Source organism: Lycium ferocissimum, chromosome 4, assembly GCF_029784015.1.
Source record: "Lycium ferocissimum isolate CSIRO_LF1 chromosome 4, AGI_CSIRO_Lferr_CH_V1, whole genome shotgun sequence".
NCBI lineage: Eukaryota > Viridiplantae > Streptophyta > Magnoliopsida > Solanales > Solanaceae > Lycium > Lycium ferocissimum.
The window spans coordinates 9,293,585-9,365,673 of record NC_081345.1 but is presented as its reverse complement, the minus strand read 5'-3'; the positions used below and the strand labels follow the sequence as shown (position 1 = coordinate 9,365,673).

The 72,089-nt window shown below is 36.1% G+C and overlaps 3 protein-coding genes across 7 annotated transcripts; 2 read left to right on the top strand and 1 right to left on the bottom strand.

Annotated features, from left to right (window-relative positions):
* The first annotated feature begins 29,888 nt into the window (after positions 1-29,888).
* On the top strand, positions 29,889-40,763 carry LOC132051515 (probable pectate lyase 5). Its single transcript, XM_059442645.1, has 5 exons — positions 29,889-30,398; positions 31,073-31,787; positions 31,865-32,056; positions 33,574-33,782; positions 40,424-40,763. Exons 1-5 carry the CDS (start codon positions 30,262-30,264, stop codon positions 40,686-40,688), a joined length of 1,518 nt encoding a protein of 505 aa, XP_059298628.1. The 5' UTR covers positions 29,889-30,261; the 3' UTR covers positions 40,689-40,763.
* Positions 40,764-41,370: 607 nt separating this feature from the next.
* LOC132051516 (glycine-rich RNA-binding protein RZ1C-like) lies at positions 41,371-47,634 on the bottom strand. Of its 3 annotated transcripts, none has more exons than XM_059442647.1 (4): positions 47,353-47,624; positions 44,434-46,378; positions 42,202-42,683; positions 41,371-41,960 (listed from the first exon to the last, which is right to left on the bottom strand). In XM_059442647.1, exons 2-4 carry the CDS (start codon positions 44,470-44,472, stop codon positions 41,726-41,728), a joined length of 756 nt encoding a protein of 251 aa, XP_059298630.1. In that variant the 5' UTR covers positions 44,473-46,378; positions 47,353-47,624; the 3' UTR covers positions 41,371-41,725. The 3 variants fall into 3 exon arrangements, with proteins under 3 accessions (XP_059298630.1, XP_059298631.1, XP_059298629.1); XM_059442648.1 differs by having other exon boundaries at positions 44,434-46,368; XM_059442646.1 differs by lacking the exon at positions 44,434-46,378 and having other exon boundaries at positions 47,353-47,634.
* A 1,997-nt stretch (positions 47,635-49,631) lies between these two features.
* LOC132051513 (uncharacterized) lies at positions 49,632-54,518 on the top strand. 3 transcript variants are annotated; one of them, XM_059442642.1, is made up of 4 exons: positions 49,632-49,807; positions 50,222-50,279; positions 53,071-53,547; positions 53,952-54,518. In XM_059442642.1, the coding sequence occupies exons 2-4, from the start codon at positions 50,272-50,274 to the stop codon at positions 54,214-54,216; spliced, it is 750 nt and encodes a 249-aa protein (XP_059298625.1). In that variant the 5' UTR covers positions 49,632-49,807; positions 50,222-50,271; the 3' UTR covers positions 54,217-54,518. The 3 variants fall into 3 exon arrangements, with proteins under 3 accessions (XP_059298625.1, XP_059298626.1, XP_059298627.1); XM_059442643.1 differs by having other exon boundaries at positions 49,637-49,750; XM_059442644.1 differs by lacking the exon at positions 49,632-49,807 and adding an exon at positions 49,963-49,987.
* The last annotated feature ends 17,571 nt before the right edge of the window (positions 54,519-72,089 follow it).

Genomic DNA, 72,089 nt, shown 5'->3' with positions numbered 1-72,089 from the left:
TAATCCTGTCCTTTGAGCTTATGTGACTAACCTATGATGCAACTCAACGCACGAGAATACGGGATGTAACATCCTTCCCCCCTTTTTGAACATTCGTCCTCGAATGTTAAAATAAGACGAAACTCATGTCATAATCACTATCAACTCTTCCATTCTTATTCAAAACCTTCTTTGTCTCGTGATATCATCACTTTGTTCTATATATCTCGTATGTTTACTATGTCCTTCTTATTATCTCTCTTGACTTATCTTGTCGTACTCTTACTCTCTTCCTTATCTGCTTCTTGGTTATCATATCTTACCATAGACAATTCTATAACCTTTATTACTTGTCGCTTTTCTTCCTCTTCTCTCGTAAAAACCGTAATGCCATGAGGACACAATTCTACCGCTAATACCTTTTTTTTTTTTTTTACCCATTCTTTTGAACTCGTAGCATCGTCATCCCTTGCGTTCCCTTCTATAGCAACTGGGTCGATCATTGCGGTATTTTATTTTCTAGTTGGTATAACACCAAAATTTCCTTTCACCCTACGCTTTACTCGATTTTCTCTTTTCTTTTCTTTTAATAAGGTCCTTATGCTAAGTACGGCTATCGGTAATTCGTATACTTACACCTAGGAATATCTTGAATCTCTCCTTCAATGATCTTCTTCCTTTAATGCTATCATAATCGATGCACCATTGCATCTATTTTCTACGACCTAATCATTCAATTGTCCAGCTCGCGTTGTTTTGTAGTCCTTTTACTGAGTGATCATACCATAGTAAGCATCGTAGTTATTCCAATATCTTGTCAATCTTTGTCCCCTTTACTGGAATGTTGTTCAATTTCTTTTCTTCCTCACGAATTATTTTCGGTCAATCTCAAAAGATACCCTTCAATCACTCTATTCCTTTATTTGACTAACCCTTAGATCTTATTAAACTCGCTTCTACAAAAATTTCTCACTTCAAACTACATCTGTTTTTCATATCTGAGTGCATTTAGAATCTTTGCACTCTATTCACTCGCTCCCTCCTTATGAGTCTTACCTTACGGTGCCTTCAAGACAAATCCACACTTCGATCCTCAATTCTTACTTTCAATCTCAAGCCTAATATGTTCCTTTCATCGATTCACTTAATGTCCATGCTGAAATGTATAACGATACCACTATACCATTTCCGTATAACTCTCACTTTTTGTTTTAGGGTATATACTTGTCACATCTTAGGATTCATCATTTTAATCTCTACATTTATATTTTCCTTACTCACTTCCCCCTTGGGGTTTCACTTGTACTATTCTCAAATCCATTACCTCACTTCCTTAAATTCACGTATCCCTTTCCTCAATTCCTTATTGTACCGCATCATATTCAAAGCCGTTTCCGTAATTTATAGCAGTAATTCATGTGTGAAGTCTTAACATACTCATCTTGTAATTACTTAAACCAGGATGGTCGGTCGACATAGCACCCCCGCAAGGATGTACTTTGCTTAGCTCAACCGTTAATTATGAGTCGATGCCTACGTCCACTCCAATTAATAGCTCTTTCCTATGGGGATACTCAAAATAATAGTATGTCTAACCGTCATACCATCCATGTAGTGTCACTTATCCTATTCTTCAATAGTCAGCATTCACTGGTAGCGTCATCTTCCCCTTTTCTTTCTATCTCAAGTTATTTCTCTCTTTCCTGTAATCGACTTATAGCAACCGTAAACGCATTTCCCTTAAACCGCCATCTGTCTTATCAAGGATCTAAGTCTCATGCGCAACTAATGCCCCTTGTACCTCATACTCTTTTATTCTTGTGTTGTACTCAGCATTGATTTCGAAACCAATCATAATCATATCTTTACTTGTCATTGGTGATAGCCTTACTTTATCGCTTTATCGTCATGTGGTGAACTCATAACTCATAGCCACATTTTTTTTTCTTTCCAGCTTATTCCTTTATGTACTTTACTTGTTCTGTCTTAGTATAGGGTATCCGTAGGAGACGCATCTTCCTTTTCTTTCTTAAGCTTGTGTACTTCGCATGTTTCCTTTTCTTTCTATACCCATACTTACTCCGTTTTATAATTAATCCTTTATTCCTCGCACAAGGAACCCTATTCTTAAATCAGTACCGCTTTGTCCTTCAAAATATATATTACTGCTATACAATCCATTCTTCGCTTCCAGCACTTATTCTACTCATTCCCTCTTATCCTTGTTATGCTGATCCCTTTCCTAACAATCGTTCTATTTAGTCATTCATTTTTCCGTAGTCTTGGTCTTTTACATCCAGCCAAAATATCATTTGTGATCTTAAATCTCGGCCACTACTTTGCTAGGTCACCTTTCTCTGATTTCTTTTTCAAGTTGACTTCCTCTTCCCTCATGCTTGCTATCATTCCTGTCATTACGAAACCTCTATGCTGAACTTTCCCTCAATTTATCTGTAGTATCATAGGCATATGTCCTTCGCTTATCATACTACTTTTGGCCTCACTCTTCGCGTAGTCCTTTCATATTGTATCGCCTTATTAACGCAACCCTACTACTCCCCTCAATCCAACTTGTATACAACTATCTCCATAGCTTCGACATCTATAATATGTCAAGATTGGGCCGTATCTATATGCGGTAATACTCTTTAACTTGGCTTAAATGTATAACTAATCTCATAATCCTTTCGATACTTTAATACCTTTGAATTTGTCATAATAACCTTCTTTTCGTATAACTCACCTTCCTCACAGATCATTCTTTAGACCATGTCAAATCCATAACTCTTCTAAAGCAACACATCCCACTTATTGTCTATTTACGATTTTCTTTTTCATTTCTTCCCGTTAGATGTACCTAACCAAATGACCCGATTTTGAAAAATTCGTAGTCTCCTTTATAATTCTTACTATCCAAAACATTAATGCCTCTAATATATATATACATATATATACGACATATCCCAGCCACCCAGGGCTCCCAATTTCGGGTAAAGAACAAAGATATCAAAACTTACCTCATATATCACACCTCGAGATGTACCTGATCCTTTAGCGATGCTCACTCGTTATACCTTCTTGTTTACCTTCCTTTTCATTCTTGACTTTACATCTCAATCATATAGGCAATATTCTTACCTTACCCGATATACATCCTTCGTGCCATTGCTTACCTTTCGCACCGATTCATTCAATTGTCCGATTGACAAACTTATGACTGAACTTATCATCAAGAGATACATTTAATCAATTCCTCTACTTGTACTTACACTGACTTACCTCTATGTAAACTGATCCATTATCAAATATATACATATATATACTGATAACGTAACCTCAACAAAGTGACTTACCTCTGTGACTTCCCATATCATCACTCAATTTCTTTCCGTCGAAACTGTGCTTCTTCTGAAATCAAAGGTTAATATAAGGAATCTCATTTCCTATGACTTGGCTCTATCGCACGATCTTAGATGTGAAAGAAGAGTAACCACCCTAGATGCCCCGTAGCCTCATGTTTATAAATGTGGCGCGCTTCACACCATAAACGGGACTCTCCGGACACGACTTTCGCGTACAACCCCTAGGACGAACTACTCTGATACCAATTTGTCACACCCCAACTTTTGATAGGGCATGATCGGCACCCGACCCTTACTGAGGGCCGAGCGAACCCGCTGATTCTCGTGATACTCATAATCTTACTAGACTCTTAAACCATGAAATGAGTGCATAATGTAAGCTTTTAAAAAAACATGCTTTTCGTCTTTCTCAAATCAAGTAAAATCTGTAATCATATGAAATTTGTAACATAATGCATAATGATACATCGGCTTACAGAGCCGCTTACAAAGACCGACATGTTATATACGTGACTTTGTCCGCAAAGTCTCTAACATAAATCAAGATACCATAACATAGATACTCGACTCGTAAGAACACTTTCAGGAAGGAAATGGAGCTCGCCAATCCAGTTGGAACATCTTCTACTAATATCCTCTACTCATCTGTATACACCTGCATGGCATGAAACGCAGCGCCCACAAGAAGGGACGTCAGTACGAATAATGTACTGAGTATGTAAGGCACGGACAACAACATAATATAGATATGGAAGGTAATATGGAATAAGAGAGATAACACAGCCGTACATCCGGATGCCTCATAAGGCGGATGTCATGCATGCTTAGCCTTTAAAAAAAAATATGTCTATACATATACATAGTACCATGCCGCCATTAAGGCTCGGTGTCATATATATAGTATCATGCCCGGCCATTAAGGCTCGGTGTTATCATCATTAGCGTCCGCGTCCGGCCTTTCGCGTCGGGGGCAATATCATAACATGCCCACCGCAGGTGGTGTGCACATCTACGTGCCATGCCCGCCGACTATAGCGCGGCGCGGTGTGATATAAATATACATACATATATATAAAGCATGCATGAGAGCCCAATCAAAAGCCACAACTATATTGGAGTGACGTAAGGTCGGTAACCTCCGATTATATTATGGAATAATCATCATCGCTCTATCTCACCTTGAAGGGACAATTATTATAAGGCGAGATCAACAACAATGAATAAAAATCAAGAAATTCATGAAATTAACTCAACATTCTCATATTCACATTAAATCATAAGCTTTGAGACTTGTAAACATGTAATCATCATCATCATCATCATCCTAGAAAACATTCTCATCTTTAGCATCGTTCTTAACATTGTAAAAATATGTCCGTTGTTGTTGTCATAAAAGCTTGTAGAATCATAAATCTTTAACTCGAAAAATAGGGACATTTTGGAAAACATTATGGATTATCAAGAAAGAAGTCATGCCTTTGAATCATGAACTAACTATGAGGTTATGACACACCCGAATTTATAACATAGGAGTTTCTGAGAGGATAATCATAAAACATGTTTGTCTTGGAACTCTAAATCATAAATATCTAGCTTTTTGAGAATAAGAATATTCTTGGAAAACAATTATGGATTCACATAAAGGGATCATGGGACATTTGGAAAACACCTATTGGATTCATAAGAAAGGAGTCATGCCTTTAGAAAAGGACTAGCCTTAACATACAGTTCAACCTCCGATTATCCACACTTATTCATCCGAATTCGTGAGTCTACATTTAAGAGGATTCACACTATCATTAGACTCATCATACATACTTATACTAAACTTTCAAGTCAAACTATTCTATACTCGCCGAAAATCGGAAAGATCTCCCTATTTATATGCCTAGCGAATTCTCAATACCAACAATCAATAACCAATAACAACAATAGAAACAACAACAACCTCATTACTACCAAAATATTCCATCAAATACACCATATGATATTTTCTCCAACTCCTCACAAACGAATTCGCTACATAATTATTCCATAAATTTAACTCCGTAAATAAGCCTTAAATGATACCAAAGAGAAAGATTCATACCTTACTTCCGCTAATACCGCGATATCTCCAATACTTGCTTACTCCCAAGCCACAAATTCACCCAACACAATATTATAATCGTAACTATACGCGGCGGAACCGAATCACGGATTTTTACTTAACTCGCGTTGAAATTTAATGGAGGAATCCTTGAGAATTCTCTCTCTTTTTGCTGAAATATTTTTGGGATGATTCTTGGCAGAAAAATGAGGGGTTAAACCCTTTATATAGTTGCTCCGGTCAACGTAAGAAGATCTTGTTCACGGACTTACGTAGGCATTCTTATCGTTCATCCGTGAAATTATTTTGAGACCTAAAACTTTTATACGTCGATCTCTTTATTTGCATACTTGGATATGTCCAAAACTCCATATAGTCTGTACAACTTATTCAACATCTCAAACTTAGCAAAACTTATTTTATTTTTTTTCTGATTCGTTTAACCTCCAACCTTCGCGGCACTTACTTATCGCTTGTTGAACATAACATAAACACTTATAACTTCAAACATAATCCTGTCCTTTGAGCTTATGTGACTAACCTATGATGCAACTCAACGCATGAGAATACGGGATGTAACAATGATGGCAGCTACACCCTCCCATCGGCAGGCGTACTACACTAGAGTAGAAATTCATTTAGAAATAAAAGTAAGAAAACCATTTACATCAATACAAGTAAGTACGGTATAATATTTAGTCAAATACAACCCCAAAATCTGGTCGAACTTGTAAAAGAGCTTTTAAATAGAATACAAGTCTTAGTCAATATAGAAATAGAAACTGTCTCAAACTGAAAGTACAGGATAACATAAAGATGAGAGTCCGGGACTGCAGGTCCAGCGGTCGCTCACCCTAAAATCTGGGAATAATGACATCGGAATCAGCCGCGTGGAATAGATCTGGAGCATGGGTCTATATTTGCACTAGAAAACAGTGCAACAAGTATAAAAGAGTACAAAATCACAAGTCCTCGGTAGGTATCGTAGGCGGACAACGAAGGAATAACGCATACAACAGATAAAGATTGAAACATAACATACAAGTAGAATCACACAGCCAACATCTATATACCTCTTATAACCTCAGTCATGTTCTACCCAAAAGACGGTAGCCAATAATTATGTGAGAATGCAATGAGTCAAATAAATGAATGCAAATGCACTGGCCAAATCTCATACCCAGTACACACACGCTTGTGTTCATTTCATCTAATCGTGATCTATGGGGGACTCGCGAGGTCCACATACCACTCAATGACATCCGACATGCACCCTCAGATTGGGTGAGAACCATATCATCTCGTGTTATATCATCTCTGCGCAACTCATACCATCATCTGGAATCATTTTCCTTCGGGCTTAAACATATCAATCTTACTTTTTTACCGGTCTCGACGGACCATCTCATATTTCATAAATGCCTCATCACAATGAATGTATAAATGTATGTATGCATGGATAAGTACAGAATGCACGGTAATAATTGTCAACAGAGGCATGAAGCAAGGAATGAATATGTACGTATCATGAATCACATAATATCACCTCAAGGTCAAGATTGATGCCATTTTCATACTATAAATGAGGTATGGTGTGATGAATGCAAAATAAGTTGATAATCTTTCATGAATCAGTCAAACATGTCTATCATAGCCCAAATAAGCAAGAACCATACTAACCTAAGTGGAATTATCACCACAACCAAGCTCGCACGCTAAGATGCATTCCACGACATAATATCTTAATCATGCAACAATTTTCCAAAATAGATATGCTGGTACCCACCTAAGTGTTCATCACAACCATTAAGGTGGAGCCCACTTCACATGCCCAATACCCCATCAACATTTATAGGCTATGTACGCCCTCCAATCGGAGTCTAAAAGAGAAACCGTAACATACCTCAAGGTCAAGCGGGTGCCACAAACACTATACCTGAGCATTCCCTTTTCGAAGTGCCTTCGAACGAGCAAAGTCTATCAAGATACGAATTTTACATTAAAACACGATTCTAAAGACACCCATATTACCATAGAAGAAATTTGGGTCGAAAAGTCAACTCAAAATCCCATCCCCAAACCCCGAGGGTCAAAACGATAATTTATCAAGAATCCGAGTTCAACAATATCAAGATAGTGTTCTACGAGGTCACATGAATCCAACAATACCCATATTGCTATAATTGGTTTCGAAAACCAAAAACGAATCCCAAATAGTCAAATCCGAGGGCAAAATTGTAATTTTAGTTTAGAAATAGTTTACCCATAGTCTAATTAGTCGAAGATAAAAAAAATCATGAAAATCTAACCATGGAGTTGTCTTCAATTTGACAAAAACCCCAATTTCAACCTAAGGCTAAAATCCCCAATTGTTCCACGCTAAATCATGATTCTAGCATAGAATTCCCTAATACCTGATGATATAAAAGTAAAAAGAGGATTAGAAACTTACTCACTTGTTGAATATTACAAAATCTCACAAAACTACCCAAAACCGAGGTCTCAAGCTCAAAATGTGTGAATGAATGACTTAAAATTGAATTGGGGAAATAAATACTAACTCCCCCCCCTTCTTTCGCGAACGGTCGAACCCCCCAGCACTCACGAGCATGCTCGATGGTTGCGAAATCCTCGCATCTTATCTCGGTTAGTCACGTCGGATGGATCAACCCCCCCCCCCCTTCCGCCTCCCCGTAGGATTACACGAACGGAGGGAGGGCTTAGCTCGTGTTCGCAATTCCACACCAAGGTCCACCTCTCGTGAAAGCGAGCCAAATCTCGCGAACGCGAGAGAAACCGTAATCGAAAATGCATCTTAAGTCCAAACTTTTGATCAATTGTTTTTGACTCATTTGAAATCTTACGAACACAAACCAAATATGCATTTCAGTCATAAAACACGCTACGAACTCGCTCGCACACTCGAAATTCTCAAAAGAGGTCATCTTGACCCGGGGTTGGCTATGGTAAACTCCAAAATATCAAAATCCTAACTTTCTAATCAAAGACCCAAAATCCCTAACCCTCGGGACCCGAACCAACTATCCTACCAAGTTAAAAATCACGTGTTGGACCTAACCGAATTATCAGAATTTGATTCCGGACGCAGTTACCTAAAAGTCAACTATTTTGCTAAAGTTTTACCCAACATTAAACTTAAGAATTCAAAACCTAGGGTTTCCACTTCGATATTAATCTGATTGCCTCAATGACCACGCTACCCATCTCCGCAAGTCAAATACATCAAAATAAGGCTAAGGGAAGGGTATTTTAGGGAAAATAGATAAAATTACCAAAACGATCAGACGGGTCGTTACATATTGTTAGAAGCACTCTGATACCACTTAGAGCCTTTTGGCCAAGCTACTAAAAATTGCTTATTTTGAGAAGTGTTTTTCTAGAAGTGCTTTTAAAAAAGTACTTTTGGTGAGAAACAATTCGCATTCGGGTAATTTATTTGAAAAGTATTTTTGACTGCTTTTAATAAGCAGATTGTGGAGGATAATAATTAAGAAGTCTCTTTTTCCTCTCTCAAGGCGCACGTTAGGGTGAACACGACTAAAATGCGCCAACGCCGGAGATGGGGCGAGGGAAGACCCCGGAAAGACTAGACCAAGAAAATATAGGAGAGCTTAACCACTGTCACTGTAGGAGTTCAATGGAGAACAAACCTAGTTTCTAAGAGTAATAATCGACCATTGACGAGACAGAGCACAGTCTTATCAGATCTTAACAGTAGCGAACTATTGGAAGGATACTATGGGTAGCAAAGCTGCCAGCACGCCTGTAGAGACAAAGGAAGGGACGCCGACAACACAAGTGGATAAAGGTAAAGCAACGACTGATCTATTTACCCTGCGAGTTTGCCGTGATTGCCAGGAATAGTACCGGCAGATACATCACTCGTAGCGGGGAAAGGGTATGTTCGAGGTCAATTATTCGACCCATCTACAAGTAAGACTAATAAAGTCCAAGCACAAACAAAGAAACAACCAGATGTAAAACAAGAGTGGGCCAAACTGTTCAGTGGTGCAAAATTATGAGCTAAAGGTATGAATCTCACGTTTATTGAACCTGTTATCATCGATGGTGAGAGAATTGCACAAATACAAGAACATGAGATTGAACAAGAGACAGCAAAGTGGAAACAAGCACTAATTCTCTCCGTGGTTGGGGATTTACCATCCATTGGGGCCATTACTAGATTTATAGGGTCAAATTGGAAATTCTCGTACAAACCAAAAATATACTACCACAATGAGGGATACTATGTTGTCTTGTTTAACAATATTGAGGACAAGGAAGAGGTATTGTACTCAGGACCACACATAATCAATAGTAAACCAATTATCTTAAGGGCTTCGAATCCTGATTTTAACTTTGGAGAGGAGGTGTTGAGGGCTATTCCCCTTTGGATCAGACTTCCAAATTTACTAATGAACTGCTGGGGTAATCAGACACTAAGTAGAATTAGAAGTTTCCTTGGGTGTCCCATTTATGTAGATGCATGTACTACTACTATAGAAAGGGTATCCTATGCTAAGATATTGGTGAGATAGATGTGACAAGGGCTTTTCCATATACAATTAAGTTGCAAGATCCAGAGGGCCAGTTCTTTGTGGAGTACCTAGAGCAAGTGTTAATCCTACTCTAATTCCTAGATGTATTTGTTAAATGGAATATGACATGCCTAACTTCAGTCACTTATTCTATTAATCTAAATGGTGCACCTACCTCAACTTTTGATGCAAAAAGAGGATTAAGACAAGGAGATCCCATGTCTCCTATCTCTTTGTTCTTGCCATGGAGTATTTGAACAGGTTCCTCAAGCAACTCCACATTGACAGAAACTTTAAATTTTATCCCAGGTTTGCAAAACTGAAAGTGATACAACTGAGCTTTGCTGATGACCTGCTTTTGTTTAGCAGGGGAGATTTCCATCTGTACAAGACTTATTCTCCTGCTTTAACCAGTTTCCCCAAGCACCTGGGCTAAAAGAAAACCTGCAGAAGTGTTCTATCTACTTTGGAGGAGTGAAACAAAGTGTCCAAGACCATATCGTAGACATACTTAATAGGTGAGTTGCCTATCAGATACTTAGGGGTACCTTCAAGTACTAAAAGACTGTCCATTTCTCAAATTCAACCACTACTTGATAATATGTTGGGCAAAGTAACCTCTTGGACATCAAAGTTTTTGTCCTATGCTTGTAGGCTTCAACTTCTTAAAGCTGTCTTGTTCTCTGTGCAAACATAATGGTCACCATTATTCTTAGTGCCTAAGAAGATAATGAAAATTATTGAGAGAATTTGTAGGACATACTTATGGACTAGGGACATTAATATTTCAAAAAAAGCCTTGATTGCCTGGGACAAATTCTATATGCCAAAAAGTGTTGGTGGTATGAATGTGATTAATATTCAGATATGGAACAAGGCTGCACTGTGTAAAATGTTATGGAATCCGTTTAGAAAAAAAGATGTGTTATGGATCCAATGGGTGCATATTTATTATGGGAAAACTAGTTCAGTATGGGGCCTATGCCCTAAACAAGCCTATTGGATAATCCAAAAAATCCTCAAAGCCAAAACTTACATTGAGGAAGCTAGGATAACTGAAGTTGAGTTGTTAGCCTTGCCTAAATTCTCAATCAAGAGGATGTATAACAAGATGATGCGAGATTATGAAAAATTCAGGGGGAGAAGACTTATATGCAACACCCCAGGAGCTCCCAAATGGCTGTTTATTCTTCAACGGGTAGCTCATGGAAGAATCTATACTAGAGGCAGAATAAATAGGGAATGCAGGTGGATCCAGTATGCCCATTGTGCGAAAAAGATCAGGAGAACATTGATCATCTATTTTTCCAGTGTGACATTTCCTGTTACATATGGGCACAGGTACCGAAATGGCAAGGGATTAACAGATTAACTCTGAAGAGGACAGAAGAACTCCGATGGTGCGTGCCAAGATATAATAGCAAGAACAGTAGTGCAACAATTTTCAGAATCTCACTAGCTGCAGCAGTGTATCATCTATGGCTAGAAAGGAAGCAGGTGGCTTTCCATGGAAGAAGAAAAATCAAATGATAGCCTTGTGAAATTGCTCATCCAAGAGTGTTATGTCAGAGCTAGCATGAAGGCAAAACTATCTAGTAGACTTACCGCTCTAGATTGGGTCACCACCCAAGTAGCCGTGAGTGACACCCACACTAATTCTCCTAGTGGGCGAATGAATCCCTTTAACCAATCAACATCTAATTAATCAATTTTAACACATTCAAGGATATAATGATAGTAAAAATCTCTGAACTATCTAGTCATATCATAAATAAATAAGGTGCGGAATTCCTAACTATTACAACCCCAAAATTTGAAAGTCATCGTACAAGAACTCTAAAATATAACTATCTAAAGAATGAACAACTGCCTGAAATAAACATAAATTTCTGACAGGAAATAAACATCCAAAATGAGAAAGATCTTCAGGTGGCCTAACATGGATAGGAGCTCACCCTCAAATCTATTGGAAACTGGCCTCACGCTGAATATGAGGTATGACAGACTTCTCTGGATCATAATCTGCACTCAAAAGAATGCAACAAGGTAGTATCAGTACAAACACTATGTCTTAAGTGATACCATAGGTCGACTAAGATTAGTGTCATACATAAAATCACAAAATCAATAGCAACAAAATCAATAACTCATTCATTTATTCAAGGATTCGCAACTTATTAGGGTAATCCTTTCATTCACCATTAGAGAATCCTTAACTAATCGTGGAACCTAACGATATGATGGAATGAACGAAGTGAAGGGTTGAGACTTGCATTTCAAAAGTATTTAGCCCTAGCCTTAGAATTTCGCCACAGGAGTTTTTGGAAATTGTTTTGGAGTTATGTGGGGAATGAGTTCGGAATAAAGAATATAAAACGCTGATTCTGCCTCCCATCGATCACTGCAGCGGTCAATGTCTCGCTGCAGCGGTCTCGCTATAGTGGAAAACCTCCAGTCTCGCTGCAGCGGTCTCGCTATAGTGGAAAACCTCCCGCTAAGGCGGACCTCATTTAATCCCTGGCTCCCCACAGTGGCGAGCCTAGCCCCGCTATGATGGACCCGCTACAACAGTCCCACACCCGCTGCAGTGGTCCATTTTGACCAATAGCTCGGGTTTTTCCACCAGGTTTTCACCCAAAATTCCTAACACCAATCCGAGGCCCTATAGACGCAAACAAAACATGCACATATACATAAAAACACACTGTGGACCCACCCGCAGCCTCAAAATTCCCAACAGAGGTCTAGTTTCCTAAGTCACCCCCCCCCCTCACATAACGACCTATCAGGTCGTTACAGATTAGTATCCTGGTTGAAATGAATAGGGTCCTATGTGTGTCCTTTGTCTGATAGATACGAGGTAGAACTAACTGAGGGTTGTTTGGCTAGGAACTAGCAAGTTTTTTCACCTTTTTAATGTGTAATTCCTTACTTGGTAATAAATAAAATGTTTATTTACCCAAAAAAAAAAAAGCAGATTGTGTTTTGCTAATCTTCTTTAAAAATATTTTTGAGTGTCAAATTAAGAAGAAAAGACAAGTATCAATGAACGTTTACTATTAAAAATTATTTTATAGAGAGAATTTTTATATATATATATCACGGAAGACTTTAATTAAGTTATTACTTTTATTTAATTAAACTTTAAAAGTACATATCAAATTTTCAATTAATATAATACATAGATAAACCAAAGAAAATATTTAATATTGATATAATATCAACATGATGATTTAAATATGCTAAAAAAAATCAACCAACAATTAAATTAGAATTCATTCCACAAATTAAAATTCAACACAAAAATAAGTAGAATCCTTCATAATCATTATATGTTACATACGAAAGGTAAAACGTGAAAGATAACTTTATACAACGTAAAATAAAATAAGAATTTTTAATTAGAGATTAATGAGGGATATACTTGGTAAATATGTATTTATGGTAGGGATATTTTTGTCTTAAAAATAATTTTCTGCTTCTGTTTTTTCAAGAAGTGAAAATTTTCAGCTTTTCCCCAATCACAGTAAAACTGCTTATGTTTCTACTTAAAAGCAGTTTTACTAATTGATCAAACACCTCAAATATCCAAAAATAATAATATTTTTCTCCATAAAAAAAAGAAGCGCATTTTGGCCTCAAAACCGCTTGGCCAAACATGCTCTTAGTAAGACAAACGTTTAGCATTGTGATACCACATGATAAAAATCAGCTTGTTTCAAGAAAACTAAAAATATGTGAAAGTTCTTAATTTTTGTATTTACAAATTCTTGTATTTCTAGTTTTCTTGAAACTAACCCGATTACTATCAAGTGCTATTAGAGTGTAAGCCGTTGTCTTATTGAGTGGTATCAGAGTGCTAACCTTTATCTTGTCCAAGTACTTACCTGTAACTACTTTGTGGTTGTAAACAATTAGCCCCAAGTGTTAAGTCAAAGACTCTAGTCTTAAGTCTTAGTTGCTATAAATTGGATTACTAAAAATTAGATTGCATATCACTATTTATAGTATCATGATTGAGTAATAGAAAAGGCTAAATAATATGTTACTACTATTGCTGATTATCATGGTCTTTAAATAATAGTTTTTTCTCATAAAGGACTAGACTTTCATTACGTGAATAAGAAACGAAACTATTGCTTGACTAAGTCAAGTTAGAAAAGAAAAATCAACAATAAATTCAGGATGTGTCAAGTTGAATAAATGTAATAAATTTTTAATGCGAGTTTTTCATGGAATCTATACAATCATAAGATGTCAAGATGTGTAAAGTTGCTTAAGTGAATGACATTGTCTTGAATTCTGAAGTTCCTGAATCAATTATGAGAACAGTTAGTCAGAAATGTTGCCACGTTAACAAAAAGACTGACTTAAAGATTGCACAATACGTAACACACACTTTAGAAATTTTTCACAAGTGGTGATTCCCTTAGTCTGCCTCTTCTGTTGTCATCCTGCTCTTCTATTGTCATCCAACTTATTAGACATATTATTTTATTGTTCCACAATTCTATACATGTAGGTAAAAAAATCAATTCAATTATAGTCAGTACACTATACTGATGAGAGCATGAAGTTCAAAGTATAGAATTTGCCACATTAGGAAGACTGAAGAGCATCTAACAAGATTTTCAAATAAAAGATAATTTAATGATTATTTAGAGATAAAATGCAGATTCCATACCGATAATACATGATCTCTTGATAGGACACAACAACATACTAATGTAACAATACTAGGTCTTTCAATTTTATTTTTTTTTTTTTTTTTTTTTTTTTTTTTACTATGGTCAGTTGTCAAGTAATTAGTAGTACAAATATATAGCATCAACAAAATATGTTGAATGTCGGTCAACAAACTGAAAAACATCTAATGGCCTCCAAATCAAGTTAAAAAAAACAACGAAAAGTCAAATAAAGAACACAAAGTAAATTATTTGAGATTGTAATGTACCGGATAATCTTATTCATTGATATCATCACTAGTAAGACAATAAAATCAAAGGCTTTTTTCTAAACAAATAAGAAGTCTTGACTCAGGCAAGTATCAACCAGATGTTGAAGATTTCCATGCCTCCTTTACATTAAGCTTGCGCTGAATATGAAATACGAATTTGTACGTACTTGCTTACAAAATTAGTCAACCACTATACCTCATAAGATTAATTGAAACATTTAGTGATGCACGCTCATGGAAAAGAAATATATCCAAAACTGCAATTAGCTAGCAACTTATATAAATTTATCTTGCGCCAATTACATGTTATTACAAACTTTTAAATACACATAATATTATGAAGATCCACTAATCCAATAAATCAACAATAGTAGTAACTAACTATTCTTTAATATAATCCTCCCACAAGGTATGAACAATCTCATCATGTTAAGCATGATTTTTTTATTTTTTTTGCAAAACGTAAAATTATGGGTCTCTTTTTTCAAAATATAAACTTATGGATCAAGTTTTGCATTTTAAAAAAAAATGAAATCACAACTTTTACTCAAATTTAAAAAACAAACGATAAATTCAAATCAAAACTTTAAATTTGAGCCCCTAATCTTGTGGCCAAACGCCTACTTAGAATATCTCATTACTACTATGTACAAGAAGCTGAAAGGTAAACACCTATAGCATTTTATGCGTATTCGGAAAAAATGGTAAATTGAGGTTTCCAAAGGGATTCTACTTAGTGTGCATGTGATGTTTTGGAAAAATGTAGACGTGGAAATATTGGAAAAGTCTAAGGGCAAAATTGGAATGTCGGAAAATGGTTTCATGAATCACCAAAAATGTGGGCTAAGTAATTGTCGGCTCGTTTAATCAAAAAAAGAAAAAAGAACAAGTATTCGGAAAAAGTTGGCCCAAGGAGAGAGGTTCCAACCGGCCATATAGTGAAAGAAAAGAAAAAAAAAATGGGCCAAGCCCATGTAATTAAAGTTGGTAATAAAAAAAGAAAGGAAGGGGCCAAATGATCATTCAAGAAACTTCAAGAATAAGAAAGGGAGAAAGAAGAAAGGAAGGAGAAATAACCACCATGGCCATTCGGCCATGGTTCCCAATTTTTGACCCCTCAAATTTTGTTTCCAAAAATTATTTTCTTGTTGTATTCCTACCAATTCAAGGTCCCTTACAACGTGGCGCAATTATTTCGGAAGATAATCCGTTGGTTTTGTCGTTTGGAGGAATTGAGGAAGTGAAGAAGTTTGAAGAAAAAGGTAAGGATTCATCCTTTTTATTTATGTTTCGAAGGTTTGTTTGTGTTGTGGAGTATGTAGATGAGTAGAAATCATGAAAATATGGAAGCTTGCATGGTAGAAGTAAAAGCATGCATATGGCCGAATGGTTGTAATGTAATGATGTTGAATTTTGTGTTGTATTTTAGTTGTGGTTAGTGTGGAATTTGTATCGGAAATGAAAGTAGAACGAAAAGGGATGAAGTTGAAATATGCCATGTTGGCCGTGGCTTATATGTATGTGAAGTGGTAACGAATTTATTTTGTTTAATGTGGTAGTTGTGTCGTCATGATCGTTACAATGTAAATGAAGTATATATGGTGTAAGTTCGCATGAAAAGGGAATGTAGGAATTTATGTCGTATTTGTATGATCCTATGACATTATGGAAAGTGAGATATTAAAGTATGAATCATGATGATTATTGATGAACTTGGAAGATGGAAATATGTTATAAATATGTATGTTGAAGATTTGAGGATTTGGATAAATTATGGCCTTGGTGGAGAGTTGTGCATTTTGTATAATTTGTGTATATATTGTAAAAATGGTATTAAACGCTTTCGGATGGCATTGTAATGACTTTAGTTAGTAATGAATGTGAATATGATGGCATTGATTTGGACGTGTGAAGTCGAAATGGAAACTATTGTATTATGTCGAAAGATTGGCTAGTTATGTTATATTGTGTTGTGTTGTGGTTATTGATGTCGTTGGTGTTGTTGTTGGGTTGTTGTTGACTATTTTGAGCCGAGTTGAATCTCGGGGATGTCATGTTTATAGGGGAAGTGCTGCCGAAATTTCGATAGCCAAATAGAAGCCAAAGATTGAAATGTTAGTTTGCATGAATAGTAACTGGTCAATGTGACCATTTGCAGATTTTTGGCGAAATGGGATCGGAGTTTCGACGAGCGTAACAAGCGCAAAAGGTATGTAAAGCTACACCTATTCTTTGTTTGGCACGTCCTAGACCTACTAGGCGGAAACGGACCTTCGGGGTTAATTTCGCTCCTAGGAATTTGAGTTTGATTTTTAGTACTATTCATTCGGACAATTGAAGCATAATGCTTTCTTTTGGATTTAAGAATGCTTCAACCTTTGTATCTTTTGCAAATGAATCCGAACCGCTTTGGGACTTTCTTAAATAACTTTATGGAGCCCAATGATTGAAATTTATGTCCGCCACCTCAACGAACCGAGGTGGGCCCCTATTTCGATTTTACTCTTTTGTATTTACGATTTGTTTTCAAGCGGCCTTTAAGGAATGCTTTAGCTACTAAACAAAAATCATTTTAAATATTTCATTAAGTCCTATGAAACGTTTTGATATGTACTTTGACTCCGAACGTTCGTTCCGTCATAATCCTCCGTGATGTCCGAAAGGTACGCACTATGACTCCGTCCGATTTCATTAATCGAATTGTCGTTTGATCCGCCTCATTGAGTCTACGGAAATATATATGATATTTTTATTGCATTAGTTTCTCACTACTCCACTCGTGGATGCCCCAATGTTTCCCACACCGAGCCGGGCCGGGATATGTTTTCAAGCGTATGTCTCTCGCATTGTTCGCCGCGCCCGGTGTGAGGGGCGGTATATACGTGCATGGGTTGTGGTGTATCTTTGTGCCATGTACGCTTATTCGATATCCGATTATGTGATCGATGTGGCCACTTGGTATGTTATGATTTGTTTCGGAGATATTCCCTACTCGAAGTATGATGTGTTTTGGCGCGGGACCGAGGGGGCGCCTGCGTTCGTTCACCGAGTCCCATAGCGGGGCCGGCTTTGCATATGTTTTTCGCATGCACTACTTATGATTTTTACGGTATGCATTTTGATTCCGTATGTATCTTATGCTTCCTCCGCACATTCTATTCGATTTTAATGTTATTTATTACATTTTCCGCTTTACATATTCGGTACATTTTTCGTGCGACCCCTTTCTTCGGGGGTCGCGTTTTCGTGCCGCGCGGTACGGTACATTTGATTTGATGATTCGCCCGCTTAGGTTGTTTGCTCACCGTTGAAGTGCTCCTTTGTCCGGGACCGTATTTTGGTATAAAAATTTTTCTCTACATTTGTACATATTTATTCGGGGCACGACGGGGCCCCGTCCCGTCATATGATTATGTTATGTTTTGTTCGTAGGTCCGTAGACATGTGGTGTGGGTTCGTATATGTTTCGTGAGATTTGCGTACGGTTAGAGTTTATCTATGTTTTGTGACGGCCTTATCGGCCTTCGCGCGGCATGCCCACTTGTCCTTGTTAAATTATTGTTTACGCTATTTGTAATATTTTGCTTGATTTAGGTTAAGGTACGTACGAGTGCCCAACTAGGGCACGTGTCGCGGCCTACGGAGTTGGGTCGTGACAAAAGTGGTATCGAGCGGTTAGGTCCTCGGAATGTCTACGGACCGTGTCTAGTAGAGTCCCGTTTATGGTGTGAAGCGCGCCACATTTATAAACGGGAGGCTACCGGCATCTAGGAATTGTTGACCTTCTTTCTGTCTTAGATCGTGCGATAGAGCCAAGTCATAAGAAATAAAAATTCCTTGCGCAAGCTTTACAAATGGCGGAAGATGGCAAGCGGTGACGGGAAAGGTCACGCAGGTAAGTCCGAATATATTCAATCCGTTACTTGAAACAGAAGATCCTGAATGGTTAGCGTGGAATACGAAGCTGTATATTCTGCACGGTATTATGGATATTTGCGGCATACAGACTTTGAGTAATAAGAATTTGCAAGGGGGACTACCGAAGTTTAAGGAGGGTAAAACGGTAATTGTACAAGAAAGGGCGTGTTGTGAATATACCTCGGGATTTGTAAGGCCTCGATTAGCCTCGCATTATGTAATAAAGGTCGTGTGTGGAAATGGACGTGATTACACCGACATTAAGGGACTAGAATCTGCCGAAGTTACGAGGTTAAGCGTGCTCAGGGGAGGAGCAATTTTGGGATGGGTGACCCCCCTGGGAAGTAATTGAAAATTTTACAAACTTGGAATTTAAGGGGATAAATGGAAATTTGGGGTAGCCTAAAGGAAGCGGAGGTACGTAGCGGACAACACTTACGAAGTCGCGCGGTCGGAGCATTTAATGAGGGAAAAAGAAGAAAGCGCAATATCGCTTGGGAATTAGGGTAAGTTTGAAGAGCGATTGGAAATGTTTATAAGTAGAATGATAATGAGTGTGTATATATGTATGTGTATGACTTTTCCCCTATGTTGGTATGTAGTCCTGATCTGGAAATGTTTATAAGATTGAGTGAAAAAAGGACTATGAAAGGCGAGTCCTAACGACAAAAGGTTGCCCTATTACGAAACGAAACATAAAGGGTGAAGAGAAAGAAAGTACAGTATAGCCTCGGGATTTGTATAGGCTTGAACAACGCTGGAATTATTTTGTGGGATAGTCGATAATTATCATATAGGTGTGTGAATGCGTATGATATTCTGCATGCAATTGTATCGGTAGGTAAGTAATTCCCGACCACCGGTGCTACGGTGTGGGAAGCGACGATCGGACAAAGACATCGAAGTTCGAGTAACAAGGAAAGATATGGTACGGTGTTGTAAGATAAGTTGCTACTCTTTTCACTATGGATTAAGGTTGGAAATTGAAGTATTGAAAGGAATTAAGGATAAGAAGTATGATTAAGTGAGACCTTTGGAGGAACCGATAAGCGAAGAAGGAGACTATTATGTAGGAATGGGAAAAGCAAGTTGGTAATTAAGCGAGAAGTAAACGCGACAAGGAAAATTTCCATAGGCTTCTAAAGTAGTAGAAAAAATAGCCTAACTCGATCGCGATTCCGTATGCCATAATTCCCGCGCTTCGACCTCGAAGAAACTCGTCGATTATACCCGGTACTTCGAATCTAATTATGTTTCTATCCGCTATACCTCTATACTTCGGCTACCGCAAATCCGTCCGATATATCTCTCGTACGATTGGCTCCGATCATGAATACTGTCCGACATACGTCTGCACGTCTGACCCCGACTACGAATCTGTCTGGTAAAGATGCCTGTACGCCTGACTCTGGTTATGGGTCTGTTCGATACGCTTCTGTACGTTTGGCTCCGAATTTGAGTCTGCCTGATTCTGTCTGTTGTACTGTCGTGCTTCTGATTCCGGATATGACTCTGTCCGACGCTCATTCGGTCCTCTGATCCTGACGAAGATTCAGTTCGCCGTATACCCGACTTAAGGCCCCGAACCGCCCTAGTAAAGAGATGTCGAGGACTGATGGAAAGAGTTGGAAAGATGAAGGCCCTTACAAGTGTTCTGATCAAGCTTAAGTATGTGCGCGGGAAGATAGACACCTCCCCGAAGTATTATGAGACCCCATAAGGTCAATTGAACATTCGAGGACGAATGTTCTTAAGGAGGGGAGGATGTTACACCTCGCATTTTATGCGTATTCGGAAAAATTGGAAATAAGTCGGAATGGTAGGAATTGAGGTTCCAAAGGGATTCTACTTAGTGTGCATGTGATGTTTTGGAAAATGTAGACGTGGAAATATTGGAAAAGTCTAAGGGCAAAATTGGAATGTCGGAAAATGGTTTCATGAATCACCAAAAATGTGGGCTAAGTAATTGGGCTCGAATAATCAAAAAAAAAAAAAGAAAGAACAAGTTGGCCCAAGGAGAGGCCCAACCGGCCATATAGTGAAAGAAAAGAAAAAAAATGGGCCAAGCCCATGTAATTAAAGTTGGTAATAAAAAAAGAAAGGAAGGGGCCAAATGATCATTCAAGAAACTTCAAGAATAAGAAAGGGAGAAAGAAGAAAGAAGGAGAAATAACCACCATGGCCATTCGGCCATGGTTCCCAATTTTTGACCCTCAAATTTTGTTTCCAAAAATTATTTTCTTGTTGTATTCCTACCAATTCAAGGTCCCTCTACAACGTGGCGCAATTATTTCGGAAGATAATCCGTTGGTTTTGTCGTTTGGAGGAATTGAGGAAGTGAAGAAGTTTGAAGAAAAAGGTAAGGATTCATCCTTTTTATTTATGTTTCGAAGGTTTGTTTGTGTTGTGGAGTATGTAGATGAGTAGAAATCATGAAAATATGGAAGCTTGCATGGTAGAAGTAAAAGCATGCATATGGCCGAATGGTTGTAATGTAATGATGTTGAATTTTGTGTTGTATTTTAGTTGTGGTTAGTGTGGAATTTGTATCGGAAATGAAAGTAGAACGAAAAGGGATGAAGTTGAAATATGCCATGTTGGCCGTGGCTTATATGTATGTGAAGTGGTAACGAATTTATTTTGTTTAATGTGGTAGTTGTGTCGTCATGATCGTTACAATGTAAATGAAGTATATATGGTGTAAGTTCGCATGAAAAGGGAATGTAGGAATTTATGTCGTATTTGTATGATCCTATGACATTATGGAAAGTGAGATATTAAAGTATGAATCATGATGATTATTGATGAACTTGGAAGATGGAAATATGTTATAAATATGTATGTTGAAGATTTGAGGATTTGGATAAATTATGGCCTTGGTGGAGAGTTGTGCATTTTGTATAATTTGTGTATATATTGTAAAAATGGTATTAAACGCTTCCGGATGGCATTGTAATGACTTTAGTTAGTAATGAATGTGAATATGATGGCATTGATTTGGACGTGTGAAGTCGAAATGGAAACTATTGTATTATGTCGAAAGATTGGCTAGTTATGTTATATTGTGTTGTGTTGTGGTTATTGATGTCGTTGGTGTTGTTGTTGGGTTGTTGTTGACTATTTTGAGCCGAGTTGAATCTCGGGGGTGTCATGTTTATAGGGGAAGTGCTGCCGAAATTTCGGTAGCCAAATAAAAGCTAAAGATTGAAATGTCAAGTCTCATGAATAGTAACTGGTCAATGTGACCATTTGCAGATTTTTGGCGAAATGAGATCGGAGTTTCGACGAGCTTAACAAGCGCGAAAGGTATGTAAAGCTACACCTATTCTTTGTTTGGCACGTCCTAGACCTACTAGGCGGAAACGGACCTTCGGGGTTAATTCTCGCTCCTAGGAATTTGAGTTTGATTTTTAGTACTATTCATTCAGTACAATTGAAGCATAATGCTTTCTTTTGGATTTAAGAATGCTTCAACCTTTGTATCTTTTGCAAATGAATCCGAACCGCTTTGGGACTTTCTTAAATAACTTTATGGAGCCCAATGATTGAAATTTATGTCCGCCACCTCAACGAACCGGGTGGGCCCCCTATTTACGATTTTACTCTTTTGTATTTACGATTTGTTTTCAAGCGGCCTTTAAGGAATGCTTTAGCTACTAAACAAAAATCATTTTAAATATTTCATTAAGTCCTATGAAACGTTTTGATATGTACTTTGACTCACGAACGTTCGTTCCGTCATAATCCTCCGTGATGTCCGAAAGGTACGCACTATGACTCCGTCCGATTTCATTAATCCGAATTGTCGTTTGATCCGCCTCATTGAGTCTCGGAAATATATATGATATTTTTATTGCATTAGTTTCTCACTACTCCACTCGTGGATGCCCCAATGTTTCCCCACACCGAGCCGGGCCGGGATATGTTTTCAAGCGTATGTCTACGCATTGTTCGCCGCGCCCCGGTGTGAGGGGCGGTATATACGTGCATGGGTTGTGGTGTATGTTTGTGCCATGTACGCTTATTCGATATCCGATTATGTGATACGATGTGGCCACTTGGTATGTTATGATTTGTTTCGGAGATATTCCCTACTCTGAAGTATGATGTGTTTTGGCGCGGGACCGAGGGGAGCGCCTCTGTTCTGTTCACCGAGTCCCATAGCGGGGCCGGCTTTGCATATGTTTTCTGCATGCACTACTTATGATTTTTCTGGTATGCATTTTGATTCCGTATGTATCTTATGCTTCCTCCGTACATTACGTTACGATTTTAATGTTATTTATTACGGTCACATATTAGGTCATTTTCGTGCGACATATTCTTCGGTACATTTTTCGTACGACCCCCTTTGATGATTCGCCGGGTTGTTTGCTCGCGTTTGCTCGTGTCCGGGACCGTATTTTAGTATAAAAATTTTTACGTACATTTGATATTTATTACGATGGATTCGGGGCCCGCCTAGGTTATGTTGCTACGGTACATTGTTGAAGTGCTCATGTGGTGTGGGTTTTCATATATGTTTAAAATGAGATTTGCGTACGGTTAGAGTTTATACGTACATTGTGACGGCCTTATCGGCCTTACGTGCGGCCCCGTTTAACGTATATGATTATGTTAAGGTACGTATGAGTGCCCAACTAGGGCACGTGTCGCGTTTAGACAGTGTGGGTCGTGACAAGTGGGGAGTAACATTTGTGATATGTTTCTTGTGAGAGAAATTTCTAATGCGTCACGGTTAGAGTTTATCTATTCATTACCACGTTGTCACGTGACGGTGAGTGGCACCCCCGCGCATCCTAATGGGCGAACCATCCGCTTTACGCGCCATTTTAAATAATTATAAATGCCCACTTGTCCTTGTAAATAAAGTAAAATCTAACTATTACATCCCCAAAGATCTGAAAGTCATTATACAAGGACTCTAAAATATAACTATTTAAAGAATAGATAACTGTTTATAAGCATAAACAACATTGTCTGGAATGAAAATAGACATCAACAAAGAGATCAACACAACATGAGAGATCGACACTACAGATATCTGCAAGGATTTACTTGAAATGCATTCAAATAAAAAGTGCCGCGAAATAAAAATCGGTATAAACACTACGTACCGGTAGATATCATAGGCCGACTAAGATTAGTATCATGCATACGTTCATAAAATCAATAAGATAGGCAGATAGGAACAACATCACATAATCAAATAGTGTCATCAACAGGAATCAACCCACACAAGAATAAGACAAATCCAACTATCAATCAATCACCGAGTTGATATAAGTTCAGTCATCATCCACCAACAGAAGTAGCATAGGTCTGATTACAATGCAATGAAATAATGAAAGTTTCTCAACCGTATACACACATGCTAAATAGTATTGTTTCCCCAACTAGTCATGACCTGCTGGGGACCCATGGTGTCCATGTATCACTCGCTTCGGAACTGACCTCAGATCACGAGCCCATAACTAGGCCACATCCTCACCCCCTGTCAAATGTGCCTTTATATATTTATATCTCTGTATCTTATCACAACATGAATCTCAACGTATTTGTAGTCCAACAGTCAATATGGAACATGATCAGTCAATAATATCAATATCAATAAATACAAGGCATCATGCCACAAGTCATAACAAGATTCAGATAAATTCACTCAACACAGCATGAATATGCAACCATCTCAATGAACAAGAAGTGTATATATTGACTCCTTCCTTTTTAAAACACAACAATTCCATCTCAAGTTTCGGCATTTGAAGAAATGGCAACAAGCCCATATAATCAGAATTCAAACCAACCAAATCATACTTTCTCCTATCAATTTCATTAAATATACAATCAACTAACCAAAGTCTAACTCAAGTAAACCGTAACCTACCTCAAAGCCGAACTGGAACAATGCAATTACTCCTGATAGCTTTCCTCTTTCGCAAAGCTTCAGAACGTTCAAAGTCTAGAAATCATAACGCTAAGTGAGTATTGGATTTATCAACTCACAAAATAGCAATTGAGAAAAGAGAGCCCAACCATTCCTACCCTTTTCAATTGGGTGGACTATCACTAAGTGTGAATTCATCGTAAAATCAACCCCAACCATCATACTATTCCAACTCATGGGTTTCCTCATCAGTTCATCCCCTTTCAAACAATGTTTACGCTAAATTTCTCATTTTTATTAGAACCCTAAGTCTTAATAAGCAATTTCTACCATAAGTAATCAATTCTCATCCTAGAAAGTGATACACTACACTACTAGATGAATAAACAATAACAAAATTAACAACCAATTCATTATCCAAGGGTTTACTATTTCTAGGGTTCCAATCTTTCATTCACCATTAGAGGACCTTAAGATAGTCATGCAACTTAAGGAAAAATTCGGAATGAACTACGTAGAGATTAGAATTTACCTTCAATGAGGAGTAAGGCCCTAGCCTTAGAAAATTGCCACTTACTGTTCTTGGGAACTGTTTTGGTGTTATGTGGGGAATAGGTTCGTAGTATGGAATATAAAACACGATTTCTGCCTCCCGTCGACCGCTGCCGTGATCGACGTTTCGCTACGGCGGTCACGCTATAGCGGGAATGGTCTCGTTATGGCGGACCTCATTTAATTTTCTCGTTTCTCGCGGCGGCGACCACCTCCTCGCTATGGTGGACTCCCTACAGTGGTACTACTACCGCTGCAGCGGTCTACCTTGACCAGCAACTCCGGTTTCCCTCCCAGTTTTTCACCCAAAATCCCAACACCAATCCGAGGCCCTAGAGACGCAAACCGAACATGCACATATACATAAAAACATGCTATAGACTCACACGTGGTCTTGGAATTCCCAACGGAGGTCTAATTTACTAAGTCACCCCTAACAGAAATGAAGACAAGTTTCAGATAATGCACAACACAACCAACACAAGTTTCAGTTTTTAGTTTTCTAACTTTTTGAGTTCCCATTAAACTCATTTCTATTCTCGAGAAGGTACTAGCAAGGGTAAAATGGTCAAAGCCCCCATAACGACCTAGGCGGTTGTTACATCAGATACCAATTAAATAACCGTTCGTCCCCGAATAGACAAGGAAAGAAAACAATGGAAGGGGTACCTGACTTAGTGAAATGCTGGGGATAATTATTGAGCTTATCGGATTCGATCTCTCAACTAGCTTCCTCAATGGGGCGGTTCTTCCACTGAACCTTCACCGACACAATCTTCTTAGATCTCAACTTACGAACCTCTCTATCTAGAATTGCGATAGGCTCTTCCTCATAAGACAAATTCTCATCCAACAAGACAGAATCCCAATGAATGATAAAAGAACCATCACCGTGATATGCCTTGGGCCTCTTTCACGAGTGTGTGTTTGGTCATATTTTGCTACTGCAAGTCTATGAATTTATTTGCTCTGGTTCTTAATTTGCATTGTGTTGTGAACCTGGACAGTTATGTGGTATTTTATCCTGGAATCTGCTTATGTTTGCTGTGGCTAAATTGGTGTAGGACAAGGTAATTTGAGGTTGGGTCTAGTCTTAGCCTTCCCTGGTGACAAGCCATGCTTGGGGTTCAGGAAACCCCTTGGAACTTGTGCGGCATTGGAAATATGGGGGCGACGACTCTCCCTTCCTCTTTGTTACCAAAGACACACGCCAATAGGCCTTGTGGTATACATGTATAAGCATTTGGGATAGCTGCCTTACTTCATTAATTTGTAGAATCTGTTAATACATTTGTACATACTTGATATACATTATCTTCTGCTTTCTTCTTGTAATTATAATCGTGATAAGTTCAGAAAATTATAAACTAACCGGCTCCCCTTTTTCTTTTCTCCCTCACCACATGACCACTCGGGTTGGGTCAGAAAATTCTTTCCTCAAAGATATTGAGTCCGCTAAGACGAATTAAATAGCTTGGCGCGCAGAAGGCCCAGCCATGGGTGAAAATGGCCGGCTAGGGGCTTGGTACTCCCCTAGTCTTCACATTTCCTTTATTTTGCTTTCTTGTCTTTCTTCCATTTTTGAGCTTTTATGTATTTATAAACTTGCAAAAACTCATGTCATAGTGGAATTCTTATCGTGTGAACTAGTAGTCTTAGAACAACGGTACTTATGCCGTTTAGATTGACTCTAGATCCCCAAAACCATTTCTTTCAAAAAACCCGGATTTAGCGTAACGATTTGATAACTTAAAAAGAGGATAGTTAAACTATTGGACATGGTTTTAAATTTAAAAACAAGAACGAAAAGAGTATTTCAAAAGCCATGAATATCACAATGTGCTAAGAAAAATGGACTGGTTTTCAAAAGCTGAAGCATGTTTTAGTGAAAAATAAACCAAGTTTTGTTTTCAAACTAAGGCCAAGAAATAAGTGTTTTTGATCAAACTAAGTGACAAAATTTGGTATGTGTTGGGGCCAAACCCCCACTGATTTTAGCAGAAAATAAATAAGGCCAGAACTGGCCAAAACAAAAAGGGTTTTTTGGGCCAAAGCCCATTAACAAATAAATGGAGATTATATGGACTTCCCAAAGCCTTTAAACACAAAACTCATTTGGGCCAAAAAATAGACAGGCCTCTTCGAAAATAATAATATTGGCTACAAAGACCAAACACGAGACCAATTTCGTAAATTGTCTTAAACAATGCATTTTCTAAAATAAATACATTCGTATATATGAGTTCTAGGATAAAGTGTTCCCAAACGTATTATATGGATCAAACCAAATAAAGTATGAGTTAAGCATGGACAAAATTAGACATTCAAAACATAATAAACCACATATTCTCAAATCACATGTATAAAGGTGACAACTTTATACTCATTTTTCAAAACGAGATACACCTCCACCCCCCCCCCCCCCAACCCCCAATACACAAAGGGGAAAATATTTTATCCGGATATTATAAATCCGAATCTATGTACCCTATATATAAAAGGAAACGTATTCAAATTCCCTTTTCCCCAAATTATCTAAGTTACATAGATTATTCCACCAATAATTCTGCAGGTATTACTACTTTTTATTCTAACTCTCTATTAAATTTCTTCTTTAGTTAGTATTTGAAATGTAAAAAACAAAACTAATTAAAATATTATATGTAAATGTAAGTTTTATTATTTCTTACATTCTACAATGCAAATAATATAAGAGAAGGCAAGATTCTGGAAAGTTATGATTTAAATATGCCATAACAGATATATAATTATTACACTTTTGAAGTTTGTGATATTAAATATGTCATAAAATTAGTGTGACAATAAAATATTATCATCAGGTGTAAACATAAAAGTTTAAGTTAAATTACTTTTAAATTTGCAAAAGATAATTTTCGCGACTTAAATAAACTGAAATGTAGAACATGCGTTATGTAGTAACACAGGTTGTTGGGCATTTGCACGGTAGATGACATCTAGAAACCCGTTTGGATTGACTTATAGGCTTTAAAAAATTTTTTGCGAACATAAGTTTAAGAAAAAAAATAAGTTGGGGTAGTTCAACTTATTTTTTTTTTAGCTTATAAGTTTTCGGCTATAAAATAAGTCTTTAAAAACTAAGTTAAATGGGTCCCGATTATTTTTTTGAGCTTATTTTAAGCACAAAATGACTTTAAGCTGGCCAGCTAAACACTCAAAAAAGCTGAAAACATCTTATAAGCCAACTTATAAGCCAATCCAAACGGGCTCCTAGTGTCTTTATAGGAGCTTAAGCAAAAAAATAAAATAAAAAAGGAGGAGCACAACCTACTAAAAGATTATTTCTTTAAACGAAGAGACCACTGCGGATTGGCCTTCAAAGGCACTGGTCTTTAATTTTTGTCCCTCAAATTGGTGGTCTTTAATTTTTATCCTTCGCCTAATACCTCGAGGTTCTGGGTTCGAACCCCGGCTTAGTAAAAAAAAAAAAAAAAAAAAAAAAAGGAATTCAAGGCAGATGTTTGTAGCAAAGTTAGGCTTATTCGGGCAAAAGTTAGGCTTTAAGCCAAACTTTTATCTAAAATTAGGCCTTGAGGCTAATCTCTGCCTTGAGGCCTAACTTTTGCACAAAATTAGGCCTATTCGGGCAAAAGTTAGACCCGAGCGAGAGGCTTGTAAAATTCAATTAAGTAGCAAAAAAAAAAAAAAAAAAAAAAAAAAGCTGAAGGCAAACCTCTACCTTAAGGTAGAGTTTGAAACTCTGCCTGAGGTAGAGTTTTGCATGTAATACTCTGCCTTGCGAATCCAAACTTTACCTTGCGATTTTTTTTTAATTTTTTTTTTTTTTGATTAATTTAATTAAACCCAAACCAAAAAATTTATAGCGAATGACAAAAATTAAATACCACCAATTTGAGGGACAAAAATTGAAGACCAGTGCCTTTGAATCCCCAACCTATGCAAACGCAAACACACACATACATGCGTAGAAAAGCTGGATCACATTTCTACGAAAATTTGTCTATTTCATGTTGCTACAATTTTTTTTTTTTTTTTTTTTTTTTTAAATTTACTTGTTAGACGTCTAACAAACACAACGTTGAGCACAAGTGCCTAACAGCTAAATGCACAAACAAAAGTGAAGTACCAAAATTGCCCTCAACTTTGACTTAAATGACGACAAGCAAGAATATGCAATATGCTTATTTCCTCTTGTACAAACAGTACTCTAGAAATTTAGGTTAGGAAAAGGTGACCTTTCTTTCATTTTATGGCCCCATGTCCTGAATAGGAATTAGGAACTATATATTCCTTCCGTCCCAAACAATTGTTTTACTTTTCTTATTAGTTTGTTCAAAAAAAGATTGACATATTTTTAAATTTAAAAATAATTTAACTTTATGAGATGATTCACACCCACACAAATATCGAAGACTTATTTTGGATCACTCATTTAAAATGTTTTCCTTTATTTCTTTTAATTGAGACGGATGTAGTACATTTTTTATATGCCACTTTATTTTATTATTATTAGTTTAAAATCTCAAGTTTCTTTTGTCATTTTCATTTATATATTCAATAATGGATCGAAGAATTATTACTAAGAAACCATAAATGAGAGAGAATGAGTGAGCTAGCCAGCATAGGAGAAGAGAAAGACAACTGTCTCTCCTCTCACCTTTTACCTCCCTTCTCTCTCTCTTTCTTTCATGGGTATTGCGTTTTAGCTTAGTGTGAACGCCACAGCCATATTAGTAGCACTAACCTCCATGAAGTCCAAAACCCTAATACACACTAATCACTGACCCCCCATTATTATATCTATTCTTCTTATTAGGTACATTTTCCCAAAATGTGCAGCAGCTTCCTTAACTAAGCATTTGAAGAACAAGACATCTCTTCCCTCTGTCTTAAGAGCTTCTTTTACAGGGCATATATTAGAATTACAACTCCTCAACATTAATATTGCTCCTCCAAGAATGCCTCCCCTCACTGGCATTCTCTTATTCTACATCATTGCTTCCTTCTTCTCACCTCTAATTACTATTGCTCACCTCAATCTTACCCTTCCTCACCAACACCCATACCCTGAATCTGTAGTTCAACAAGTACACAGGTAAACACATTATTTCTCTCTCTATTACTCACATTCCACATCTGGGTTCTTCCCTTTACTCCTATTTAATTTTCTCACCTGGGTTTTCCGACTAAACTCCTTTAACTAGTATTTAACCTAGCATTTCGTCATAGATTTTGTGAAACTTGCAAAAAAAAAATGTGTTTTTGAAGTTGTGTTAAAAATTGTGCTTGAAAGTTGAAGGTGTGTGCATTTTTACTCGAAAGAAATTTGAAGTTTTGTGAGTGGAAGATCCAAACCACTTTCCGGAACTTGAAATTTTTCAAAAATTGATTAAATTCCATGGACAAATAATGTTTTCAATTTTTCTTTCTTTTAGCTCCCCTTTGGCCATAGAGTTTAAAGTTGAAACTTAAAACTTGAAAATTTGAGTTTCTGAAGTTGTGTTTGGTCATGCATTTTACTTGAAAGAAATTTAGAGTTTTGTGAGTGGAAGTGCAAAAACCCAAAAACTGGTGGAACTTGAATTTTTTTTGAAGATCCAAAATTTATGGACAAATAGTTATTTGAAAATAAATACCTGATCCAAAATCTATGGACAAACGCTAGCTTAAAGAAAAGCCTTCCAAAATGTATAGCCAAATGGGAGCTACTCTTGCTTTCATGTTATGCATCACTACTTGACATAGATCTCTTTGTTTTCTCTGTTACAGGAGTATCAATGAGTCCATTTCAAGAAGACAAATACTGGACACAACAGTAAGAGATAATAACAACAAATGCCAAACAGGTAATCCAATAGACGATTGCTGGCAATGCGACTCAAACTGGGCCAAAAACCGACAACGCTTAGCAGACTGTTCCATCGGGTTCGGTCAGGCTGCATTAGGTGGAAAGGGAGGTCAGATCTACATAGTCACTGATTCCTCCGACAAAGACACAGTCAACCCAATCCCGGGCACTCTCAGACACGCTGTCGTCCAAGAAGAACCACTATGGATTGTCTTTGCATCCGACATGTTCATTAAACTAAAACATGAACTTATTGTCAATAATTACAAGACAATTGATGGTCGTGGTGCAAATGTTCATATTACGGGTAATGGTTGTATTACGTTACAGTATGTGAGTAATGTGATTATACACAATGTGCATATTTACAATTGTGCTCCTTCGGGGAATACTAATATACGGTCGAGTCCAACGCATGTTGGGTATAGAGGTAAGTCGGATGGGGATGCGATATCTATTTTTGGATCTCGTAATATATGGATTGATCATTGTGCATTGTCTCATTGTACTGATGGCTTGATTGATGCTATTATGGGGTCGACTGGTATTACTATTTCGAATAACTATTTTAGTCATCATGATGATGTTATGCTCTTGGGACATGATGATAAATACTTGCCTGATACAGGAATGCAGGTTAGTGATTTTAATTTTGATGATTTTTGTGAAGTTATGATTTTTTGGGGGTTGTATTGTAATTTTGAGAAGTTCAGGTGACAATTGCGTTTAATCATTTTGGAGAAGGGTTAGTACAAAGAATGCCAAGAATTAGAAGAGGATATGTACATGTGGTGAACAACGATTTCACACACTGGCAAATGTATGCAATTGGTGGTAGTGCTAATCCTACTATTAATAGTCAAGGCAATCGCTACACTGCTCCTGATGACCCTAATTTGAAGGAGGTAAATCTTTTTTCTTCTTCTTTCTTTGTTTCTCATTCCTTTTTTTGGGGGTAAGGTAAAAGGGTTAATTTTCTAGCTAGTTTTGTCTTTATTTATGTAGTACTGAGTATTAGTTTATCCTTTGAGTTTTATAGTTAGTGTTGGTTTTTTGGAATCATATTTATATAAAAACTTTTTCACCTATATATGTCCATCTTTTGCTTTTCAGTAAGATAACGAGCACCTTGAATAATGAATCTCATGATTAGATTTCTGTAGGATATGACTTTAAGTTTAGTGATAATTGGGGTATCTGGTACCTCAATTATTAGTCAAATTAAGTTGATTATCCTGATGTTTAATAAAGTATATTTAGTCACCAACTCAGAAACCCATATTGTAATGCGATTGTGCTATGATTGGTGCATCAGAGTCCAAACTTGAAACTATAATTGACAATCAAACTTCAAGAGCTAATGATTACTGAATAAAAACTTCAAAAGGTAAATTCAGGGAATAAAAGTGCAAAAAGTGAATGTGTTTAACTTAATATTTCAAGCACTTAGATTTTATTTTAGATTTTATTTTTCTAGATCTACCCGATAAGGATTGTTGGTGGGAGGTGGCAGGTATTCCGTAGAATTAGTCGAGGGGGCATAAGCTAATTCCGAACACCACGTTTATAAAAAAAAGTTGTGCTCTTGAAAATTTTCAATTATAGAAAAAAAGCTTATGAATATGAAAATTAGGGAGTGGGTTTTGACAGTATTATGAAAGTGATACTTCTGTCGTCCCAATTTATATGAAGGTATTTGATTGAATGCAAATTTTAGAATGAAAATAATTTTTTAAAACTTGTTGTTTGTTTAGAATAAGCCACAGATAGTTGTGTGACTAAAATAAAATATTGTCAGATAAAATAATATGGAGTAAGTACAGTTAGACCTCTCTATGATGACACCCGCATATAACAACACCTCTCTATAACAACTAATATTTTTTGGAACCGATTTTTTATGTTATATTTTACTTCTCTATAACAACATTTCATCTATAACAAAGAACAACCAACTTTATGGCAGTACGTTCTTTGTAAAATTACCCCTCATATAACAACTATCTTCTTTTTTTTGGTAATATAATAATTAACCATCTTTATAAAAATAGAATATCTATGATTACTAATAATAAGAGTAGAAATTTTGACCAAATATTTGATCATTTAATACACTATTTATGACAAAAAATATCATATGAATATATATGTTTTCATCATTAAACGATTTTCCTCCGTTATATAAAGAGTGATTAAGCTTAGAATTTGACAATTAAAAATGAAAATTTAATTTTATGCATCTTTTTTGCCTATAACAGCGAAAGTATTATTTAAATGTTAATGCTGTTATAGGTGTATAACAGCCATTCTCTATAATAGTTGAAAAATTTCGGACCTAATGATGCTGTTATGGAGAGATTTGACTGTATATAACATTGAAGAGTGGGGTGACTAATGTGATAAGAGCATGTGGGATGAGCAGGTGACAAAGCGAGAGGACACGGACAATGGGCAGTGGGATGCGTGGAACTGGAGGACGGAAGGTGACATTATGGTAAATGGCGCAATTTTCGTGCCATCAGGCCCGGGCATTACCAACAACCAATATTCCAAAGCCAACAACGTGGATCCCAAATCCGGTGATCTCATCAACCAGCTCACCGCCAATGCTGGTGTCCTTGGTGGCCCCAGGTACCCCCTCACACTTCTCCTCTATTTCTACTTTCAACCCCCTTTCCTTTCCTTTTCTTTTATGCTAAATCATCGCTACCAAGTTTGTTAGAATTTAAATTTAATGTGTAGATATTTCATTAAAAAAGTAATATACATCACAAATTGTTATAGTTAAAACATATTTAGAATATTCGTAGCTAATGAAAGATTCTTTGGCTTTTCAAATGTTTAGATTTGGAAAAGGGAATACAACTGTAAAAGAATATAGGAAAAGGACACGGTGATTTGTCCTGAAAATTTATTTAAAAAATGTTACGAATTATTGTTCATGATAATTATATGCTTTGTGGAGAAGTGAGTTAAATGTTAAATAGCCGTACCTCTAAATTAAAAAATTATTGTACCTTACAGGCAGCTGAACTCACCTTTCTCATCGCATATATATACTACTACTACTTTAGTAGGCGTTTGGCCATCAAAATTGAAACCATGGTTTGAAATCATAATTTTAAACCAGCGTTTGACCATCAAATTTAAGTCGTGGTTTGAAACCTAGTTTGAAACCATGGTTTGAACCCAAATCATCCAAAAAAGCATGGTTTGAATTTGAAGCCATGGTTTCAACTTTTTTAAATACAAAATTTAACCTATAAGTTAATATTTTGTAAAAAAAAAAAAACGCATAAGTTGGTAAATATTTTTAACAATTACCCCCATCAATCATTTATTAATCTCATTAACTTCCACTAACGTTTATTTATGTCTACCAATTTATGTGGGAAGATTATATTAAATAGTAGTTACATTACTATTCATGTTAAATTTTCGATTTTATTAAAGTAAAATTTGATTAATTGATGTTGCATTTTTTAGAAAAGTCTTCTAGTAGTGTATTAATTTTGTTATAAACTATGATTTGCTCATTTGGTAAGATTGTATAAGAATTGAGAATGTTTTGATAGTTTTCACAATTTGTGGGGTTTTTATGTCTATAAGAGAAAATACAACTTAAAATATTCAAATTGTATGTCCAAACATGGTTTGAAACCATTGTTTGAAACCAGGTTTCGAACCATGTCCAAACGGGGCCTTATTAAATTACTCATAATTCAGTCATTAAATAAACTGATTCAAATAGCAGACATGAGTCCCTCAAAAGGCCTTAGTGATCCATAGACTAAGGGCTGTTTGGCCAAGATTTCAAATCATAATTTAAAATTATTATTTTGAAATTAGGTTGATTTGAAGTTGAAACTCTTTATGGACATGAATTATTTTCAAATTATTGTCCGTTTGGCCATAAATAAATTATTAATTTGAAATCAGGTTGATTTATAGTACAACTTTTGAGATTCAAATTGCATGTCGAAAAAAATTTCAACTTCAAATAACCTGATTTCAAGCTATGTTGCTCGGACTCTTAAAAAATTTAGGCAAGTGCGTGTCGGAAAATTCGAGATAGGTGCAGCAATATTTTTGGAGAGTCCGAGCAACATAGATTTCAAATCATGGCGAAATGGGCCCTTAGGTGAATTGAGATAATCATTAAAGTTTTGTTAATATGTCATAAATAAACACTGATCTCAAATCAAAACTTCAAATTTGAGCTTCAAATTGCATGGCCAATGCCTACTGAATCCACGGATCGACTAAGACAAATAGAGGGACATATTGACAACATTAAATATAAAAAATACTATAGGTTCATTATTTAAATACATAAATACAAGACATTGGCTAATTTAGACAAATATATGATACTATAAATTAATAATTCGTTAACTATAATCAAACCATATAACTACACAAGTCGTTAACTATATATATGTTAGTAACAAATTAATGTGATTTGATAAACTTAGAAAGAGATTAATAATATAATATTTCGTTGTTACTTTCTTGTGTTTTTTTAAGTTAATGGTAACATATCAAATAAACAAAAGAAATATAGAAAACACAAAGAAGTAGAGATACTTTTTAGCTCTCTCTAAATAAAGAGACGAGAAAATATATTACTTGTGAGACCGTGAATTGTGAGGGAGAAAGGTGGGATCCAACTACTTTATGTACTTTTTAGCTTAGAAGTTCTTTTTAATTGGTTAGATAATGTGATTAGTGCGAGTAAAATTTGAAATTTTGGCTCACTTTTCTCACAAAGAATATAATTGTCATGAACACGAATGAGTAATATTTGCAAAATAAATTTTTGGAACAAATATCCTTATGGTAGAAAGAAGAGAAATATAATACTATAACACGGTAGGCCTCATAGGTGCACGTGATTATGTGGGGGGTCTTTGACAATGAAAACTGATATAAAACCCCAGTAGAGGGGCCAGTACAGCCTTATAGTCTTGTGTTGTCTTTTTTTAATGGGGACCATTGCATTTTGGCAGTTTAACCCCTGTCTTTTCTTTTGTAAAGCAGTATTACTGAGCACATAATTTTAACAAAAAGAAAAAACTTAATAACACGTATTAGAAGTATCATTAGAACTTGTTTTTGATTTCCTCACCGATGAAAGACTTATCACTCCATCACAATCATTAGAACTTGTGATTGTAGATACGTCTTGACATTAAAAAAAAAATATTGAAAGTTAAATAGTTCTTTTTGAAAAGGATATACTTATATGAGTATGTAATCGTTGTCTTTATTTTCAAGAGGGGATTTAAATACTGTCCTAGAAGGGTTGGAAATGTCTAAACTTTTATAATATTCTAGTAATACGAATTGGTCATACTCATACATATGTTGAGACAGTAAGTAAACGACCTGGAACAGCACCTAGAATCTTTCATTTTTCTCGTTAAATGCAAACAAGAGTGTTGTAGGACAGGGCAAAAAAGGACAAATAAGGACCACATAGCTGTATAGCATGTGAGATATAAAGTTGGCTTCTCTTCTCCGCTTCTTCATGCTTTCCAGCCATGAATAATGTGTGTAGGCCCATAAAGCTGTTTTTTTATTCAAGGACGCGGTTATTGGTCACAAAATTTTGTCAAGGATGTTAGAAAGGAAAGTTTTTGCTCATTATATCCTTTGTGAAAAGAGTGACATCAAAATTTTAAGTTTCGTTCTAGTCTAGTCACATCATTAAGAAAAATTTAAAAGTATTTTAAGTTAAAAAAATAGTTATACTATAGAGGCAGCTAAAAATAATAGTTGTACTTAGGTTCTGTTTCGACAATGCGGTTTCAAATTACGATTTCAAATTCGTATTTGCATGTCCAAACGGGCTCTTTGGGCATCTCCAACTTTAAGCCCTATTTTTTACACCAAAATGGTGAAAATTAACTCCAACCCATTACACTATTTTTTAGATAAAAAAAAAAGATCTCTTTTATATTTTTCTCTCTCTTCTATATTATTATATTTTCTTTTATTTAAATTTTATTTTTTTATTTCATAAAACAAATTCTTTCTTTTTTTCTTTTTTACATATTCATCCCATATAATTCATATTCCTTTCTTATATAACCATTTAATATAAAATTATTGGTGGATCTGGAATCGACTTACCAGAGTACTGAATTATTGTTATAATTTTCTAAATTATTATGTTATTTAATGTATTTTCAATTTTAATCTATTGAACATTGTGTTATAATTTTAATGTATTATGTTATTGAACATTGTGTTATAATTTTAATGTATTTTCAATTCTAAATTATTATGTTATTGAACATTGTGTTATTTATTAACAACACATTATATTTTACATTTGCACTTTTCATTTTTGTGATGGTTATATTTTTTATATAATTATAACTTATAATAAAATTAACTTACAATTCTATATAAAAATAATATATACGAAAATTAATTTATAAAAATTATACTCCAAAATTAAGATGTAAAATTAATATTATACAGATATTACATAAAAAATAATTAGTTATACTAGGGACCTAAATGAAAAAATTAAAATTTTATAATATGTTAAATTAAAAGTATTATATAATAAAAATAATAATAAAATATTGATGAATAGGTGTTGATAAATAGTGTTACACCACACACCAAAATGGCGTAAGAAATGGTGTTGGGTTGGAGCACCAAAACACCAAATATTACAGCAAAACAGGATTTGGTGTAATATTTAGTGTAAGGTTGGAGATGCTTCGTGTGTCCCTCTATTTGCCTTGGTTGATGCCTTTACTCTCTTAGGCCATCTCCAACCTTACACCAAATCTTATTTTGGTGTAATATTTGGTGTTTTGGTGCTCCAACCCAACACCATTTACACCAAATTTGGTGTAATACTATTCATCAACACCATTTCTTACACTAAAAATATAACCATCACAAAAATGAAAAGTGCAAATATAAAATATAATATGTTGTTAATAAATAACACAATGTAATATTTATTTAATTGTACTTTATCAATGATTTCACTTTTATTTGAATTATCCATTAATATGTATAATATTTGTTTACAATTTATATTATTTAAAAATTTATGGTATAAAATAATTTTATATTAAATGGTTATATAAGAAAGGAATATGAATTATATGAGATGAATATGTAAAAAAGAAAGGAATTGTTTTATGAAATAAAAAATAAAATTTAAATAAAAGAAAATAATATAATATAGAAGAGAGAGAATAATGTAAAAGGGATATATTTTTTTGGTATAAAAAATAGTGTAATGAGTTAGAATTAATTTTCAGTATTTTGGTGTAAAAAAATAGTGCTTAAGGTTGGAGATGTCCTGGACGGGGTCCAACTACTTTTTAGCTTAGAGGTACTTTTAAAATTTTCAAAGATGTGATTAGAAAAGAGTGAAAATTTTGACTCACTTCTATATAAAAAGGCATAATGAGCAAAAATTATCATTTGTGACAATTTTGACAAAAAATAATAGTGTCAAATAATCGAATCCTTTCAATAAGAGAACTGACTTCATTATTTTGGTAAACGGATCGGTTCGAAAGACTGTTATTAAATGAAATAAATATAGAAGGCGCCCAAGTCTCAAAAAAAATAAAATATAGAAGGCACCCAAGGTCGACTTGCCTTCTACGTTTATTTTAGGGAAAATTATACAAATTACCTACTTGGATCTTTCTTAGCTTACGATATTGTCGTTTTATAACCAAATTATGATATTCCAGCAAGCACCATAAAATATACAAATGAAATCAATAATAAAAATAATATATATTGAAAGTAATTAGAAAAATATAGTTACATTTTCTTTTTGTCCTGTTCTCCAGTTTGCCTTTTGCCTTTTTTTTTTTTTGTTTTCGTAAAGGGAAAAGACAAAATAAAGAAAAGGACAAAAAAATGAAAATATTTTTTTCTTTTTAAAGATAAAATAAATACAAAGATGAACATATTAGCTAACTGTTTTTAGACTAATAAAAATAAAAATATAGGAAAACTAAAGAATTAGATTAAATAAGAAGTACTTTTAGAAAAATAATAAAGTTACTAGCTTATTTATTAAAAGAAAGATATAAATTTTCTTTTGGAAATGAAATTAAACTCATTTCTAAAGTATGACTCTATTTTCTTTTCACAAGTAAACCTTATTAAAAATGATATGAAAATTAAAAATTAAGCTTAAGAGAAATATTTAACTCTAAAATGTTATAAAAATTTAGGCATGATAAAAAATTAGGTGTTCACAACTGTCACAATATATAAGTATACTGTAACATTATACAAGTATACTGCTATAGTAAACAGTTTACTACATTAGTATACTTCAAGTTACTGCAACAATATACAACTCTGAAATATATATTGCAACAACATATGATATAACTTTGCAACAACATACAATAGTGTACTGTAACATTAATATAACTTTGCAATAGTATATTGCAGCTGTATACTTCAACTTCTACTGTAATTTCAATGAAGCTATATTCTTCAATGATGGAATAATCGAATATATATTGCAACAACATACAATTTTGCAACAGTATACTACAACGTATACAACTCTGCAAATAATCAAATATATATTGCAACAACGTACAATCTTGCAATAATATACTGTAACAGTATATTTATGTTATGAATATTCGACTTTCATAATCCAATTTTGTCTTATGAAACAAAATACTTGCAGGTTTATTCTCCGTTTTATATGTCAAAGCACATAAATATTAGCACGACCGTCCATGAAACAAAATACACGATAGGACAACAATATCCATATTTGACAATTAGAGAATACATTTACAGCTTGTAAATACTGCTACAGTAACACGTTTAAGATTTTAAATTCGAAATATTAGGATTTCTTATATATTTCAAATAAACCAAGATTTAATGATTTTTTTATTTGATCTCAAAGTCCTAAAAATTAGGAAAACAATTTTGTCCAATGTAAAGGATAAACAAAGTCCTAAAAATTAGGAAAACAATTTTGTCCAATGTAAAGGATAAAAAGATCTATCAATATGTCGCTAAAGGATTCCGTGCTTCTAGTGTGTACACATCCAAAACGTGAAGAATTTTTGCACTATCAATATAATTTTCACTATTTTTACCATGGTATTATTTAGTGCTTGCTAACCTGATCATATACGCATTTTTTACATAAAACTTAAACTCAAGCTTTTATCACAACATGACTCATTCCACCTGCATTTTCTTACTTGTAAAGGGATTAAAGTCCTCCGTATCTAATATAACAGGGACAACAGCATGAGCATGTCCAAAGGAGGCACTACCGGAGCAAGCGGTAGTGGCAGTGGCAGCGGTAGTGGTCATTCCGAGTCCAATAGTGGCGATGTCGACTTGTTCGGAATGATATTCAGCGGTACTGGTGCATCTGCAGCATCATCACCATCACTAACAACCACCCCTATCTTACTCTACTTTTTAATTATTCTGACTTTGTACATAACCATCACCAGCCAAGATGGTCAATTATCAATACCATTGTTACTCTTACTATAGCATTGTAGGACACTGGATTTGTTAAATTATTATTATTCATTTAATTTGGAATTAAAGAAAGTTTTCGTTCCACAAGTTTAATTGTATTCATGAGAGTTCCACATTTTGTACATTGATAGATAGGAATATTAGAGATAGGCTGTTGCTCGTTAGTTATGGCGTGGCACTGTGCTTTCACATTTTTGTTTATCTCGTGGACTTGTTGATTAAGTTGTGGTCACCGCTCCTCTAGCTTTTTATTACCTCTGGTGCTTGATATTGTTCTCTGAACAATAGAAAATATCTTCCACTTCGGTTGAATACTCCTTGTAGAATCCACAGGGAATTTGTACTTCTGTTGAATCCTTCTCTTTTGATCCAGATTGTATGGGTAGATGTTGCATGGTAGGGCCAATTTGCTTAAGGGATGAAAGCAACCAGTAAGAGGGGATCATAAAAGAGATGATAATGGCACTTTACTAGTAAATTTAACATTTAATTCCACTCGGTTTATCAAGTGTCAAATAACACACGTAATTTATGCTGTTCTACTGACAAACCAATTTATAAACCTTACTGCTAGCTGAATTGTAGGCATCACGAGCTGATTAAATAGTGTACCATTCAATTGCAGAATTGGCAACCCAGTCATACATGCATTGAGAGAAAGGAAATGCATGCTTTCTTACAATACGTACATGCATTGGACGAAGAACTATACATCACTAAATCCAGGAACAATCTTGTTATTCCCGATGAGAAGAGACGCAGAGAGAGAATGATTTGAGTTATAAGTGGAAATAACATACAGAGGACTATAGTGCATTCCAATAGAGGAAGCTCCCTCGTTTATAAAGCATAAAAACAAGTCAAGACACTAAAGTGCCCGTCCACTCTGTTTTACCAGCTACATTCCTACTAATTTACTCTACTCCTCAGTATTCATGCGTAGTCACAACTAGCTGCTCCAAACAAGACGGCATACATTTATCCTAGTCCATACTACTGCAGAGATCAACTAAAATTGAACATCTACCACATGGATGTGCACATTCATCTCAGTAACGGTCAAAGGAAGGTGGGCGTCCTCCCCTTCGAGGGCGATCATAAGGTCCCGCTCTATCTCTGTAGCTTCTTCCCTCATATCGGGCTGGCCCTCCAGCTTCATATCTGTCACCCACACCTCTCGGGCCTACATCCCTGTCAAACCCTCTTCCTTTGCCATAGCCATTCTGAGGGTAGCGGTCAGAACCCCCATACCTGTTGCCCAAGCGATCACCACTAGGAGGGTACCTAGATAACAATAGAAGTTATTTTGGTGAGACAACTAAAGACCACTTCACACTTAACAATAAACAAGAAATGAAGAACAGGGGAAAAAAAGATTAAATAGCAGCACCACCTCAAACAATTACTCCATTATTTTTTGGGGTGTTGGGTATAAAACCGGAAAACTACGCTGGTTTTGTGAACAAACTTCCAGTCAAAATTGTTCCACCGCTGCATTTTATTGTCGGTTTTTATAAAAACATACCTGTCACTAGTGTATCGATCACCGCTCCCATATCTGCTGTCATAGCGCTCCCTATCAGCATAGTTCCCTCTATCATATCGGTCATCCATGTACCTATCACGGTCACTTCCAAACCTGTCCCCACGTCCACCACCATACCTAGAACGAGGAGGGGGTGTTAGTGGTCGAGCACCCCGGCCACCTCCTTCTAACGGACAGTCTCTGGCCCAATGGCCAGGGCGACCGCAGCTAAAGCAAGTGTCTTGCCCAACTGACCTATAACCCCCACCGTAGCTTGCCCTGCTACCTGATGAGTAACCTCCACCATAACCATGGTCAGGATCCTCACTTCCCATCTTTGGTTGGGCCTTATTCACGGATATCACCTTATCACCAATCTCCACACCATCCATTTCTCTTATTGCATCCTCCATTGCCCGGTGGTCTGCAAATGTTAAAAACCCAAATCCACGAGGGCGACCAGTGTCTCTATCCAGCATAACCTACAGGACAAAAGTTCAGAAACTAACGCCAGAAAACACATATCAAATAGAAGAGCAGAGTTCTTCGAACCCCATAATAATATACAAGTGTGAATTAGTCAAACTGATGATGAGCATTATATTGCCAAGATATCATTATTTACTCTTTTCACCAAATATCTGGAGCATCAAATGGAAAAACTAAATATCTGAAATACTAGAAATGTTTTGAGCTCCTTTATTGTAGTACTAGTGAAATTGTTCAACTACTTTGGGATTGAGGCATAACTAATAGGTTGTGGATCAATACATGCATAATGGAAGCTGTCTCAATCAGCATAACAAGATAGCTTTCTTTCAGAATGACACTGAGGAAAACAAATTGGTCAACCAAAACAGTTTAAACATGAGACTAATCTTATCACACTGGACCATCACCAAAATTCAGGAACAAAGAGGCAGTATCATAACCTTATTACTCCCCATTCATATACGCTAAATAATGACCTATCAACACAAATATATCAAGACATGATTTGATACAATCAAAGAAATCAAAATAGAATGATTCGCGCTTTGATTCAAAGATTGTAATCTAAGTCAATAAATAGGCACGAAACATTAAGAATGACACACCTTTCAAGGCTTTAGAATGGTTCATGTTGGGGCCCCTCATAATTGGTATCAAAATTCAAAATATAGTCTTGGGACAAAAAGACAAAGGCACACTATAGTATTGCTCCCACTCTTTTCAAGGTTCTTTCTCAAGTCTTTCACTTTCTCCCATGCTTCAACCTTCATTTACTGATCTGAAGGCATTGACAAATTTCACAGTTTTGTTTAAAAGAAAGAGAATATTTGACTTCCCCACGTATGTTTATCAGATTTTTGCCATTGCTAAAACGCATGCATTCTTAAATTATGCCTTCTTTTACGACCGCCAAGACGGGTGACGCAGCCTTCAAAACTCGGAGAAAATGGGCCCGCCCCTCCACCCTTGTCCATTTAAATATCAAGCTTGTTCGCATGGAGCAGGGCTGGAACCTGTGATCTAAGTGACAAGTCCCTCAACCTTTTTAACTTTAACTAAACCTTGGGGGCATCCTTACATTATGAGTTTTTAATTTGTAAAACTGACACATATTTTTTGGTGTGGTAGAAATGCTGCATATGATTTAGATCATGTATTCAGATTCATTGACTCCTTGCATATTTAAAACAGAAAAAGTCATTGATACTTTTGTAATACGAAACTACCTTCTTGGGGCTGAAATATCAACAAAATTAATTTTGCTTATAAAGAATTAAGTTCAATCAAGTTCTACAATTCGTTCAAAAAGCTTACTCTATGATGCTCCCTTCCCCCCTCCCACCCCACAACGGCCAAACCAAATAAAAGGTATAATGAGTGAGTAGAGTTGAGCCTTCTCATTAATTCTACTGGATATCAGAGTTATGCTATCAGGCAGCACCTCGATTCTTGGTTTTGCTTGAGCAATTTAGCATTCAACTTTAAAATTCTTTGTTAGCTTACTTCATGATAGAGACTTCAGGTCCCAAGTAAAATTCCAATTTTATAACTGTGCATGCAACAACAGAATAAATAGTAGGCAATTAAAATAAAGTGGATAAAACCAACTCCTACGCGTTTTCTTAATCACATTACTAAGACAAGAATGGAGGATCTTGAAGCATCATATTTTGAGCAAGGTCTAGGAATATAAAAGTAATTAAGGATGATAATACATTTAAAACAGCAAAGGAGTCTTACTTGGGCAGCAGAATCTGCAGTCCTGCAGATTTCAATCATCTGACCCCATTAGGTTGACTCAGATCAAACGTACCCAATGAAGTCGATACCATTAAGAGCAAACATAAAACAACAAGTATGCATTCTAACGTCTCAGTAATTCTCGACAATGCCAATTGATCTGATTTAAAGCCATATACTTTCCTTCACTTACTTAAACCAACTAACTAGTGCCAAGTAAATATATGGCAGAAGTATATCTAAGCCATAGGTGATTGACCATACTGAGAAAAGCTCACAGCTGCAAGATATTTTTTGAGGACCTCTTCCTGTTAGATTTCCCACAAAAGTTTGCTATCATTTCAGTAATTATGCATGACACTGGTCTTCATTCAGCTACCTTTTCCAGCATCAATTCAACTAATTTATATTAAGAACATCCACCAACTAGCGACATTTCAACTTCCCCCTCTTCAACTGTTGACTAGAAAGACATCAAAGAAGATGAAGCAGACCTTCAAAATCTTAATCCAGCTTCAGCATATAAAATGCATTTCAAAGGGAATGGACAACTAAGATGCCAAAGAACTAATCTAAAGCAATAAATCATCGAGCATAAAAATCTGAAAAGTAAGATACTTCATTGTTTTCACTTTGTTGTTTGAAGAACTACTACTCTTCTGTCTTCAAAGTATGTCATCTACTGATGTCCAAAGTACGAAGGACCTCAGAACACTGAAGCGACAATCCAACCTTCAAATAAACAGAACAAGCTATCTAGATCTTATGGCTTTCCAAAAGGTCAAGAATTGAGTTCCCTCTTGATTGTGGCACGCGTATAGACAATCAGGGTGTTTGATAAGTGCCACCATAGATCCAAAATTTTGTTCCCTGATTCTTCTTCAAAACAAACTCAAAAAGAACGCGTAGTCTATGAACACCCCAAACATAAGGAGGCGAATGAACTTCCTTATAGAAAACTAGAGGTCTCAATATTTTCATAGCATCTAAAGTATAAGCAAGGAAGTCGTTTATGTTTCTCTTGTGAACTTCGATACTAAGATCTTATGCAGCTTACAGTCCAAAGAAATTATTGATGGGACAAAATCCAAGGAACTCAGAGATCAGAAATTAGCAAATAAAATCAACTTTAAAAGAGAAAATGATACTTTCATGTTCCTGCCAAAGCACTTAGATATTCATGTCTAACATCTGGTCCCTCAAACTAGTAAAAACACAGACGACATTTTCCAATCAGATTCATCTTGAAGGATGCCAAAACTAAGAGGTGCCATTCTCAGAAGCTGTCTGCCAACTCAACTTGAGGAAATGTTCGAACTGGACACTGAGCTTAGTTTATGCATTCAAAATTCATCTCTTGACGGAACCTTAATCCTTCTTAAAGCAGAAGGATGCATGACCACATGCCACTGATACGCATAATCGAAGCACCTTACATCTAAAGTTAATTCTACCCTCTATTCCCATATTTGATGCATCTCATAAGGTAAACAGATTTACTGGACATTAGTGTAAGTTGACTGCTATGCATCCAACTCAGAATGAAGAATAACGATTCAATCCAAGGCCAACATCCAGGTGATGCAATGAAGTCTAGGAAGAGAAAGGATTTTAATCATTCAAACAGTTTATCGCATCAGAGCACAATTTGTGAATCACTACAATCCGCATCAAAAACCACACTTCCAAACAACTTATTCCGAAATTGAATCTGATCTTCATTCAACTACTTTCAAATGTTTCTTTAAAGCAAGCCACTGTCCACTGTTACATGGAATTGAAAATCAACTGCCTTTTGTGAATAGTCTAGCAAGTGAGTTCAAAAACAAGCCGTTGAACAGATTCTAGTATCTCAAATGTTGCAATCCCACAAACTTTGCACATCCCCATGAACTAACAACTTCCTCATACTAATCCATTTAAGGCATTTCATATCTATAAGCAGCTAGATCCACAGAAAATTGAGAAAAGTTATCAATACGTAATCAAATTGGAACAAAACATAGATTATAGCAAGACTATAGTCCTCAACTTCAAACAATCTAGGAAAATTCAAAAAGCAAAGATTGTCCCAGCCAACCTTCCCACAGAACACAAACATAAAGAACAAAGAAACAAAAATTAAAATACAAAAGCAGTTTGATCCACGGCTGATGTTTCAAAGCTCCCATTGCTTAAGCAGACATATATCTCCCCAAAAACTTTGCAGTTCAAAGGACAAGCTACAATGGGAAAGGCGCAATCTGTATCATAGCTATAATCAGATGAAGATAAAGAAGCACCAATTAGGCATAACGGGTACAAAAGGCTGTTTTATATACAAATGTTTAAAATATCTTTTGGTTAAATCTAACTAAACCACTTAATATATCATAAAATAGTTTCAACAATATGAATGACTAGATGGCATTTTTGAGCCTCATTTAGAAATATGCTACAGAAGTGGACTTCTTATAATCAAAATATTTTTTATTTTTTCCCAGAGTTGAATTCCGGAAATAATCCAAAAAGTTGTTTTCAGTCACAAAATTCAAAAACAACTCCAATTCGTATTCATGGCCAAACACAAGTTCAATTACCAAATGAGTAGTACTAACATTTTTTCACTTTAAAAACAAAAACTAGTGTTTTTTCAAATACTCAGAATATTCATGGGCAAAGGGGGCCGAATTCATATACTTGCTAGAACAAAAGGTGAATAAAATAAAGTAAAAACTCAGTATAGCATCATGAAAAACATTAAAAAAAAAAGCTAGGATTTTTCTTTATATTACCAGAATAATCAAATATATGAAGGATACGTAACATCAATTATGAGTCGTAATCCTCAAAATCAAACAAGAAATTCCTCTACACAGACATAGACACGCGATCGCCAATTAATATAGTAAGAAAAAACAACAAGTGGAAGTAACGGACCTGACAATCGAGAATTTTACCGAAAGGGCTAAAGGCATCTTCCAGCTGACGATCACTTACGTCCCAAGATAAACCACCAACAAATATTCTATAATCTTGTTGCACCTTCCCTGACATCTTTTTTTTTCAATTTCAAAAACAGTACCCTATAATTGAACAAGCACCGAATTCAACATCCAATTTCTTAAAAACTGATGTATAACGTCGGAGATTCAGATAAAGAAAAGCTATGTTTTCTTTGTAACTAACGAAACCCTCAACTGTTTGTTTAATGAATCTGGTACTTCCTATTGCCTTTTAATATGCATGTCCTCCTATTTTTCTTGAAAACCAAATTACCCCCTACCCTTTCTAATCATTTTAAATTGGTCCTTTGGTTCACCGACTAGGATATTCTGTCATTATAATTCCTCCACTAATTTATTCCAGGTGAAAAAAAAAAATAACTCCAAGTTTAATTGGTCGAAGGTATTAATTTTTTTGGGCTTAGTTATAACTTTAATCAAACAAAGTATATTTAATTTCAAACTTAATCCTATTATATCCCACTGTTATCTCATGAACTAAATGACCCCTTACATCCCAACTTTGCTTTGAACATCAAACTCCCATCAACTTTGAACGATAGATATTCTTCCCAACTTATCTTACTTGACTTTCCTAAATGTCTATTTGACATTTATCATTATCAATCTTTGTCTTTCTTTCTTCTCTATTTATTTAAAATAATCATATTTTTTACCTTTTAATCTATGCAACAAAATTATTAGAAAATATAAATATATTTTTGAAAATAATTATTAAAAGTGAAAAATACTGATTGATTATATAAATTAGTGACATTTTATAATAAAATAAATAAACAGAATAAAAAATAATTTTATTATTAATAATAATAAAAAATTTCATATATGTTTACCAAATGAAAATAACAACAGATGATAACTTTTATAAACATATTCCAAATGAGCGTATATTTGAACCTTATATGTAGATACATTATAGCTGGAGTTCAGGAGTCTAATAAACTCAATTTTTAGGTCAGGTATCGAAATTAAATTCAGACAAATTTAGAGGTCACATATATATTAACCTTATATATAATGTCACATGTAAATAAAATGACTAAACTATCCTCAAATACGATATTTGTCACGAAGATGACAATACTATGGGTGTGTTCGATATAGAGAAAACTATTTTAAATAACATATTTTTCAATTTTTCCATGTTTGGTTGACAAATTTTTTAATAATCATTTTTTTTTAGGAAAATAATTTTTTTTTTAAAATGAAAAAAAAGACTTCTCTAGTGGATGTTATGAAAACAGGTTACACAATGACATTCTACGTTGACTGTATCAAGACCCTGCAACTAGGCCTCTTCATCGGTCGGATAGGCTTAGGTTTAGCATATTTTGGATTATAATTTCGATTTTCGCATTTGGCTAACTGTAATCCGAATCCGATCCAAATATGTTCAGCTTGGATCGAATTCTTTAGGTTCGGTTTCGAATAAATCTATTTGGATAATTCAGATTTTTGGTTAGGCATATAAGTTGAATTGCTTCTTCTTCTTACAAAATGAACAACCAAATAAAATATTTCATACCAAATTGCCTTAATATATTGTTCATGGTTTCTATAACAATCATATAAATAAAGTATTCATACAAGCAATTTAGTAATATTTTAGAATATATAGGTTGATGTGTAATGAGTAGAGTATATTTGACTAATTAGATTGGACATATAGGTAATGCACTAACATCTAATGGATAGTCGGGTAGGCTAAACATAAGGTATAAAAAATTCGGTATTCGGATATCCAAAAATACGAAGTTTCAAATACGAAATCCGATCCATTATCCAAATTTTAAAAAATTAAATGCAAAATCTAATCCAGAATTTGAAAATTTCAAAATACAAGTAAAAAATATTAGAATTTCGATTCGAATTTCGATTTTTTTTAAATTATGCACACCATAACTGCAACACACATCTTCGTAACCCCCATGGTACCACGTCACACCCCATTCCTCCTACAATTGTTTAAATTATATACAAATACCTTTAAATAATTTGTTACTTATGTCAATTCCACTTATTTTACAAAAAATAACATGTTTGTATGGAAAACATATCATTGACACCCTATATTTCAGTGCAGGCTTATATTAACAAGCCTCGCGGTTTATCTTTATCATAACTGAGGTATACAGTCATGAATGATGTCAAACCGACCCATAAAGTAGTTCGTCTTTATCTGTCGTCTGTTAAACCCTGTTGTCATCACTTGCGCCAAATAACACACAAAAAACGAGAAGTTATCCGAACGATGTGACTTGTGAGACATGTGAAAATACAGCAACAAGCAGAACCAAGCTGAAGCTTATAATGTAAGAAGATGGCTTCCCAAAATTGATACTCCACTTGCTTCTTTTGTACCTTGATCCGTAAGTCAAATAATTTCTTACTTCTGCAACTTCTCTATTAAAAAAAAAAATATATATAAAAGATTACTTCTTTTGCCCCTATTTTTTCTACCTTAATCTTTTTGGTAATTGAGGTTTCTTTCTTAAATGGAGCTTTGATTTTTGTGTTGTTGCAGTTTGCACAAGCTATAGGACTTTCAGGTTACTTGTAATTGTAATCTATGCAATAGACTAATCAAATATTAGTCAAAATTGAAGTACAATTTTTTAGCTTACTTCAGTTCAGTCAGCAAGTTTACTTTTAGATAACAATTCAAAGTGAACTTAGAATATATTCAGGCATGCTTCTTTTTCTGCATAATTGAAGAAAAGTTAGCAAATTTACCAAATACGAATTATGTGTGTCAACTGATAGTTACCTACTTGAATCTGCAGGTTGTGCATGTCATATCGACTTCAATTTGTTTTTTCAGTGGCCAAGATCTATGTTCAAGTAAGATAATTAAAGAAAATTGAATAGACAGCTGTGTCCTTTTTTCTCCTTATTTTTCCTTAAAAAAATCATTTGGCCAATTGATGTATGTCTCCCGGACGATCCATTCAAGACCATATTGTTAAATAGACTGCAAGTTGTTGTACAAGAATATTAGTGTGTTGCGACATTATGGATAATGAGAAGCTGCAATTCAAGTCCATAATTATTGAAAGAAACATGGAATGATGATTTATGGAGTCAGGATATGCTGTTGGTTTAGTGTAGTGAACAAAATCTAGGAGGAGACCTAATGTTCAGTAATCATGCTAACATTCTTGAGCAGTCCATATTAACACTTTGGTCTATCCTGATTGACTTATAATTTGAAGGAAAAGTGTAATGCCTAATACCTCTTGCTCGCTCTGTCTTTGTGGCCGAACAACTTTTGTTTGACAAGTTGACTCTGACTTTAAATGGTACTAGTAGATAAGAGTGTCACATGAAGGGTCATCGGTTTGGTTTAGCTAGTTCTGATAGGAATGGCTAGAAATCGAATCACTAGCAGATCCATTTGGTTTTCAGTTTGGTCTATACAAGTTTTTTTTTTTTTTTTTTTGAGGAAGGTAACAATATTTTTAATATATAGCTGATCTCCATAATTATAATCGAAAGTATGTCCTTGTTCTTCTTACAAGGCCTCTATAAAGTCATAAAAAGATTCTGCTTCAGCTAAATATTCCTCTTTACACCAAAAGTCTTAACCAGAAAAAAGAAGGAAAAAAGCCTAGTCATCTTGAATTTCTGTATAGAGCTCTAGCTTCCTTCAAAACATCTTCTATTCATCTGTTTCCATATAGTCCAACAAATACATGCAGGTATGGTCGTCCACCATTTGTTGTGCCTTACGAGTATTCCGTTGTTCCGACATTACAAGAGCTCCCTGGTACACAAGTTCAAGCATTTCCCTGTAAAGTTTCTGTGGGAATAATTTATGAAAAGGAGCAAGACAGTAGTGACGGTGCCAGGGACAATATTTGCAAAAATCCATTTCAGATTGTTTTATGATATCGTGAATGCGACTATTCCCTTTCAACAAGAGACAAACACTAAACAAGCACTGATCAATTAGGACTTAACTTTAGGAGGGATCTGTAGGTATATGATGTTATTGGAGACTTTTGCTTTTCCTTTAGTAGGTGTCACAGTCCTATTTCTATGCATACTTTCATGAGTTATTGAGCCAGGCCTGATGTTTTACTTTCCAAAAAAAGCAGTTCTGAAAACTAAAGCCCCAGTGAAATTGCTATCTGTACTTATTTAGTGGGTCTTTAACACATATACAGGGCCTAAGCCGAAGCTACTGGGTTCATCTGAACGACTGAACCCATAGTTTATTCACTAGATCCGCCCCCGGTCTGGTCTCCCCATTTCCTCTTAAGAAACTTTTTTATTGTTTTAAGCACAGTTGTGAGCTATTAAATGTTAACTTATTTACAAATAAAATAAGAGCTCTTTGAGTGAAGCAAAAAGAAGTAACTTCGAAAGGAATCTGACAACTTTTACGCATAAAAAATAGTACAACAACAACAACAACATACCCAGTATATTCCCACGAAGTGGGGTCTGGGTGTACGCAGACCTTACCCCTACCTTGGGAGGTAGGGAGGCTGTTTTCGATAGACCCTCGGCTCAAGAAAAGGCATTTCAAAAAGGTTAGATAAGAATTAACAAAAGTAAAGAAATCATCGCAAAATACAATAAAAGCATAACAAAGCATGATGTAAAAAAGAAACAGTTACGACAGCAAACTCATATGAACATCGAAGTATTAGAGACAATAGACGCATCAAAAATAGTAAGACTGTATATTTACTTATCTAAAATGCTGGATCCTTGCATATTGATTTTAGGTTTACTGCTTATGCATCCGGTTAATCTCATCTTCATAATCGTGAGCCACATTTGTGCCAATATATATTACATGATGCTGATGATGCATATGACATGGAGTCTCTTTTCTCTCTACCACCTTGGTAGTACCTTACTATTATGCTGTATTAGTACCTAATTGTCACATCATGTGGACTAAAGTACCTCAAGTGAACTGGGCATCAACATTCTAATTGATTCTAATTGATCTTTTCAACTGCTAATTTGAAGATGTCTCTTCACTGTATATTTTCTTAAATTACTGATTCAAACAAAAGTAGCATGAACAATGATGCCTCTGAGTATGAGGATCTGGTCAACATTACTTGAACATTACTTGTAATGTACTTCAATCAATTCTTAGAAAGCATAATGACAAGGAATGTTATATGTCTAATTCAAACTCAGGTTGACATGTTTTTGTTGCTTTAAAGCTATCGTTCAATAGTTGCCTAGTTGCTGCATATTTTAATTAATACTTGTAATGTACTTCAATCAATTCTTAGAAAGCATAATGACAAGGAATGTTATATGTCTAATTCAAACTCAGGTTGACATGTTTTTGTTGCTTTAAAGCTATCGTTCAATAGTTGCCTAGTTGCTGCATATTTTAATTAATAAGCCACATTTATTGTATCTCTTCAACCTAAGTGCATGAATTATCTGCTCTCACTGAAGAAAACTGCAGTTTCCAACTGGAGTTGGGTCAAAACTATGAGTAGATTAAAACTTATTTGGCATTTTGGAAGTGTATATGCTTACGCTTGATCCTGCAAAAATTTTATACCTAAATACCAGCTTCTTCACATTTGCGGGAAAAGAAATCTGGTATAGCAATGTGTTCATAGCTAACTTTGTTTACTTTTTCTTGTACCACCAGTGATGATGAACCTTTGGCCTTCAAGAGAATGCATGAATTTTCCGCAGTGGATGGCTTTGCAGAGATAACTGAATCCTTGGCAGAGATGATAAAGTTCATTGCAAATGAACCCTCCGTGGGGCTTTTCTACATTCAACAACATACTCATAGTGCGCCCAATCTTACCAATCTCAAGAATGATATTGAGGAAAAATCTGGTGAAGTGACTTTGCATGCAGAAGATTCAGAGGATTCTGTCACCGTGATCAGGTCAATGAAAGATATCGGCGCCCCAATTGCTAATGAGATGATTAAAGATCTGAGACATTCTCTAGCGGTCGTGTTGAAGAAGCAACCGAAAAAAGGATTACTAAGGCACCCTGGTTCGACTTTTCAGATAGGGAGAACTAGTTCTTGGAGTCCTGCCACTCGGGGTCGCAGTACAGGTCCAGAACGGGACCGGGAGATGGCTAGTGGTTATCTCTCAACCGTTTTCAGGTCAGAGGCAGATCTAAAATTTAAACTTGATAGGTTCAGGTTCTTATATAGCATTGGTTACAGTGAACTTTTAAAATTATGGGTTCAAAATGTGTATTATTTGTTGCGTTTTGGTAAATTTGCTCGTATATATTTATATATTGTCAGAAATACTCCCTCCATTCACTTTTACTTGTCCAATATACTAAAAATAGATCTCCACCATCTTATACCTATCTTACCCTTATTATTTAGTACTATAGTTATTTCCAATTCATTTCCCAACATATAATAATTAGCGGTGATATAGTAAAATTACCATTTTATTTATTGCTTCTTAAAAGGTGTGCTTAGTCAAACATGGACAGAGGGAATATTGGTTTCAGATGAACCCAGTGAAATGAGATCATTTGCTTCTATTTCAGGTCAGCAAAAGAGAAAGCTAATGCATTATCAGCTGCAGAGGCGGGTTTTTCGTTCTGGGTTTCAAAGGCCAATGATGAAGAGTTGCCATTATCGAGTCCAACTAATAATGAGCTACAAGTGATGCAGGTGAATAAAAGCATGACCCCCGATCAACTACACCCTTCATCAGAAAACTATGAGGAAGTTACGGCTGATAAAGAAGCAAAATTCGAGGGGTGGTTGGGAGGGAAAGATAATCGTAATGCTGGTCCTGGAGAAAAATAAGGATTGCTGAATGGTACTTCTCTCATTAGAGAGAGCTTTGCTTGTACCATTATTCATGATCTTTGTACTAGACCAATAAATGTTTAAAGAGAAATTGTAATAATTAGGGAAGAGAGAGAAATTCAGTCCTTGGATTTAGTCCTGCTTTACAAGGTTTACTCGTTCAAACAAGTAAATTGAAATGTAAATGGTATTAAGTGAAAGCTTTTCTTAAAGTAGATGGGAGGAGTTGAATGAACAAGAGTTCCTTTGGTATTTGAGGATTGTGATCAGTTGAAAGTACAAACAAGAATTCCAACTTATATTGCATGATGTATATCTGAAATCAATTGGCACTGCATCCAATTGGAGTCAAAATGTTTTAGCATGACGTGCTAAACCATTTAAAACCATCTTATATCAGTTTTCATCAATATAATATCCCACTTGTCGTGCTTTTCTTTATTTATCTTTCATTTGCTCGGAGAAGAAAGTACACACAGAGGCTTGAATTATGGTTGTAGGGATCCTCACAATGGATGAATTCCTTTTCTCCACTGTCCATAAAACCCTCTCTGGAGGAAGAAACCATTTCGCTGTTACTAATAACGACTAAAGAGACCAGGCCAAGGAATCTAATTGAGATTTTATGTCTTAAAACATTTAGCAATGTACTGTAACTTTTTCTATTTACTTGTAAAAACAGTATAAACAGTTATTTTTTGACTAAGGTAGAAAGTCACTTATTATTTCTTGAGTAAATTTGCATGCTTTGGGTATTCACCTACTAGTAAATTTGCCCGTGCACCGCGCGTTAGAAATCACTGATTTCTTTTTTATAAATTTAATCGAGATAAAGACATATAATTTTCATTATACCAAATATATGTATATAAAATAAGGTATACATGCGAAAAATTTAAAATCTATATATATGAAAATACTAAAATATAGAAGAAAAGAACAACCTCAATAAAATTAACGTTCATTATAAAAAGTATCTAATATATATCTTCAAACCTTATCTTTTTTATTTAAATGTTGTTTATAAAATATTTAACCCGCGAGATGATTAAAAGAATAAAAATACGTCTGAATGATTAGTGTCGTATAATTTTTATGAAACAAAATTGATCTTTAATAATCAAGCACCTTTTCATTATTCTACCATATCTTCGCTACACTTCACATTATAAATATAAATTTTTGACAAAAATAATTTGTAAGTAAAGAAATCAACACTTGAAAGGAAATACAAGAAATAAATACTAATCTGATATGCTAATTCCTCTTGAGTGTTATATGTCAAAAAGAAGGAAAAAAGAGAGGCATGGTAGTAGTATTTCAATTTATAAGAAGTTGGTAACTGCCGCCTTCGCCTTGTGCTTCCTCATCTATTTCCATCACTTTCTTCATATGTTGCTGTTTCTCCGCACCACTGATGTTGTTCATCTTTTATTACAAGTAGAATTCAGAAAAATAGAAATTTTACCGGAGAGAGAGTTAAAATAGTAGAGCTTTTCTTTTCAGATCATAGCTTCTTCTCTTCTTTGAAGTGTAGTAATGTGAAATTTGGCTCTTGAAAACACTTCCGGTAGTTTCAATCAGTCTCGTCATATTTTACAAATCTCAATATTAGCGCCTTCTACCATTGGGTTATTCGTAAACCCAAATAAATAATACAATAATGAAAAGTTATACAATAAAGAAGTGAAAATGGAAAGTTCATTACCTATGTAACCTACCTAATGAATATGTGTTTTCAATCAGTTACAGTTTATCATTAGCCGTAAGTTCGTAGGCCGTAACTAAGAGGTGATTATTAAGAAAACTAGTGAAGTTGCCCGCGCTTCGCACAGGCATGTAAAACATCGTCAATAAATTTACAAAATGATGTTTTTGAAGATTTTTGTTTAGATAGAAGAAATAACAATCTTCATGTATAATGAAAAGGGTAGGTTTTTTCGAAAACTATGTAACCAAAATATATAAATTTAATAATGCAACCCAAATGCATGAAAAAGCAAAACTTTAAAAAACATCACCTACTCGATTGTTTTAGACGGAAAAAATAAAAATGACATTGTTTCAGCTATCACAACAACAAAAAAGCCCTAAGCAAAAAAAATCTCATAATAGTTGTTCGTAACTTAAACCTTCATCCTTTTCATGTATTTTAAGTACTAATTTGTGAATTACTCTTTATTTCTAAAAAATTAGAGGGAGTGAAGTTATTCTCTTTGAACGATCAGTTGTCAAAAAATTGGAAAATAGTTATACAAATATGGGATTATCGAGTTTTGTATTAAAAATGAGGGGAAACCCCCCCAAAAAAGATTACTTACGTAATAAAGGAGCTAGGGAATTAGATAAAAAGAGAGGCTTGAAGCTTGATCAGATGCCTCCCTTATCTGAGTTAAAATTTCACTAAATTTTTCAATAATCAATTTAGAAATTGTGATTCTGTTTTAATCCTTCTTTTGAAAAATTTCTTCATTGGCGTCTTCCCTTGCTAAGTTTTTTAGTAACATCTTTGTCTTCCTCCTTTTCTATTCTTTCTGCAAGTTCTTTCTACTATTTTCATATTACTACATGGTTACATCGCCTAAAAAATTGCCTTTAAAATTTTTTATTAAAAAAAAAAAAAAAGATAAATAGATGGAAAAGGAAGTTAAATAGAGTTGACCTAAAGGGCTACACAAATGAATCGAGCACTAATTCCAGAGACGACAAAACTGTACAAGTATCACGCAACCACCAAAGTAATTCTTACTTATGCATTCATTGGAATTTTCTAAACAGAACACACAATTCATATGACAGTGCTGCTACATAGAGTTGATATCCATAGAACATAAGACAATATGTTATTTCATCAAGAACTAAGATAAGCATCACAATAGACAACCACTATTAAGATAGAAAGAACAACTTGAATCAATAGAGAAAATATGGGTAGATGGTGCATAGGAACTTTCCTGAAAAAAATAGTAGAGGAAATAACATTATAAATTGAAGATTTAGCAGCATGTTTAATTTATATTCCATTCAAAGTCATGATGCTTTTATAATTCCATATGCTGAAGGATATGTGAGCAATCACCAAGACAATTATGATCCATCAACAATGTTTCTCACTGCGAAAAATAAAATAGGAAAAAAGATTAATTTGCCAAAAGAATTTAAGTTTTCCTTTGCCCATGTGTGTTTTCCCATCCTCCACATAATATGCTGCTTTTGTCAAGTCAGAAACACGAGTCACCAGCCTCCAGAGTGACTGCAAATTAAAATAGATAGTGCACTGAAAAGCTAAGGATCGGAGACCTAGCACAGTTAGAAGGAGTCGGTAGCGCTGAAATAATGCTGAACAACTTCCACATAAAAACAATAAGTGAAGTAAAAAATGTGAGAATAAAATTTAGATGATAACTAAGGATTGAAGGATTGGAACACTTCTAAACCGGAAGAATGAAATGAACCAACAACGGCATGGGATAGCCATTGAAACCAATCATTTTTATCCTCTAAGTTCATCAAAGCAAAATGAATAAGAATTAGTGTACAGGATTAATGTAGTGTCGGTTACAGAAGATATTATAGAAGATGTACCATTTCAACTTCCATATAATTACGTGGTGAAGTTTCTTCGTTATAAAACTAATTGAATAAATATGTTACTTTCGAAACGGATGGAAAAAATAGAATATTTGACATGGAAAATAAGAGAAATGACCAAAAAAAGGAGAAAATAGATAAATATGAATTGTGGCCATAGAGAGGTGCCACATCACCTTATTTATGCCTAGCTTTAATACATATATATATATATATATATTTGCTGTAGTAACTCGAGTAACTTTTTAAAAAGAGATGGCTGTCGGGTATTTTGATACAACAGTTTTCAAAGGTGCATAAGAAGAAAAAGGCAAAAATCTATAGTAACTGAAAGAGTTCATATTCTTAAATGTAATTTCCCTTTTAATTCAGCAATAAATGTATACAATTATAGACTTATTGATAGAGATGTTATTTTTCAGCAAATATTTTGAGGGAAATATACGAGAAAAAGGCCAAAAAATTGACCAAAAAAATAAATAGCAATGGTGACCTAAGAGAGGTGCCACATCACTCTCTTATTGCCTAGCTTTATATTATATATAGATTATATAGTAAGATTTTAGTGGGAACACGACATGCGATGATCAAGTTGGGTTTAACCTGCTAAGGTAAGGGTAAATCCACACTAAACTGAAAATTGAACAAATTAAATTGACAGGCCAATTTTTTCTATCTGGTTTGTGCTAAAGTTTTAAAAACTAATCGAGATAATGTTTAGTTTACTTGTTATTAAGCAAAAAGAGTTGGACCATGGCGACCAAATGTACATCCCTATTTAGAATGTCACAATTTTTTGTTTAGAAACTTTTGTTATTTTTCTTCGATTTTGGTTTTTGCTTTGAAGATTTGGCCGTGAGATTTACGTTACATGTTTGTCTATTTCTCTGAGTACTCTTGCGACAATGTCCATATACTTAAAACGGAAGAAATAAAAAGTACTGCAACAAAAATAGTTCGATTCAAATACCTTCGCTATATTTTTAGGTAATTATCCCTTACGGTTATACTATGGGGTCAATTATACCCTCTCTTGCCTAATTGTTGCCACGTGGCATCATCCTATTTTTCAAATTATTTTACCCTCAAATAATTTTTTACTCATTAAAATAACTCAATCAGGCGATTTTTTTTTTCGGCAAAAATAATACGGATAATTTTTCCAAAAAAAATATAAAAATAATTAAAACGTATTATTTTTTTTCTTTAAAAAAAAAAAAAATTCGGGTCTGATTGAGTTATTTTAGTGAAGAAAAATTATTTGAGGGTAAAATAATTTGAAAACAGATGATGCCACGTGGCAACAAGCAGACGTATATATAATTGACCCCATAAGTATAACCGTAGTAAGTATAATTGGCCCTAAAGTATAACGAAGGGTATGGATGAACTATTTTTCAAAGTTCAGGGGTAATTTTGGCCCTTTTCCGTACTTAAAATGATAATTGCTGTAGAAAGAAATGAATTTAAATAATTCATTGCAAATATATCTCATAAATTACCAAAGTACAAGCAGGGGTGACTCAAAAAGGAGATAGTAAAGCTTTGCTTAGGCCCGAAAAACTTGAGGCCCCAATTCTTTTTAATAATTAATGAATTTTATCATTTTATTTTGGGAAAAGGACATTGAGAGGCCACCAAAAAAAAAAAAAAAAAAAAAAAAATAAATCAAAAAGGCCATTTTGGACTTAATACCGTGAGGTGGCCTTTCGGTCCAAACTAATCCCAAGCGCTAGCTGCCCAGCTGACGACCCAACCCGCCATGACTGGCACCCACATTAACTCCTAGTGGGCGAACCAATACGCCTACCATCTACTCATTCAATCCATTTTTAGTTAATCAATTCATAACAGTTAAACACAAGATAAATCAATAAATAGTCATGCCATAAAATAATAATCGTAAATGCGGAAGTCTTAACTATTACGACCCCAAAATCCGAAAGTCACCGTACAAGGACTCTAAATCCAAAACATGTCTAAGGAATGTATACTGTCTGAAATAAATAACCATCAATGTCCGGAACTTAAAATAGACATTAGGAAAAAAAGAAGATCTTCTCGACCTCGGCATGGATAAAAGCTCACCTTCAATCTGTCAAGAATGGCCTCAACGCTAAATATGAGGTCGGGTACAGGTCCGGATAACAATCGCACTCAAAAGAATGCGGCAAGAAGTAGTATCGACAAACACTGTACCGGTAGATATCATAGGCCGACTAATATTAGTATCATGCATGAATCATAAAATCAATAAAATAGACAGACCAGTCAACAACAAATAATCAAATAACCCAACAACAAGTCAACCAAGGATATTCACAATCAAGTCAGCCAATGATATCAAGAATCAAGTCAACTAAAGCAAACAATGGAAATAAGTCTACCGACAACAATCTCAATACTCAATCACTGACCACTCGTGTACACACATGCTAATTGGTGTCATTGCCCAATAGTCATGACCTGCAGGGGACCCATGTTGTCCATGTACTACTCGTTTCGGATTCACTCCTCGGACCCAAACTTACAACTAGGCCACATCCTCACCCTCGATCAAATGTGTCTGTTCATATCTAGGTCTCATCCTCACCCCCGGTCAAATGAGCCTTTTCATATATATATATATACATATTTATTGTCACATCGCTTTCATAATCGATTTATCATTTTGTACCTCAATTTCACCAAGAAGATTATATTAACTTCTCACCACAACATCATCAACCTGTAGGTCCCAACATATCGAATAGTGGCACTAAGCCTACATAATCACTCAATCAATAGCATATAGGAATTTGAACCACACACATTATGCTTGAAGACTAGACATGCTTTCTTCTATCGATTTTACATCGCATACAATCAAATAATCAAATTCTAACTCAAGTAGACCGTAACCTACCTCAACTGTAGAGCTGGATCAATGCAGATTACTCCGCTATAGACCTTTCCCTTCCGTAACGCCTTAGAACGCTCAAAGTGTCACGACCCAACTAGGGCCATGACGGGCACCCGAGTCTAACCACCGAGCACCACTCATTCTATTACTCATCTACTCTCATTCATATTTCTTATGCTCATAATCATGGAAAACTATTTTCATTTAAAACATATTCATTTTATATACATGAGCCCTCCGGCTATAATAATATATATATATATACAAAGAGAAACTCGTGAGACCATACTACCCACACTATGTATCTACGAGCCTCTACTGGAGTGCTAAACATAGGGACGGGACAGGACCCCTTCATGCCCAAACATACATATACATATATACCAAAAGAATAATCAATGGCACCTCCGAAAAATGGAGTGCTCTCAAATCAGCTAATAGCTCCGACGAGTCTGGAGCGCCTCCCTATCTACCTGTGGGCATGAACACAGCGTCCAAAGAAAACAGAAGTCAGTACGAACATTGTACTGAGTATGTAAGGCATGAATGAAATGAACATAACAGAGAAATCATGAGTCATAGGATGAAAATATAACCCGCGTGCTTTTAAGTGTGGATACATTTCATACATATATCATACATAAGCATATCATGTGTATTACCATAGCATATACATCATTATATCATATATCCATCATCTTATCATATGTACATCATCATCGTTAACCCGCATCCGAGTAACTATCATATGCCGCCCACTAGTGGTGTCATGCCTGGCCCTCTAGGCTCGGTGTAAACATAGCAGCCCGCCTTAACGGTGACATGCCCGGCCATTTAGGCACGGTGTAATCGTACGCAGCCCGCCTTCGTGGTGACATGTCCGGCCATTTAGGCGCGGTGGAATTATATCATCGTACATATCATAGACTTATCATTACTATTCATCTTATAGGCATATCATGACTTAGCATCATTATACATTTATCGTCAAAATATACATTAGAACTTGAAAGCAACTATCGCTATATCGGGGTGACATAAGGTCGTGAACCCCCAATTACATTATGGAGCGTTCATAGACATTCTGCCTCACATTGAAGGAATTAGCATATAAGGTGGGTGTATATAATGAACAACATCAATAGATTATAGAAAGCATCATTATCGTACTCATAGTGTATTTCTTATCTCATATGACTATTCATGAACAAGGACTCTTAGTTTCCTTGAAGATAGGACATTCATGAAGAAGGAGGAAATTCATGCCATAAGATTCATGCCTTAGAAATAAAGGACTAGCCTCACATACCTTTTCCGTTTAATTATTCTATCGCTTGCTCGTTCTCCTTTAATGCACACGTTCCACCTTCAAGAGAATTCATATCGACATTAGCTAAATAATTACAAGAACGTGCTTACTAAGCTAGAGAAAATTGGGCAGCATTTCCTTTGTTTTTATGACTCCCTCCGTATTCCACATCAACTCCCAAACATTCATAACAACAATTATAATATCATAAACAACAATCATCATTCACTTACATTATCCACATTTCACAATTTCACTTCAATTCTCCAAAATCATGATCATAGTTCACTATCATGTTCTTTCACATATAATCCTCATTCCATGTTCTAAATGTCATTCATAAAATATTCATAATCACAACATATCAATATCCACAATTCAATCCAAGCTTCTATTAAAAAATGACACTATTGCCATATTTATGACCCATTTCCTATTTTCTTCTATAATCCAAGTGTTTCAACTTCTCAAGACCTTAAACAACATGAGAATACCATAAAACTTACCTTAGATAGTGTAGGAACAAGCCTTGAGTGGAGATACTCTTCTTGCACCAAAACCCTAATCCACTTCCAATGGGATTTCTTGACTTAGATGAACTTCAATGGGTTTCACACTCTTGATTTTGTTGGTTTGATGAAGTTGATCATCAATTTCCTTTGAATTCTTGTGGATGAAGTATATGGAACCTTCTAGAGGTCTTGAGAGAGATGAAGAAATGTGGGAAATGAAATTAATGAAGTGGGAACATGTATTTATGTTTGCAACTTAATCAGTCCGTCGGGACTTCCACGGACACTTATACGGTCCGTGGAACATTACACGGCCCGTATAAGTGGTCGTGGTTCACCACTGGGCAGACATCATCTCTGATGGGTGTTATACGGACCCTTATACGGACCGTATAATGTTATACGGACCGTATAAGTCGGTCGTATAACCCCTTTGACCCTGAAATGATTTCCGTCGTTCGTTTGATCTCCAATCCTTATGGAACCTTCTTAACACTTGTTTAACACCCCATTAACAATATAAGGGACGTTATAACTCTTCTCTAAAATGTCATTAAACTCTCATTAATTCGATACTCGTAAATCTTGCCCGACACGCAACATATACTTTACTTTCCTTAACAACTTTCGTCTCCTACTTCAGATGTTTTTGAAATCTCATTTAGTATCATCAAATGTTATTTCTTACTTATCAAAACATCGTATACGTCATACCCTTCGTTAATCTATTCACTGTACGCTAACGAGAGATTTTTGAGGTGTAACACAAAGTCTAGCAATTAAGATGCTAAATAAGTCACAATCACTCTAGTCACAAAATCAATTCAATGAACACCTTTCCCTTTTTTTCCCATTCTAATGGGTGAATGATTTCTAGGTGTAAATCAATCTAACATTGGCCTTAACAACCACGAACTATCAGTTTACAAGGCTATTTAATCAAATTATCTCTTATAAGCAGTTTACATGGTCACTGTATGAAATCCTAAGTCTCAATTCACTTAGTTCATGTCTTTAGTGGTTCAATTCTTGATTAGAAAGTGACAACCCAAGCCATTAGATGATAAACACACAATAACAATCATAACCCACCAACTATTGAAAGTCTATTAAGTTCTAGGGTTACTATTCCCAATTCACCATTGTAGACCCATAAAAGGGATGATAATCATAGAGATGAAAGCGTAATGATGGAAGGAATGGTTGAGACTTACCTCTCAAGGATATTCTTGCCCTAGCTTAGAATTTCGCCCTAGGTGCTTGTGGGGAACTGTTTTGGAGTTTTATGAATAAAGAATTCCGAACTAAGTGTTTAAAAATTGAGATTATGTCCCCATCGACCGCTGCGGCGGTCCAACCGTCGCTATAGAGGTCCAACCGTAACTGCAGCGGTCCCGCTATAGAGGACAAGTGCCCGCCGTAGCGGACCATACCAAAACTATCCCTCCGCAGTGGCGAGCCTGGTCCCGCTGCAGCGGTCCCGCTTCAGCAGTCCAGTGCCTGTCATAGAGGACACCCCATTTCCCAGATGACCATGGTGATGAGAGGGCCGCCGCTACAGTAGCCCCGCCGCAGCGGTACCACTGAGCCAGTAGGCTGGCTAATTTTCACAGTTTTTCACTCTATGATGCAACACTTCATCCGAGGCCTTACAAACAAAAACCAAACATGTACATTAATGTAAAAACATCATGCAGAATTACCCGTGGCCTCAAAATTCCCAACGGAGGTCTAATTTCCTACGTCACCCCCAATGGACTCAACAAAATCAAACAATAATCACAAACAAGTCAAATTTTTAGTTCTTAGATTTATACATGCGAGTTTCTATTAGCTCGTTCTACCTTTGGAGGGGTTCTATTTGGTAGGGTGATCCTAGATCTTTTTCATAACGATCGGGAGGGTTGTTACATCAGATACCAATTAAAACACCGTTCGTCCCCGAACGGACAAGGATGAGGAATCTAGAAAAAAGGTACCTTTCTCAGCGAAAAGCTGAGGATACTTGCTACGCATATCCGATTCTGTTTCCCAAGTAGCTTCCTCAACTGGGTGATTCTTCCACTGAACTTTCACGGAGGCTATTTCCTTCGATCTTAGTTTACTAAAATCTCTATCTAAGATAGCAACAGGCTCTTCCTCATACGTCAAGTTCTCATCTAGCAAGACCAAACCCCAATGAATTATGTATGAACCATCGCCATGATACCTCTTCAACATCGAAACGTGAAATACCGAATGAATGCCTGATAAGCTCGGAGGTAAAGTCAACTCATAAGATACCTCCCCCATATGCTTGAGAATCTCAAATGGCCCGATGAATCTCGGACTAAGCTTTCCCTTCTTCCTAAACCTCATCACACTCTTCATGGGTGAGACTTTCAACAACACTTTCTCTCCCTCTCCAAACTCAAGATCTTGGACCTTACAGTCCACATACTCCTTTTGCCTACTCTGTGCTGCCAGAAGCTTAGATTGAATCACCTTCACCTTCTCTGATGACTCCCTCAAAAGGTCCGTACTCCAAGGTCTTACCTCAAATGCGTCGAACCAACCAATAGGAGACCTACATCTTGTCACGACCCAACTAGTGGGCCACGACGAGTACCCGGAGCTGACTACCGAGCACCACTTATCATGCTGTCTATCATACTTAGCCTGAACATACATCATTCTCAACACCAGACTTATCATGAAACAATCTCCAAATATCTCCCAAAGTATGTGTGCATACATAGGCTACAAAATGATATACAAGGTATAGGCTAAAGAAGTATCATAACATCTATCACCCACACATAAGTATCTACGAGCCTCTACTAGAGTACTGAGATCATAAGGACGGGACAGGACCCCGCCATGCCCAAATATGTACGCCAAAGAAAAATATAACAATAGTGGCAACTCCGGAGTAGTAGAGTTCTCCTGTGTATGCTGGTATGACTCCTAAGGATCTACACCGTCTCCCTGTCTACCTGTGGGCATGAACACGGCGTCCATAAAAGAAAGGACGTCAGTACGAACAATGTACTGAGTATGTAAGGCATATATGATAACAGAATAAGGAAGTATACAAAGAAGAAAGGATAACTGTAACTGCTTGCCTCTTGAGGCGGAATCATGCATGCTCACTTTTACCTTTAGAACATATCACACATACATACATAAACTGTCTGAATCAATAACATCATTAGCCCGCGTCCGGGTCACCAGCATCCGGGGTAATCATCTCACGCCGCCCACTAGTGGTGCTGCCCGTGCCATATAGACACAGTGTAATAAGTCGCCCGCCTTAGCGGTGCTGCCCGGCCATCTAGACACGGTGTAATCATCATTATCTATAAGCCGCCCGCCTTAGCGGTGTTGCCCGACCATCTAGGAACGGTATAATCATCATCATATACCTAACATGAAGCATGCATAGGAGCTTAAGTAAAAACTGTAACTTTATCGGAGTGACATAAGGTCGGTAACCTCCGATTGTATTATGGAACATCATGATCGTCATGTCTCACCTTGAAGGAACTAGCATTATGAGACGAGACTATCAATAATGAATAACATCAAGGGAAACATAAAATAAGATCATAAATCTCATAAAGCGTCAATTCATAAACTTTGGAATCTTTAGAAATAGAGTCATCATCATTATTATTATTATCATAAAACACATCTCATCTCTATCTCATACGGAGCTCTTAATAATCTCGAGCTTTCAACTCATGGGATGTAAGAAGGTCATGAAAATATAAGGAAGACAATAATATAAGAATCATGCCTTTTGAAAGAAAGGGACGAGCCTTAACATACCTGAAAATTCATGTCTCGGCTTTCCCACATTTATCCGGTCTCACAATCTACATATAAGACCATTCATACTATGGTTAGGCCCATTGTTATATACTTATCTTAAGCCTTCAAATTTAATCTCCTTAAAATCTGCCGAAATTCGGGCAGCATCTCCCCTGTTTATATGCCTAGCCCGAAATTATAATTCAACAACCAACAACAACAACAACAACAACGACAACAATGACAATAACATCATTATCAACACCAAAATATTCCATAAAACACCCTACACGGTGTTTTCCAATTTTCATAGCTAACCAACTCGTTATACAATTATTTAACGACTTTACCTCCATAATTAAATCGAAATTAACATTAATGATAAGAGATTCATACCTTACTCCAAATATTATTGATATATCTTCGCTTTTATTCTTGAACTTGAGCCAAAGCATTCCGCTATACGATTTTATAATCGCAACTATACGCTGTCTGGACCGAAATTCGAAAATTATACCTGATTTGGGCTCAAAATTTGGTCTTGGGAATTAAGGAGAATTCTCTAGATTTTTGGAGAGAGTTTGGGGTGTTTGATGAGTAAAATAAAGGGTAGACCCCTTTTTATAACGGTCCAGGGTCTGCCTGGACCGACTTAAAATTTGCTCAGAGCGATCACGCCACCTTGGGGCGCGTTCGCGCAGAGCAAATTCCTTTGCTCTGACAGTCTGTCTTAAAATGCTCATAACGTTTGATTCCGCTATTGTATGAGGGCCCACGGCCTATGGTTGGAAAGATATTTCAATTATCTACAACTTTCATTTTTGGTGTTTTTCCAAATTCCAAACTTATAATGGTGCCTTGGCCTCTTTAAGTCAGATCGTCCGAAAGCGCATCCTTAAATCATCCTTTTGGAGGGCTTGTCCCCATATTTGGCTTAAGGGTCCTTCTTAAGACTTCCTCAACTTTCCATGTACTACTCATATAAGGGAAAGTACATAAAAACTCCCCCCTACGTATACTCGGATTAATTATGACGCACCCAACCTTTGCGGGCGACCTATTACCCCCCTCCAGACTTATTTTTTCTGTATTTTTGTACCATTTTCGACTGACGTGGCAAAAAAAAAAAATTATGGCGAGTGAAAGCAGTAAAAATATATTTTATATTTTAATAAAAATTAATTTTTAAAAATTTATTTATATTTTATCCTCTCACCCACCCCCACCCTCCCTTTCTTCCACATTTCAATTGTTAAATGCAATTTATTTTTCTCTTTCTTCTTCTTTTTCCTTTTTCTCTTTCTTCTTCTTTCTCCTCAACCACCGCCGCCGCCACCGCCACACTGCCTCCGCCACCGCCGCCACAGCAGCAGCTACACCGCAGCAGCAACAACACCAATATGAAAATGGGTCTGACCCATTAAAACATAATGCCATTTCGGTGGAGGAGATATTTTGGTGTTTGATTTGCCTTCAAATGAATGTGTGTGTTAATGAAGGAAGAAAATGTGTTGAATGTGTGTGTGTTAATGGAGGAAGAAAATGGGTTGAATGTTTCTTAAAAATAAGCTCTTTATGATTGATGATTAAATTGAATGTGTGTGTTAATGGAGGAAGAAAATGGGTCAATGTGTGTGTGTTAATGAGGAAGAAAATGGGTCAAGAAAATAGGTTGAATGTGTGTTGTTAATGGAGGAAGAAAATGGGTTGAATGTGTGTATGTGTGTGTTAATGGAGGAAGAAAATAGGTTGATGGATTTCTTGAAATGAAGAAGAAGAAGAAGAAGAAGAGTTTAGTGATGAAGAAGAAGAGTTTAGTGATGAACAAGGCAAAATTAATGGTTTAATGGTTAATTAGAGGTTAATTAGTGTAAATATAATTAATAAAAGAAAAATCAAATGAAAAAAAAAAGGAAAAGTGGCGAAGGATGTGGCAAAGAGCGTGGCACCAATGTGGCGAGAGTGTGCAACACTCTCCACCGTGCAACTGGCTTCAATTTTTTTTTTTGCCACGCGATCAAAAAATGGTACAAAAATACGTAAAAAATAAGGCCGGGGGGTAATAGGTCGCCCGCAAAGGCGGCGCGTCATAATTAATCCAAGTATACGTTGGGGGGGGGGGGGGGGGGGGGGTTATGTATTTTACCACTCATATAACTTTTCATATGTCCTTTATAAAATCCCGGCATGTGGGCTCTACCTTAACTTACGGTTACGAGGGCTATTCATCAAGTAACGTACTAACTGATTTACACCATACGGTCTCCAAATGTCATATATATATATATATATATATTATTATTATTATTATTATTATTATTATTATTATTATTATTATTATTATTATTATTATTATTATTATTATTATACTCATATAATATAATCTTCATCCTTAATCCTTATATAACTTTACTCTTCCTTGAGCTCATACTAAGCCGTCTACAGTATTGGTATCGCAAAATTTTCCGGGGTGTAACACATCTCCTCCCATACAACACCTCAAATGGAGCCATGTCGATGCTTGAGTGGTAGCCGTTATTATAAGAGAACTCGGCCAATGGTAAGAACTAATCCCAATGAGTATCAAAGTCTATCATACAAGCCCGAAGCATATCCTCCAGAGCCTGAATAGTCCGCTCGGACAGCCCATCAGTCTGAGGGTGGAAAGCTGTAATAAGGTCTAACCTTGTACCCAATTCCTCATGCAGATGCTCCCAAAATCGAGATGTGAACGTTATGCCCCTGTCGGACACGATGGAGATAGGAACCCCATGTAGTCTAACCACCTCACGAATGTAGATCTTAGCTAACTTCTCCGCGTCATAAGTTATCCGAAGCGGAATAAAGTGAGCAGACTTAGTCAATCTGTCAATAATAACCCAGATAGATTCAAACTTTCCCAACGTCTTCGGAAGACTAACTACGAAATCCATAGCTCTTCTTTCCCACTTCCACTCGGGAATGGGCATCCTCTGAAGTGTACCCCCAGGTTTCTGATGTTCATACTTCACCTGTTGGCAGTTGAAGCATTAAGCAACAAACTCCACTATATCACGCTTCATCCTAGTCCACCAGTAGTGTCGTCTCAGATCGCGATACATCTTAGTAGTGCCAGGATGAATAGAATACCTCGAACTGTGAGCTTCTGCTAGAATAGTCTTGATCAAATCACCTACACGTGGCACGTAAACTCGTCCCTTAATTCGTAACACCCCCTCTTCGTTGATCACGGCCTCCTTGGCTTCACCACGCAACACCTTGTCACGAATTTTACACAACTTAGTATCCTCAAACTTTCTAGCCTTAATCTGCTCCAGAAATGATGACCGAGCCTCAGCACTAGCCAACACCTTGCCTGTGTTAGAAATATCCAGCCTCATAAAATTGTTAGCCAGAGTCTGAACCTTTCTAGCTAACGGACGCTCCGAAGAGATCAAACGATCTAGACTTCCCATACTAGTTGACTTCTTGCTCAACACATCGGCCACCACGTTTGCCTTACCAGGATGATATAAATGGTGATGTCATAATCCTTCAGCAGCTCCATCCATCTGCACTGCCTAGAATTCAGATCCCTCTGAGTGAACACATGCTTCAAGCTGGGATGATTAGTGTACACCTCACAATGGAACCCATACAAGTAGTGTCTCTAGATTTTAAACACCACTGCTGCCAATTCTAAGTCATGAGTAGAATAGTTCTTCTCATGCACCTTCAACTGCCTAGAAGTGTAAGCAATCACCTTCTTTTCCTGCATCACAATAGCACCCAAACCAGAGCGTGAAGCATCACAATAAACAACGCAATCCTTACCCTCCACGGGCAATGCTAGAATAGGAGCTGTCGTCAACAATGTCTTGAGCTTTCGAAAGCTTTCCTCACACTCGTCGGACTACTGCAACGGTACCTCTTTCTGAGTCAAACGGGTCAAATGAGACGCAATAGAGGCGAACCCTTTCATAAAAGGACGAAATAGCTAGCCAGACCCACGAAACTACGAATTTCGATCACTGATGTAGGCCTAGCCCATTCCCTGACTGGTTGAATTTTCTGCGGATCCACCATAATACCCTCTTTCGAAGTTACATTCCCCAGAAGGACACAGAAGACAGCCAGAATTCACACTTGGAGAACTTAACATACAACCTCTTCTCCCACAATACCCCAAGAGTAATCCTCAAATGTTTCTCATTCTCCTCCTTACTTCTAGAATATACCAGGATATCATCAATGAACACTATCACAAAAGAGTCTAAATAAGGCTTAAACACGCTGTTCGTCAAATCCAAGAACGCAACTGGGGCATTAGTAAGCCTGAAAGATATAACCAAGAACTCATAGTGCCATACTTAGTCCTGGAGGCTGTCTTAGGAACATCTTCTGCTCGAATCTTTAACTGGTGATACCCTGACCTTAAGTCAATTTTAGAGACCACATAAGCTCCCTGTAACTAATCAAACAAGTTATCAATATGGGGAATAGGATAATTATTTCGGATAGTGACCTTATTCAGCTGACGGTAATCAGTACACATACGCATAGACCCGTCCTTTTTAACAAAAAACACAGGAGCACCCCAAGAAGAAGCGCTCGGGAAAATAAACCCCTTACTCAAGAGATGTTGCAACTGGTCTTTTAATTTTCTTAATTCTGTTGGCGCCATCCTATAAGGTAGAATAGAGATAGATGAGTCCCTAGGTATAAATCAATCTGGAAGTCAATGTCACGATCAGGTGGCATACCTGTCTGAGTCTGGGACAAAACCTCTTAATATGCCCTGGCTCACGTACTAGTAACAAGAACGGTCCAGCGTAGTTCGCTGAACAGAAGCTGATAAAGCAAAGATAACCCCCATGCTGACTCAAAGAATAACAATTGGCCCCTGATGGGACCCCAACAAACACCTTCATGGAAGACTGAACCGGACGCCCTAAATACACCTGCGAATTTTGACCCCTTGTGAAGGAGTTGCTAAAATTCCACCCCTTCGGGCTTTCTTCTCTACCTACTTTGCATGACTCTCCTGTTTAATCCTCTCAACAACACGGACATGCTCCACTACCTCCTGGAATGAAGCCCAGTGGCTACAAGCTGAAGTGCTGATAGCTGAAGTCCAGTGTTCAATCCTTTCACTAAACGCCTAATCCTCTCCTCCTCAATAGGCAGCAACTGAAGAGCATATCGGGACAAGGAATGGAAATGAGACTCATAAACAGCAACAGACGACTTCCCTTGATCAATATTATCAAACTCATCCTTCCTCCTGTCCCTCAGAGTATATGGAACATACTTATCTAGAAACACTAAATATAACTGAACCTAAGTCAACGGAGGTGACCCCATTGGCTTGCACTCCACATATGCCCTCCACCACAACTTGGCATCACCCAAGAACTGGAAGGTCACAAACTCAATACCATACTTGTCCACAGCCCTCATCTTATAGAGCCTCTCGTGACAATCTATAATGATCTCGTACGTATCCTCTAACTCAGTACCATAGAAATCGGAGGCTTCATTTTAGTAAACCTCCAAAATAAATCATGCTCCTCACCGGTCATCATCGGCCTGGAAGAAGCCTCGAATCTCGGAACTTTATCCAAGCGAGGTGCCACTGCTGTGGCATGCTGAACTCTCGGAGCCTGAACTATGTCTGGACCTGGGGCTGCTATCCCTGCACCCCTACCTGGTGGAACGGCTGGTATTGCTCCGGTCTGTGCCAATCCATGCAACCAGTCCGAAGACTCGAGCTATCGCATCCGTA

What these genes read in the sequence shown, in the direction of transcription:
- LOC132051515 (XM_059442645.1), top strand. Translation starts at nt 30,262, where the DNA reads ATGCCTCCCCTCACTGGCATTCTCTTATTCTACATCATTGCTTCCTTC. An exon ending in TGCCTGATACAGGAATGCAG is followed by an intron (nt 31,788 to 31,864) that starts GTTAGTGATTTT and finishes TGAGAAGTTCAG; the next exon opens with GTGACAATTGCGTTTAATCA. An exon ending in GGTGTCCTTGGTGGCCCCAG is followed by an intron (nt 33,783 to 40,423) that starts GTACCCCCTCAC and finishes CTAATATAACAG; the next exon opens with GGACAACAGCATGAGCATGT.
- LOC132051516 (XM_059442646.1), bottom strand. Translation starts at nt 47,469, where the DNA reads ATGTCAGGGAAGGTGCAACAAGATTATAGAATATTTGTTGGTGGTTTA. An exon ending in GTAAAATTCTCGATTGTCAG is followed by an intron (nt 42,684 to 47,352) that starts GTCCGTTACTTC and finishes TTTGTCCTGTAG; the next exon opens with GTTATGCTGGATAGAGACAC. An exon ending in GATCGATACACTAGTGACAG is followed by an intron (nt 41,961 to 42,201) that starts GTATGTTTTTAT and finishes ATTGTTATCTAG; the next exon opens with GTACCCTCCTAGTGGTGATC.
- LOC132051513 (XM_059442642.1), top strand. An exon ending in TATCTCTCAACCGTTTTCAG is followed by an intron (nt 53,548 to 53,951) that starts GTCAGAGGCAGA and finishes CTTCTATTTCAG; the next exon opens with GTCAGCAAAAGAGAAAGCTA.